At 31.0% G+C, this 72,089-nt stretch overlaps 2 pseudogenes; both read left to right on the forward strand.

Moving 5' to 3' along the window:
* The first annotated feature begins 8,061 nt into the window (after window positions 1-8,061).
* Window positions 8,062-31,194, forward strand: LOC119608809 (annotated as a pseudogene).
* Window positions 31,195-31,418: 224 nt separating this feature from the next.
* LOC119608810 lies at window positions 31,419-39,800 on the forward strand (annotated as a pseudogene).
* The last annotated feature ends 32,289 nt before the right edge of the window (window positions 39,801-72,089 follow it).

Below are 72,089 nucleotides of genomic sequence, written 5' to 3' on the forward strand. Positions count from 1 at the left end.
TACTGTAAAATGTTTTTCCGATCGGTCCATAATTGGTCATAGCTCCCATACAAGGTCCCCTTTAGAAAAAAACTTAAGCACACAACTCATTACCAAATAGTGATATCCATAAAAAATTTTGTCATAAATACTATTTTTGTACACAGAAATATTATTTCAAAATTTTTTCACTATCGGTCCATATTTGGTCATAGCTCCCATACAAAAAAATCACTTAATGCACAATATTCATTGCCAAATAAAGATATAGATACAGAATTTAGCTAATAATTTGTCTTCATATACATTAATGTTACACAATTGGTCATAGCTCCCATACGAAAACCTCTTAAACGCGCATTACTTATTACCAAATAAAGCTATTGATACAAAACTTTGCACAAATATTAGTTTTGTATACAAAAATTATATTTTAAGATTTTTTTCCCGGTCGGTTCATAATATGTGTGCGATCGGTCCCATACAAGGTTCCCTTCCGAAAATCACTTAACACACATTACTTATTACTAAATTACGATATAGATGCAAAATTTGACTGAAATATAGCTATTATATACAGAAATGTTACTTAGAGATTTTTTACGATCGGTCCATAATTGGTCATATCTCCCATACTAGGTCCTGCCCTAGGATCGCTAAAGCATATCTTAAGGCGCTTTAAAAATATAAAAGAAAATGGCGTTTGAAATGTTCAATAAATCTTGCAATTGTAACAGATTTAAGCTGTTTAAATCTTGGGGTTTTTCTATTTAAGTTATGAGAAAACTTATTTCTACAAATATTTAATCAATTAGGTAGGTAGGTAGGTTGATAGGAGGATGTATATTACATCAAATCAGAAGAAATACACCTAGGCCACTATCGGGCCTGTTCTGCGCTCCTTATCATGAGAAAAAAAGGAAGAATTAATTAGTTTTGCTGAACGTAATTCCTAAGAATCTTCCAATCAGTGTTAGTCAGGAATGTTATTTCAGGAATAACATCACTTCCAAGATACTTGGATCTAACTTCGACGAATGCCCGGCAGTGGCAAAGAAAGTGCTCCAGAGTTTCAATGTCCTCTCCACATGCTCTACGTTCGTCTGAATCCGCACGTCCAATTTTGCATAGAAGTGCTCGTAATCCTGTGTGGCCACTCAGAATACGTACCATCATACTAACTTCAGACTTGCTCATTTTGAGGAGATTTTTCGTCTTGCTCTCATCAGGGTCACCCCATAGGATCTTCGTGGTTCTACTCACTGTTTCATTATTCCAAGAGGCCTTATGGGATTCTCTCACCCATATTTTTAGTTCAGCTTTTGTTGCGTCAAATGGTTTCGCGTTTGTCAGGTTAACTGCCTCGAGCTCCCTACCTTTTAAAGCTATTACATTCGCCCTTTCGTTACCGACTACTCCCGAGTAGGTTGGTACCCATATGATGTGAACCTTACCTCTGGGAGAGTATTCAGTTAAAGCTTTCTTACAATCCAATACGGTCTTAGATTTAGTTCTATCGCCTGATAGCGCCCTAATTGGCTTCTGGCTATCGGTAAATATATTAAGTGCTGTGGGCATATAGTAGCATATAGGCGAAAGGTATTGTCAAAGACCTAAGTCCCCTGTCAAAAACCTAACTGGTGAGAATGTATTAGTAGAAGTACAAAAATAAACACAGTTGTTCAAAAGGTACTAAATAATAAATGTATTTTTGATACGTTATTTTTTTATGTTATTACTAGGATTTCATACACTAGTGAATGAAAATATTAGTTAATTAATTTTTTTCAGAAGATATTTCATCTTGAAACATATTATAAACCCGTCTTTTTGTTATTTTTTTCTGCACTAATGGAAAAAGAAAAAAGTATGTGAAATAAATTTTTATTTTTCAATACGAAAATTTACAACTTTTCTTTTTTCAGTTTTAATTAAAATGAAATGTCAAACAATAAAAAATATTTTTTTTTTCGTTTGTAAAATATAAATTATTTTCGGCGCACAGTGGTATAGGAAAAAAAGAGGGAAATAATTCGGTAACTTCTAAACGATTAATCCGATTTTAATGAAATTTGGTATGCACAAAGAGGAGGTGTTGTCGAGTTTAGGTTTTGAATTTGGACCTTATAGGCCAACCAGGGGCCCGGCGGGGGGTCCTCAAATTAGGACACCTCGGCTATGTTAAATTTTTAAAACGATCCTATTTCTTCATTTGAGTTCCGACTATAAAAATGTCGTCGTAGCAGTAAATTATCTCTTATAGTTTAGGAGATATTCGCATTTGAAAATTAAAATTTTAAAATTTTTACCGTCCTTACTTTAGTTTTTTGATAATAGCGGGTCCAAATATTCCCGATTTTCGCCATTTTTTGTATTCGCTTAACAACAAGTTTATATATCAAGCAGTGAAAGAATTATGTAAAAATCATGACTGAGTCCAAAGTTATAGGCATTTTAATTTAAAAAATTAAAAAAAGGCGATTTTTTGCCATTTTTTTGGGAAAAAAGTATCTTTTTCTTTTTAAGTTATCTAAAAAGTTTCTAAGAAGATATATATAGAATTTATACTTTCTGGAAAGCTGACTTTACATAAAATACGATAAATGAAACAAAACCTAAAAACTTTTGATACCGAGGGGACCAGGTCCATCCAAAAAAAACCCTATTTTTTATGGAAAATTAAATTTTGAGCAAAAATTCTCAAATCGCATAGTCGATATCAAATTATAGTGACCTGTTTTATATGACCCAATATGTTCTTAATAATTTTGTAACGGGTTTCGATAACCCCGCCCCTGGTATGGATATAATAGGCAAAAATCCAAAAAATCCCATTTTTGGGATTTTTTAAAACTTTTTTGGGAATTCCGGGATTTCTAATAAGAAAATTCGAAATTTTTATTTAATTTTGAATTTTGAGTAAAAAAATCTACCAACTGTAAAATTTCATCAAAAAATATTCATAAATAAAATATTTATTGCAATTTGAAAAATTTGTATCTTCGCAAAAACTGAATAAAAAACATTTTTTAATTTTTTTTAAAAAAAGTATTCCGCGAATTTTTTAATTTTCAAAAATTATATACAGTTTTGAAAAATAGACAAAATTACCTTTCCATTGATATATAACATGCCTACCTATTGTTTTTTAAGTGACAAATTAATTAGGGAAAACTCAACATCTTTTAGAGAATTTACCTAGTACTATTATTTTCATTTTTTAATATATGTAACAAATTTAAGAGTTAACCTTATGGATGAAAATAATAGTACTAGGTAAATTCTCTAAAAGATATTGAGTTTTCCCTAATTAATTTGTCACTTAAAAAACATTAGGTAGGCATGTTATATATCAATGGAATGGTAAATTTTCTATTTTTCAAAACTGTATATAATTTTTGAAAATTAAAAAATTCGCGGAATACTTTTTTTAAAAAAAATTAAAAAATGTTTTTTATTCAGTTTTTGCGAAGATACAAATTTTTCAAATTGCAATAAAAATTTTATTTATGAATATTTTTTGATGAAATTTTACAGTTAGGTAGATTTTCTTACTCAAAATCCAAAATTAAATAAAAATTTCGAATTTTCTTATTAGAAATCCCGGAATTCCCAAAAAAGTTTTAAAAAATCCCAAAAATGGGATTTTTTGGATTTTTGCCTATTATATCCATACCAGGGGCGGGGTTATCGAAACACGTTACAAAATGATTAAGAACATATTGGGTCATATAAAACAGGTCACTATAATTTGATATCGACTATGCGATTTGAGAATTTTTGCTCAAAATTGAATTTTCCATAAAAAATAGGGTTTTTTTGGATGGACCTGGTCCCCTCGGTATCAAAAATGTTTAGGTTTTGTTTCATTTATCGTATTTTATGTAAAATCAGCTTTCCAAAAAGTATAAATTCTATATACATCTTCTTAGAAACTTTTTAGATAACTTAAAAAGAAAAAGATACTTTTTTCCCAAAAAAATGGCAAAAAATCGCTTTTTTTTAAATTAAAATGGCTATAACTTTGGAGTCAGTCATGATTTTTACATAATTCTTTCACTGCTTGAAATATAAACTTGTTGTTAAGCGAATAAAAAAAAATGGCGAAAATCGGAAATATTTGGACCAGCTATTATCAAAAAACTAAAGTAAGGACGGATTTTAAAATTTTAATTTTCAAATGCGAATATCTCCTAAACTATAAGAGATAATTTACTGCTACGACGACATTTTTTATAGTGCTCGATGAGGAGATTCTATATACGAAATTTTTTTGAGGACCCCCCGCCGGGCCCCTGGTTGACCTATAAGGTCCAAATTCAAAACCTAAACTCGACAACACCTCCTCTTTGTGCATACCAAATTTCATTAAAATCGGATTAACCGTTTAGAAGTTACCGAATTATTTCCCTCTTTTTTTTTTCCTATACCACTGTGCGGCGTTTTAAATACAATAAAAGTGTGGCAAAAAATAATAAATATTAAGTTTAAGTGATAAGAAAAACTATTAAGTGCTAATATCCTCGCAATTTCCCGAAGAAAATTTGAAGTTTTGTGGATGCGTTTATTTCTCTCAAGTGTGTTTTATTCTCTTGGAACTCGTCTATGTGAAGAGAATAACAAATTTAGTTTGACAACCCCTTCAGTTTCGCCTATATCCCTACTATATGGCTGTAGGCGCCATATTTATTCTAATCCAATTTACGCATTCCGTTATTGCTCGTACTTCTGCCTGGAAGCCTGTGTTATGATTTGGTAAACGGTGGTATATTTCTGTTTCTGGGTCTTCAATATAAAACCCCAGCCCCACTTTGTCCACCAATTTAGAGCCATCCGTGTAACAACGGATTCCTACTGGTATTTGCTCTAATGTTCCGCTTGACCAAGACATTCTATCTGGGATCAGCGTTTCAAAGTTTCTGACATATTCTGTGTCTGGTACACGATCAGGCTCGTCCGATGATTGTGTATAACCTTCCAGTATACATTGATGACGTGTCCTATAACCGCTTTTCGCCAGTTCGCCTAAAGTAAAGAGCCGTTCGGCAGTAAGCGCCTCCTCATATCTTATATATGTTTCAATGGGTGGAATATCTAGCAACGTTTCCAGAGCCTTGGTTGAAGTAGTACACATGGCACCACTTATACCCAAGCAGCATGTACGCTGAACTCCCTGTAGTAGTTTGATATTGCACTTTTTGTCTAAAGCAGTCCACCAGATTATTGAAGCATAAGCTAGAATTGGTCTAGTTACACTTTTATAAAGCCAATTTGTCATAGTAGGACTAAGACCCCATTTCATGCCTATAGTTCTCCTACATATCGCCCAGCAACGATTGTTGATCCTATCCTCTATGTGGTGTCTCCATTTTAATTTCCGGTCGAGGATTACAAATAAGTACTTAACTTTGTCTGTTACTGGTATCTTCTTGCCCAGGAAGCAAGGTTCAGTATACGTAGAAATTTTTTTCTTTCTTGTGAAAAGACAGATTTCCGTTTTTGCCGGGTTAACATTGAGGCCGTATTCAGAGCTTCCTCAGCTCTTCTACACAAGTAATTTGGATCCTTTCTCTTTAAAATTATTACGACATCGTCTGCATAGCAGACAGGTCTAAGTCCTTTCTCGGTTAGGGTCCTTAGGGGGCTATTAATAGTGGTAACCCAGAGTAAAGGTGACAAAATGCCACCCTGTGGTATACCGCGAAATACCTTTTTCCTGATAGTTATATCGAACATCTCGCAGCTTATCCATCTGTTCCTTAGCATGTGGTTGATCCAGTTACGGAGCACCCGGTCAACATAAAACTGGAATAGGGATTGGATAAGAGTATCAGTGTGCATGTTATGGAAGGCGCCTTCGATGTCAATACATACCGCCAGTGTATATAGTTTGCTATCAAAGGATGCACCTATGAAGTGGTCAACTTCGTTTAAAGCGGTTTCCACCGATCGTCACTTTACATAAGCATGCTGCTTAAATTTTAGGTCTTTGTCGCGTATACTGCTTTTAATCATATTATCGACTATCAGTTCCAAGATTTTAAGTAGGAATGACGTAAGACTTATCGGTCGATAAGACTTAGGTATCAAATAGCTAGGTTTCCCTGGTTTAGGTATAAATATTACCCTTGCATCCTGCCATTTAATGGGGGTATATGTGAATTTCAAGCATGCAGTAAATATCTGAGAGAGATGTACGTAAACCAGTCCCGCCTCCATCTGTAAGAGTGCCGGGAAAATGCCATCCGGCCCTGCAGCTTTATAGGGAGCGAAGCTCTTGATTGCCCCTTTAACCATATCAGATGTAATTATAATTTCCGTGTTAGCTTCCACTTCCTCCAATATCGGTTCATCTATGTTATTCGATATACCGGGTGGGAAATGTGAGTCCATTAGGAGTTTCATTGTCTCCTCGATATCCTCCAGCCTCCTGCCCGTATCATCGACCATAGATTCCGGTTGGACATGAGTTTTGGATAGGAATTTTTTTTATCTTCGATACGTCATTTACGCTGTCTACCAGTTCACAGAAAAGTTTCCAGGAGTCTCGTTTGGCTTTACGAACAATTTTCTTCTTTCTTTCTTGATCAATTAAAAAAGTATTAATATAAAAGTAGCTGGTGGATGGTATTTAAGATTCTTTTCCCCCGAATATATCACTCTAACTTTTTATACCCTTCACCTTCTGAGAAGGGTATATATAAGTTTGTCATTCCGTTTGTAATTTCTATAATATAATTTTCCGACCCCATAAAGTATCCTTATAGATAGCGGAGTTGATTAAGTTATGTCCGTCTGTCTGTCTGTCTGTCCGTCCGTATGTGTGTTTGTTGAAATCAGTTTTTAGAGGACTCCAGATGTCGGCGAGAACCGAATCTTCAATAATTCTGTTAGACATGCTTTCGAGAAGATCGCTATTTAAAATCAGCAAAATCGGTCCATAAATACCGGAGATATGAGCAAAAATCCGAGACAACCTCTGAAAATTTCATAAAAAAGACAAATTTTTTATTGAGCCGACAATTTAGCCGCCGCCGTTATTTTCTGTAATAAGCCGCCGCCGCCGACCCAAAATAGTTGCGCCGCCGATCATTTCCCTTCGGCTTGTATCTCTGGTCTGTTGGTTTCATTGCGTTGTGTATTTTGTTTTTTTTGAGAATTTCGTTTCGTATGTTTGAATGGCTGTGTGTTTCATTGCCTTCTGTATATTGTTTTTTTTTTCTTGGTGCATTCAGTTTCGTATGTTTGGATGCCTGTTGGTTTCATTGCGTTGTGTATATTGTTTTTGTTTCTTGGTGTATTCAGTTTCGTATGTTTGGATGCTGTTGGTTTTACTGCAGGGTTTGTCAGTTCATAGCACAATTGTGCTGACTAACAACACACACATTCTTATTCTCTTTTGTTTAGTCGTCAGCGAGACAGCGGCGAATGCACATGTGTAGCGGGTGTACGACTTTTTTTCAAATGCTTTGTTTAAAGCACGGAAAAAAATTAATGATGACAATTGAAAAGTATTTTATGAAAAAAAATGCGTTTGGTAATTCTCAATGCCTTTTATGTTACAAAACATTTAAGGAAAGTAGGGAATACGTTTTAAAAAGGCATTATGATACATTTCATAGTTATTTGGACAAATTTAATGATAGAGAAAGAGAAGAATTATTTAGTAAAAAAAAAATTTTTTTTTTTTTGGTAAAAATAAAAGGGTGGTTATCCGAAATAGAAAATAATCAAGAACCATTAGATGAAAAAAAAATAAATATGGAATTGTCAAGCTTAATAAGTTTAGACATTGTTAGGCATGGTCGACCATTTTCTGATGGAGTATTCAAAAAATATATTTTAAATAAGAGTTTTCAAAAGCTGAATTTAAACTTTAGGGAATCTATTCCACTCTCACTGAATACCGTTATTCGTCGCACAGATCAACTTGGAATCTCCGTTGAATCCTTTATTTTAGAAATGTTACGAAACTGCGCATTTTTTTCGTTCTGCCTAGATGAAAGCACGGATATTAATGATATGTGCCAACTTATTGTTTGTATCAGATGCGTAAACAGGGATAATAGCGTTTTTGAAACAATGTTTTCCCTTGAAACTTTTCATGGGAATGTTACAGGAAAGTTATTATATGATATTGTCAATGAAAAGCTTTTATCTTTAGTTGACATAAATAAGTTAGCTGGTGTCTGTACGGATGGTGCTAATGTAATGACAGGTAAGCATGAAGGTTTCATAGGCCAATTAAAAAAACATGACATATCAGTCCACACCTTTCATTGCATTATCCACCAAGCTGCCCTTGCATCCAAATTTCTAACTGATCACCCATCCATGAAAGTTGCAGAAAAAATAGTAAACAAAATACGTGCGGGTCATCACTCACTTACCCACAGAAAATTTGTGAATTTTTTTTTTTCCAATTACAATTACAAACAATTTAGGTAGTGTCCTGAATTACAATTACTAATTACATGTAAATAGAAGGAAATTCTTCAATTGCAAATAATTGTAATTGCCAACATTTCAATTAGAATTACAAATAATTGTTATTGGTTATTGCTCAATTACACATTACAAATAATTGTAATTTGCAAAAAACTTTAATTAAAATAAAAAGATATTGTAATTAGAAAAGAAAATTGTAATCATTACCCCCAACTTGTTTTTTACATATCAAATGTTATGGCACTTAAACTGAAGTTCTTAATTACTTCCAAAAGCACATTTTCAAATCTTAAATGAAAAATTTAATTCTATCACCCTTCCTTTACGTTTACAAAATTTCGTCCAAGATGTAAGATTCTAAGTAAAAACTGTTTTTGTTATTATTACAACTTTTCTAAAAAAAGCTTATATTTTATTTTAGTTACAGATATAATTGTTAGATTTTTCTTCAGAATATCAAGAGGTAGATCCATCCCAATTTTTATTTCACTATCTACAAATTTTTCAAAAGACTATAAATTTTATCTTTAGGAAAATTTGCCCGTACATTTTACTTTAGTTTACACATTTCTTTCAGTGCAGTTCTCTCTCTCTCTCACCAATACACTAACAGTTTTAGCTTTGGCAATCCCTGCTATAAATCAAGTATCATAAAAAGTGGAACATGAGAGAGAGAATATCAATATGCAAACAGCAAAATCGAAACAATATCACTCTTCATTTATATTATGTTAATAACATACTGTTTTCTCACTGATAAATAAATGGAACAGCGAAAATGTGAAACATTAAAAATTAAGAGTATGTGATTATCATAATGTGATGATGTTAAATAGTGTTTATTGTTTTAGAAACTAATATTTATGTTCAAAATATTCTTTTGTTGTTGCTTCTTTTATGCAAATGCAAGAAATATATAAAAGAGTAAAAGGTTTGATCGAACTTACCGCATCATACGGCTCCGATGAAGGCCTCCACAGGAACTTGATGATGTGGTATTATTGCAGTTGTAGATGGAAATGAAATATTATTCTTGCATTTTAAGTTTTTGCCAGTATGTTAGTAAATAGGTTTAGAAATCAGATTTAGGTGTTAAATATCTATTTATACATAGGAAATTAATGTGATAATGTAGGTTTTATAAGGTTTTAAGTCTGTTTTAACATAATTTATATATTTAATTAGTTAATTTTATTAGAATAATTTAGGTTATGGTATAATATATGGACTATTTATTTATTTATAAATTTTAGAAAACATCTATAAAAATGCAAAAGCAATAAGAAATTCGGATTAACCTTATATTATACCATTTTAAAATGAATTAGATTTTAATATTCGGTTTTAATCATTAGGTTATGTTGTAGGTATTTTCTTGATGATATTACATATCACTCATTTTGGGAAATCTGGGGATTTGATTTGTTAGATTTTCAAGTAGTTAAATTAGGTAATTTACTTTTAGTTTCGATATTAATTGTTAGTGTGATAATTTTATAGATCACTGGTTTAGCTCATAATTTAAATAAAGTATTTTAAGATTCAATACTTATTTTGGTTATCGGATTAAATATTGTGTTGGCAAACACGTTTAAGATAAAGATTTCATTTCAATTTATAGTAATTTGGTAGATTTGGATGATGATAATGCAGATTTGGGTAAAAAAAATCACATTTTAGCGATGGTGGAAAGCTTGAGAGTTGGAAATGGTGTTGATTCCAATCTATGGAAGTTGAAGTTTGGTGAAAGATTTACAGTTGTCTTCTATATATTTTCTTAGGTTAAATTTGTCTAGTGTCTGCTACTTATTGTAGTTATACGGCCCACGTGAGTTTCGGACCATATAATGGATGTTGTCCGAGAATGAGGTTATGCTATTACTAAAAAAAATTTTTGATAAATGCATGAATGATAAACACTATACACTCTAAATCTCATTATTACCTTGATTTTGTATCAATTTAGCTAAATTTTCAAAATAATCCACGTTGTTGCCACTTTATTACTGGATTTTACACTTTCTATTGAATGAACTTTGCAAATACTTTGAACTTTTTATCAGAATTATATGTTATGCCGAGTTCTGATGTATATGGTTGAATTTCAAAATTAAAAGAAATTTTGCTCTAAATTATGTTACAATTATACCTCGTGACGCGTAAGAATGTAGAAGAGTAAGTGGAAAATAGATAAAAAAGTAAATTGTTGTAATAAAAAGTAGTAGAAACTTTCGTAGCCTAGTGTTGGTAAACTTGTTCTAGATATGATCAATTGGGTTACCATTGAATCATATTATATTTAATTAAAGTTTAGGTTATTCGAACTCCATTCTCTTCACCATAAATGTTATTGTCCTTTTCTATTTTCTAATTATGTAAATTTAATAAAAAAATATATATTTAAATATTTTTAATAAATATATAAATATAAATATATAATAAAGTTTATTTTGTGGGCATTAGTTATCCCAACAGTCAATGTTGTGACTTTTCGTTCAGACAACAACCATATACTACGTTCTTATATTATCATTTGCAACTATGTGATCCTCTCAGTAAATGAGATGTAAATAGAATGTAAGCACAAACAAAATAAAAACCAGCTGTTAAAAATATCGTGAAATAATAAATTCTAGTCAAAATTTATATAAAACCAAAAACTTTTATTAATAAAAAAACTATCTAGAGAGTTAATCGATCTCTGGTATACGAGTTTTATTAAAAGTTTACAGAGCGTAAAACGCCAAGTACACTGTTGACATGTACAATAAATTAGTAAGAAGTTTGTTTTAGGTTGATGACTTTAAATGTGTAAACAAACTGTTTTAAACTGTGAAATATGCAATTTTTAATTATTAGGAATTTTGGTTTATTTTAATAGGTGAACAAACTGTTAAACTGTGCAATATGCAATTTTTAGTTATTAGGAATTTTGGTTTATTTTAATAGGTGAACAAACTGTTTTAAACTGTGTAATATGCAAAATGTAATCATAATAGAAACAATATGTTATAGTATTGGTTAATATTATGATTTTATTGGGTCGTATTATAACTCCCCCATCGTTAGATTGAGGCTCCGACGAAATATTATAAATATGAATTTTTCTTTTATATATTAATAATGTTAGTATAATAATAATGATGAATATAATTACATTTATCCCATTACTTGTCATATTGAATATTTTATAATTTTTATGTTTAAAGTTGTTCTCATAACTTAATTGTTTTATATAAAGATCTTCCAATTTTAAATCTATAAATGTTTTATTTTCTTTAATATCAGTGATTAGGTGAGATAAAATTACATCTTCTTTGATATTTAATTTGTCATTATAATATGTTCTATTTCTTATTGTTATATTACAATTTTAAAATTTTAAAATAAATGTGCCGAAAAATTTTCCATAGTTTTCATGAAGGCAATTTTCAGTTAGGTTTTCGTAAAAGTTCTTAAGTAAAAGAAAACCTTGTTTTATTTCTTTAATTTCCAAGAAATCGAATTTACTTAATGTACATTTAGCTTCATTATTATGGATAATATTTTCAATCCAAGGGTCTTCAAATGGTTTAAGGTTCTTAGCTAAATTGTCAGTTATGTTGATATGGAAAATGTTTGGTTTCTCATCAAGTAATATTTGATTTTCTTTTAAATATAGTGATTTATTTTCTTTGTTAGGAATTGGTTCAGAAGTAATTTAAGAAAAAGAGTTGGAGGAATATTTTGGTATAGAAAGGATGATTAGAATAGTGTCTTCAAGATATGTTACATCAATTTTGATATTAGTGTAAGTCTTAAAGTCATCAATGAGTTGGTCTAATATGTCCGTCGGAATGATACTTAATTTGCTCGTGAATATCACTTGACCGATATCGTTTACGTGGTTCCTCAAAAGGGTTATATCGTTATCGATTTGGTATATGTGTTTTAGAAAGGTTACTTCATCTTCCAGTGTTGATATTTTATTCTGGATTTCGTTTCGAAATTTATGTATATACCTTGTGACAATGGCTTGTTGCCGGTTAATATGCATTGTAACGTTTTTTATTTGGGAAGAGAGTATTTCGCTTATTTGGATAAATGAGTTTATTTCCATTGAGTTATTTCGCATGCTTTTCGTTAGAATATCAAGAGTATTCTTGATTTAGAGTGGTTTTTACCTCCTCTCTCATCTTTTAAGTATACAGGTCCTGTTTGAATATCCACATTTTCTCGCGTTTTATTAAGTTTATTAATAGTATTCTCTTTGGCTTTCATAATAGATTCCCTGATTGATTGGTAGTCATCCTGACTGATAATTCCGTTCTTGAAATCAATTGGTTTTCTTTTGGTTGTGGAATGAATAGTATTATTATAATACATAATGATTTTATATATTTTTTCTTCAACTAATTCTACTCCTCTGTTAGGGTCATGCTTTAGGATTCTTATATGTTCGTTGATGGTATTATGTAAACGTTCTACATCTGAATTCGAGGTATGGTTATTGTTTGAAGTGTAGTGAATTTCGATATTTTGTTCTCTAAGGAATTCTAAAAGGGGAAGTGCTTTGAAACCTAGTTCGTTATCAATAATTATTTTTTTATGTTTCCAACTGATGATAAATATTGTATTAAAGCTATTTTAAATTCGATCCAGGATCTATTTTTTATTTTTATCGCTTGGGCATATTTGGAGAATTTGTCAATAAATGTCAGGAAAAGCGTTTTTTCTAGACTATAAAATATGTCTGCATGAATTACTTCTCCTGGTTTCTCCGGTGTTTCAGTAATTTTGAATTTTTGTTTAATAGGATTTCTATCATATTTATCCTTATTACAGATTTCACAATTATTTATAAATTGAGTTATTCGCAACTTTAAGATTTCTGTTTTTAATTCTGAATAATTTTCGTTAATTCCTCTATGGTTATTTTTTTATGTTCCTTTTCTATTCTTTCGGTAAGTATATTTTCGTCCAAAATATCTTCTAATACTTTCTTACACATTAAGACCTTGAAAACGTTGTTGGTTTCAAAGTATTTGTTTATTACTTCTTTAAATTTTTCGGAAGTAGTTTTATCATGAATTAAGACTGCGTTAGTTTTATTTGGATTAAAGTGATTTTTTAAAATTGTTATAAGGGTTGGTTCGTCAAAAACTTTAGCTGATATTGTTTTCCTCTCGTTTTTAAAGATTTTCTCATTCTTTATTTTCAGTGAACCAGAGGTTGTTTTAACGATAATAATTTGTTGTCTATAGAAATTCAAAGGGTTGGTAGTTTCTATAATTAAACTATTATTTTCCGGTGTTGGAGGGTTATTTTCTTCGTTTAAATTTACTTCGATTCTAGATAATGCATCGGCGTTTCCGTTTAGAATTCCCTTTTTATACCCTCCACCACCATCAATGGTGATAGAGGGTATATATAACTTTGTCATTCCGAGTGTAACACCAAGAAATATTCATCTGAGATCCAACAAAGTATATATATTCTGGGTCCTTATGAAATTCTGAGTCGATTTAGCTATGTCCGTCTGTCCGTCCGTCCGTCCGTCTGACTGTCTGTCTGTGTAAAACACGCTCACGATAAAACGAAGCAATATAATTTAACCAAATTCACCCAAAATATTCACTATTATCCGGTACAGTTTGGTATTGAAAATGAGCAAAATCGGTTCACATCGGGAAAAGTTATGAATCAAAATTTAAAACAACTCCGAATAAAATAAGCATTTTTTACACATTCTGATGCAATTTTCTTGAAAACTATGCAAGATAATTTCATGAAAGTCATCATACGTTCGTTTCTACACAAGATATTGATTCCTGCTGAAAATTGCCAGAATCGGTCCATAATTTCATATACCTCCCATGCAAAAGTACATATTCCCGGAAAATGAGTTTTTTGTTAATAACATCCGTTAGAATGTTGATATCTTCACAAAATTTTACAAATTAAAATCTTATGTCAATAGAATTCATTGGGAGAAAACATTTTTTGGATCGGTCCATAATTGGTCATAGCTCCCATACAGGGTCCCCTCCCGAAAATCACTTAAAAGCACATAACTCATTACTAAATTAAGATATCCATATAAAATTTGGTACAAGTATTGCTCTCATATACAGAAATATTTCTATTGCGATCGGTCCATAATTGGTCATAGCTCCCATACAAGGACCCTTAACGAAAATCACTTAAACGCGCATAACTCATTACTAAATTAAGATATCCATATAAAATATGGAATAGGTATTGTTAATATGCACAGAAATATTACTATGAAATATATTTCCGATCGGTCCATAATTGGTCATAGCTCCCATACAAGGACCCTTGCCGAAAATCACTTAAACGCACAATATTCATTGCCAAATAATGATATAGATACAGAATTTTGAAAGTTTGTCTTTATATACATAATTGGTCCTAGGTCCTTTTACGAAAATCTCTTAAACGCACATTACTCATTACCAAATAAAGCTAATGATACAAAATTTGGCACAAATATTAGTTTGGTATACAAAAATTCTATTTCAAGATTTTTTCATGATCGGTCTATAACATGGGTGCGGTCGGTCCCATGCCAGTGTCCCTTCAGAAAATCACTTGAACACACATTACTTATTACTAAATTACGATATAGATACAAAATTTGACTGAAATATAGTTTTTATGTGCAGAAATTTTGCTTAAAGAATATTTTACGATCGGTCTATAATTGGTCATATCTCCCATACTAGGTTCTGCCCCTAAAAACAATTTGTGTAGAACAAAATTATATATATGTATTTTGAAAATCCTTAAATCTTTCACACACATGCATACATGCACATTATTAAATATCGTTAACGCATATCTAAGGGCGCTATACAAATATAAAAGAAAATGGGGTTTGTAATGTTCAACAAATCTTGGAATTGTAACAGATTTAAGCTGTTTAAATCTTGGTGTTTTTCTATTTAAGACATGAAAAACTTATTTCTAAAAATATTTGATCAATTAAAAAACTATTAATATAAAAGTAGCTGGTGGAGGGTATTTAAGATTTGGCTCAGCCGAATATAGCACTCTAACTTGTTATACCCTCCATCACCATCAGTGGTGATAGAGGGTATATATAACTTTGTCATTCCGTGTGTAACACCAAGAAATATTCATCTGAGACCCAACAAAGTATATATATTCTGGCTCCTTATGAAATTCTGAGTCGATTTAGCTATGTCCGTTTGTCCGTCCGTCCGTCTGTCTGTGTAAAACACGCTCACGTTAAAACGAAGCAATATAATTTAACCAAATTCACCCAAAATATTCCCTATTATCTGGTACAATTTGGTATTGAAAATGAGCCAAATCGGTTCACATCGGGAAAAGTTATGAATCAAAATTTAAAACAACTCCGAATAAAATAAGCATTTTTTACACATTCTGATGCAATTTTCTTGAAAACTATGCAAGATAATTTCATGAAAGTCATCATACGTTCGTTTCTACACAAGATATTGATTCCTGCTGAAAATTGCCAGAATCGGTCCATAATTTCATATACCTCCCATACAAAAGTACATATTCCCGGAAAATTAGTTTTTTGTTAATAACTTCCGTTAGAATGTTGATATCTTCACAAAATTTTACAAATTAAAATCTTATGTCAATAGAATTCATTGGGAGAAAACATTTTTTGGATCGGTCCATAATTGGTCATAGCTCCCATACAGGGTCCCCTCCCGAAAATCACTTAAAAGCACATAACTCATTACTAAATTAAGAGATCCATATAAAATTTGGTACAAGTATTGCTCTCATATACAGAAATATTTTTATGCAATTTTTTTGCGATCGGTCCATAATTGGTCATAGCTCCCATACAAGGACCCTTGCCGAAAATCACTTAAACGCACAGAACTCATTACTAAATCAAGATATCCATATAAAATTTGGTACAAGTATTGCTCATATGCACAAAAATATTACTATGAAATTTTTTTCCGATCGGTCCATAATTGGTCATAGCTCCCATACAAGGTCCCCTCCCGAAAATCACTTAAACACACATAACTTATTACTAAATCAAGATATCCATATAAAATTTGGTATAATTATTGCTTACATATACAGAAATATTACTATGAAATTTTTTTCCGATCGGTTCATAATTGGTCATAGCTCCCATACAAGGTCCCCTCCCGAAAATCACTTAAACACACATAACTCATTACTAAATTAAAATATCCATATAAAGTTTGGTACAAGTATAGCTCTCACATATAGAAATATTACTATGAATTTTTTTTCCGATCGGTCCATAATTGGTCACAGCTCCCATACAAGGTCACCTCCCGAAAATGACTTAAATGCACAATATTCATTGCCAAATAATGATATAGATACAGAATTTTTAAATTTTGTCTTTATATACATAATTGCTCCTAGGTCCTTTTACGAAAATCTCTTAAACGCACATTACTCATTACCAAATAAAGCTATTGATACAAAATTTGGCACAAATATTAGTTTGGTATACAAAAATTCTATTTCAAGATTTTTTCAAGATCGGTCTATAACATGGGTGCGGTCGGTCCCATGCAAGTGTCCCTTCAGAAAATCACTTGAACACACATTACTTATTACTAAATTACGATATAGATACAAAATTTGACTGAAATTTAGTTTTTATGTGCAGAAATTTTGCTTAAAGAATATTTTACGATCGGTCTATAATTGGTCATATCTCCCATACTAGGTCCTGCCCCTAAAAACAATTTGTGTAGAACAAAATTATATATATGTATTTTGAAAATCCTTAAATCTTTCACACACATGCACATTATTAAATATCGTTAAAGCATATCTAAGGGCGCTATACAAATATAAAAGAAAATGGGGTTTGTAATGTTCAACAAATCTTGGAATTGTAACAGATTTAAGCTGTTTAAATCTTGGTGTTTTTCTATTTAAGACATGAGAAAACTTATTTCTAAAAATATTTGATCAATTAAAAAACTATTAATATAAAAGTAGCTGGTGGAGGGTATTTAAGATTTGGCTCAGCCGAATATAGCACTCTAACTTGTTATATTTAATTTCATAATCGTATTCTTGTAATCGTAGTCTCCATCTTATCAGTTTTGAATTTGGTTCCTTTATGGAAAATAAACATTTTAAGGGTCTGTGGTCAGTTTCAATTAAGAATCGTCTGCCAAACAGATATGGTCTTAATTGTTGAGTCGCCCATACTATCGCTAATAGTTCCTTTTCGATAGTACTATAGTTTTGTTCGTGGTCGTTTAATGTACGACTTGCATAGCAAACTGGATGTCCGTCTTGGGATAGCACTGCTCCTATTGCAAAATTACTTGCGTCTGTTTGTAGAGTGAATTTTGTATTAAAATCGGGATATATTAGTACAGGAGAATTAACTAATAATATTTTCAATGTTTCGAAACTTTCTTTGTATTCCGGGTCGTTTATATCCATACTAGCATCTTTCTTCAAGTATTTTGTTATTGGTCTAGCAATTTTCGAATAATCCTTTATAAATTTCCTATAGTACCCAGCTAAACCGAGAAACTGTTTGATTTCTTTTGGTGTAGTCGGTAATGGAAGTTTTTGAACGCATGTTATTTTATCTGGATTCGGCTTGATGCCCTCTTCGGTTACAATATGTCCAAGAAAATTCGTTTCTCTTTTCAAAAATTCGCTTTTATCGAGTTGTATTTTTAGATTTACATCTTTCAATCTTTGAAATACTTTAGTTAAGGACTCTAAATGTTCTTGGAGTGAGGTTGAAAATATAATTATATCATCTAAGTATACCAAGCAAATCTTATTAATTAGGTCTCCTAGAACATTGTTCATTAACCGTTGAAAGGTTGCCGGGGCTGTCTTAAGCCCAAAGGGCATACGAAGGAACTCGTAATGACCACCTTCAACACTGAAACCCGTCTTATGGAATCCTTTGGCAAGGTCCAATGTCGTAAAGTATTGACATCTTCCTAGTTTTTCTAGGATTTCGGCAATGTTGGGGATTTGATATTTGTTGTCAATCGTTACCTCATTTAATTTACGGTAATCGATTACCAATCTCCATTTCTTCTTACCACTAGCATCCATTTTCTTTGGTACGATCCAAACAGGTGAGTGAGTAAGGTGAGTGACTATGTCGTAAAGTATTGACATCTTCCTAGTTTTTCTAGGATTTCGGCAATGTTGGGGATTTGATATTTGTTGTCAATCGTTACCTCATTTAATTTACGGTAATCGATTACCAATCTCCATTTCTTCTTACCACTAGCATCCATTTTCTTTGGTACGATCCAAACAGGTGAGTGAGTAAGGTGAGTGACTATGTCTGATTATTTTTTTCTCTAGCATTTCTTGAATTTGCCTTTTCACTTCGTCTTTATGAACGTAGGAATAGCGATATGTTTTCGTAGCAATTGGAATATTGTTGACTGTCCTTATTTCGTGTTTAATTGCGTTGGTAAATGTTAAGTCACTTTCTTCTGTGTAAAATATTTTCTTAAAATTTTTTATAATCTGTAGTAATTTTCCTTTTTCTTCAGAGTTTAAGTGAGAGGTTCGAATCTGTTCCAATAAAGGAATTTTTGAATTTTCATTATTAGAAGGATGAATATGAAAATTTTCCTCTGTTATTTTATCTGTTTCTTGGGTATGAAATACAACTCTTTTTGGTATATTCCCACAGACATTGATGAGAGCATTTATTTTGAAATTTTCTGCTTCATATATTCCTTCCATGATTTCAATAATATTGTTGTTTGTTAGTATTGTTTTGGATTTATATATTAAACCGTCTCTCTGTTCTATAGGTAATTCTACTTCATATATGCCGTCCTTTTCAAAATAATATTCCACGCCACTTGTGTTATATTTTATTGGGATTCGTTTTTCCCCAATTTCAATTATATTATCTCTAAGATTTATTATAGCCTTTAGTTGTATCAGAATATTGTTTCCAATTAACCCATCATAATAAGTGTGAAAGTTACATACCAAAAATTCTATTGTATTGTTGGTGTCACCAAGTTCTACGAAAAGTGGAATAGATACTTTTTCACTGATTTGGATAGTATGTTGAAGTGTTTTGAGGTTCATAACATCAGTATTTTTCCTCCATATAGGATGGCAAATACCTGGGTTAATTATGGAGTGCGTTGCTCCTATGTCTACAATAAATTTTAAAGTTCCCAATTTTGTTTTTACTGTTATATATGGTAATTTTCCGTAGAGGCTGTCTGCTGAAAATTTTCCACATTATTGACGTCCATTGGTTCCACGTCAGATGGTTGTGGTTGACCCATTTGATTGTTGTTGTTATAATTCTGACTATTCTGCCATCTTTGGTCTTGTACATTATTTTTGTAAGTATGTCTAGAATTTTCTCGACTATTATCGTTCTGTCGATAATTACCATGTCCTTTATCTGCTTAATATTTCTTTTTGTAATTATCTTTACCTGAATTTGATTGTGAAGAATTTGCATCATTTTGATTTCCCTTGATTTGTTTAGTCTTTCCCGAATATATGTTGCCATCTTTGCCCATCCGGTCGTACCCATTTTCGTACAAGATGTCCATAGCAGCTTCCAACGATGTTGGATTTTTGCATGCTAATATTGTTTTCATAGGCTCTGGGATTTTATTTTTGAAGATATGTAGAGCTGATCTTTGATTGTTCATTGAAACCTGGTTTGCGGCTTCACCTTCGCCTAGTACCATCACGCTTTTATTGTTTAAACGCCTTAATCTATATTTAATATCATTATAGAATTCGATTGTATTGGTCCGAAAAGTTACAGCTCTTAAGTCGTCATACAATTCATCGCAATTTTTTCTTTTTCCAAAGTTGTTCTGAAGGGTTCTCTTAATATCTTCCCAAGATCGAGCTTGGGTATTTATCTCGATTACTTCCTTCGCCCTCCCAACGAGTCTACTCTTAATTATGTCAGAGAACAATAGTTGCGATAACTCGTCGTACGTGGCAAGTATTGGGTATATTCTGTCTATCAATCTCGTAAAAGTCATTATGTCATTTCTACTCCCGTTGAATTGGGGTAAGCTGTTAAGGTATTTAATAGGGTCAAGGGTGATCTGTTGAGGGTTTGCCATTTTGGAGTGATAGAAAAGGAATTAAAGGAGTATGTGAAAAAATTTTTAGAAGAAGATCAAATTTAGTTCACAACAAGAATTTTCAGTTGTGATCACGCGAGATATAAAACCGAATTGCCAATAAAAAAAAAATCCGATGGAAAATTTTTCGAAGAAAGCAAATTGATTTTCTTAAAATTATCCGTACAAGAAAAATATAAATATAGTAATAAAGATGATAATAACAGTTACAATTGTAAATGTAAATTAATATAATGTAATACTAAACTTACGATGATAGATGGTTTTTTTTCTGCTTTGATGTTGTCGTTCTTTAAATACTGTTGATGGTGTTGTTCCTTCGGTTAAAGTTCCTTTATTATTGGCTGAATTGTTTCCTCTGGATTTCCACTCAGTTTACTCGTACTGTTTTGTAAAATAGATCACTTTTGATTCATGTTGAAGCCACTTTATTATTATTTTAAATAGGTATAGCTTTTTGTTTTATATATGTAGGGCAGAGTTATTTTATTGTTCTATAATTCACATAATTCAAAACAAAGTTAATTTATTGTTTTGATTTTATATTTTTTTCTTTCTTAATCCTTTTTTTTTTCTTCCTTTATAAAACAAATTTTTTTTATTGCCTTATATTTTCACGGTCAAAACAAAATTAATTTATTGTTTTGATGAGTCCTAATCAAGTCTAATAATTTATTTCCACTTAGTTAAATGATTTGACTACCTTTTTTATTTTCACTTAGTCAAAGGATATGACTATTTTTATTATTTTAAGGAATTGATATTAACATACCAATCCCATCCTCGTCGCTAGAAATGAATAGGGTTCGTTGAGAATACAAAAAAAACACAAGTTTATTTTTGTTTTCTTTAATTAATGTTTATTAGGTTTTTGATACTCGATTAAGACTAACTCAATGATACAAAATTAGTTTATTTATAACTTATGGTTTTCTAAAAATAAATGCTTAATTGCAAAAGATATAAAAATAAAGAATTACATTGATATTTCGCTAGTCATCGAAAACAAAATTAGTAAGAAGTTTGTTTTAGGTTGATGACTTTAAATGTGTAAACAAACTGTTTTAAACTGTGAAATATGCAATTTTTAATTATTAGGAATTTTGGTTTATTTTAATAGGTGAACAAACTGTTTTAAACTGTGTAATATGCAAAATATCAATATAAAAGAAAAAGTAATCATAATAGAAACAATATGTTATGGTATTGGTTTATATTATGATTTTATTGGGTCGTATTATAACTATTAACCCTTTGTTTGTTTTTCAGTTGTTGGAATTTAATCAACTGGACACAAATATTTTGACACAAAACTAATGTTTTTGTGCTGCCGGAAAACTTATAACACCTTATAGGGATTATTTAAGCCAAGTTAACGTGTCTATGTGTTTTTTTTTTATATCAAAGCAGCATACATTTATGAAAATTTAATCCAGAGGAAATTACTTTTTGTCATATCATTTCTGAAGTATGTAATTTTCACCACCAAATCTACAAAATTTTATTTTACTGTTTACTTATTTATGAATAAGAATATTGCTTTAGTTTGTAGTAAAATATACATTTCAAAACTAGAAAACAAGTACTTGTTTGCTAAAATTGATTTAATATTAATAAATCTAAAATCAAAACCAGATCTTGTTCCTATGGATTTGTTCATTGTTTGTTAATAGGATTTAATTTATAACAAGTAAGAGTGTTATATTCGGCTATGCCGAATCTTATATACCCACCATCAAACCTCGTTTGACTCGAATGAAACTTACTTATGTCGAATTTCATCTATATACTCGTATATTTAGGCCAGTTATAAGCGTTAAAGTAATTTTCTGAATGGGACCATATATAGGGTGGTAGGGTCAATTATGGGTCGATCCTCATAAAATTTGGTAGATAGAATTTGGTTTGTATTAAATTTATTTGTGTCGAATTTCATCGCTACACTCGTATTTTTAAACCATTAATAAGCGTTGCAGTCATTTTCTGAAGGGGACCTTATATGGGGGGTAGGGTCAATCATGGACCGATCCTCATAAAATTTTTTAGATAGATTTTGACTCGAATGAAACTTACTTATGTCGAATTTCATCTATATACTAGTATTTTTAAGCCAGTAATGAGCGTTAAAGTCATTTTCTGAAGGGGACCTTATATGGGGGGTAGGGTCAATTATGAACCGATCCTCATAAAATTTCGCATATTGATTTTGGATCATAAGAAACTTACTTATGTCGAATTTCATCGCTATATTCGTATTTTTAAACAAGTTATGGCTGTTAAAGCTGCTTTTCGAGGGGCCACTTGTATGGGGGCTATCCGAAAACGTGGACCGATATTGCCCATTTTCAATACCAAACAAACCTTACCTAATAGAAATATTTATGTGAAATGTGAAATTTATGTGAAATTTCAACCCTCTAGCTCTTTCCACTCGGACTCTATCGTGCTTTCAACAGACAGACGGACGGACAGACGGACAGACATAGCTAGATCGTCTTAGAATTTAATGAGGACCCAGAATATATATACTTTTGTGGGTCTATGACCAATATTTCTATGTGTTACAAACGGAATGACAAAATCAATATACCCCCCATCTTTTTTGATGGTGGGTATAAAAACACAAAAATAAGAATTGTGAGACAATAACAAAAAAACGACCATTACAGTCTAAAACGATTAAAATCGGATAAATAGTTGAAATATAAAAAATATATGATGTCAAATTTAATACTTGTTGAATAAAATCTTCAAAAATGTGAACTTTGAACCTCAATAAAATGTAAATCGTAATGAATTTGAAATTTTGGAGAACTTTAAACTTTTTTATAACAATGATTATCTGTACCAAGTTTCATCAAAATCGGAAAGCGTAGGGTACAAAATCCGTTCGAAAATTTTTGAAATGGCCCAATATATAATAACGTCATTAATTTTTCATAATTCATCATGATCATCAAAGAGTTCAAAATTGTTAAATTTTTATGGAAATTAAGTAGTTTATTTTACTAAAAGTTCATTTACATGAGGACCCCTTATTTTCCCAATCTATTTTTTTTATATTTTGTTGAGTACTCCACAAACTGTTTTTGGTAAAGAAATAAAGAAAATGGAAGATACAGCTTTTACGATATAATTGGCTCAAGGAAAATTGTTAATATCATTATACTTATTTTAAAACTGCATTATTTTAACAAAGTTTTTTTAACTACAAGACATAGGAATTATTTAGAAAATATACCATGTCAAAATTAATGATTGTTGAAAAAAAATCTTAAAAAATATGAACTTTTAATATCGATAAAATCTAACATCTATTAAATCTTGCTGCACCACCATCAGTGATGATAGAGGGTATATATAAGTTTGTCATTCCGTGTGTAACACCGAGAAATATTCATCTGAGACCCAGCAAAGTATATATATTCTTGGTCTATAACTATTGTCATACATTTTTCTCACAAATAGAAATTATTTTAAATCCAGAAGGTTAAATTTAGTACTCTCTGTAACAGTTTGTTAAGTGGTAGTTTTGTTTTTAATAGCATATTGTAAGGCGTAATGAAAGTAAGTCTAACATATTAAGGTAAATCTGAATCAATCCATAAAATTTGATAATTTATGAAACCAGTTTAAGGTGGAGGGTATTTAAGATTCGACAAAGCCGAATATATAACCTGTCTTTTATTTTTTTAAAGCGGCCTGAAATATGTTTTAGCGATATTTAATAATTTGTGTGAAAGATTTAAGGAAATTCAAATTTTCGGGCAGGACCTAGTACGGGAGATATGACCAATTATGGACCGATGGTAAAAAATCTTTAAGTAACATTTCTGTATATAATGTAATATTTCAATAAAATTTTGTATCTATTTCGTAATTTAATATTAAGTAATATGTGTTTAAGTGATTTTCGAAAGGGAACCTTGTATAGGACCGATCGCACCCATTTTGTTAACCAATAGTGAAAAAATCTTGAAATAAAATTTTTGTATACAAAAGCTTTATCTGGTAATGAGTAATGTGCGTTTAAGAGATTTCCGTAAGAGGACCTTGTATGGGAGCTATGACTAATTATGGTCCGATCGTAAAATTTCCACAGTAACATTAATGTATATAAAGACAAAATTTTGGCTAAATTCTGTATCTATATCATTATTTGGTAATGAATACACAATATTCAATTGATTTTCTGGAGGTGACCTTGTATGGGAGCTATGACCAAATATGGACCGATCGTGAAAAAAATTTATATTGTACTTTATGTATATAAGAACAATATTTGTGCTAAATGTATCGATATCAATATTTAGTAATGAGTTATGTGCGTTTAAGTGATTTTCGGAAGGGAACCTTTTATGGGAACTATGACCAAATATGAACCGACCGTGAAAAAATTTTGAAATAACTTTTCTGTGTACAAAAATAGTATTTATGACAAAATTTTTTATGGATATCACTATTTGGTAATGAGTTGTGTGCTTTTAAGTGTTTTTCTGAAGGGGACCTTGTATGGGAGCTATGACCAATTATGGACCGATCGGAAAAAATTTCACAGTAACATTTTTGTATATAAGAGCAATACTTGTAACATATTTTATATGGATATCTTAATTAAGTAATGAGTTATGTTTAGTAATTAAGTAATGAGTTATGCGCGTTTATGTGATATTCGGGAGGGGACCTTGTATGGGAGCTATGATCAAGTAAGGACCGATCGGAAAAAAATTTCACAGTAACATTTCTGTACATAAGAGCAATACTTGTACCAAATTTTATATGGATATCTGAATCAAGTAATGAGTTATGTGCGTTTAAGTGATTTTCGGGAGGGGACCTTGTATGGAAGCTATGACCAATTATGGACTGATCCAGAAATTTTTTTCTGCAGATGAATTCTATTGACATTGGAATTTTAATTTGTAAAATTTTGTTAAGATATCAACATTCTGACGGAGGTTATTAACAATAAACTCATTTTCCGGGAATATGTACTTTTGTATGGGAGGTATAAGAAATTGTGGACCGCTTCCGGCAATTTTCAACATAAATAAATTTCTCGTGTAAAAACAAATGTGTGATGATTTGCATGGAATTATATTGCATAGTTTTCGTGAAAATTACATCAAAATGTGTAAAAAATGCTTATTTTTTCGGATTTGTTTTAAATTTTGATTCCGTCCGTAAAACAACTCCGAAAAAAATAAGCATTTTTTACACATTCTGATGTAATTTTCACGAAAACTATGCAATATAATTCCATGAAAATCATCATACATTGTTTTTACACGCTCACGTTAAAACTAAGTAAAGGAAATCAACCAAATTCACCCAAAATATTTATTATTATCCTAAGCAGTTTGGTATTGAAAATCAGCGGTTCACAACGTAAAAAGTTATGAGTAAAAATTTCAGACTACCTCGAAAAAAATTACGTTTTTTTCCTAATTCTTTTGAAGTTTTCTCAGAAACTACCAAAGATATTGCAATAAATTTTGTCACACTTTACTTTTTTAGGGCAGTGATCAATTATGTTCAAAATCTTTACAATCGATCCAACATTTCTCATAGCCCCCATACAAAGGTATATATTCCCGGAAATTAGTTTATCGTTAATAATAATAAAAACAGAAATCATACTACCAACGTAGATCTCAATCGGTCCACAATTGGTCATAGCTCCCATATAAGGTCCACTTCCGAAAATCACCTAAACGCACATATTACATTGATGAATAAAGCTATTGTGATAAAATTCGACCTGGATATGTTCCGTGTACATACAAATCATTCTACCAAACTTTTTACGGATCGGTCCATTATTGGTCATAGCTCCCATATAAGGCCCACTTCCGAAAGTCATTTAAAAGCTCATATTTCATTGTCAAATAAAGCTATTTTGATAAAATTCGACACAAATATGTTCAGTCTAAATATAAATCACTGTACGAAATTTTTTCCGGATAGGCCCATAATTGGTCACAGCTCGCATATAAGGTCGACTTCCGAAAATCACTTAAACGCATATATTTCATTGAATTGTAAAGCTATCGGGATAAAATTCGACACAAATTTATTTTGTACACATACAAATCTTTCTACAAAATTTTTTTTACGGATCGGTCCATTATTGGTCATAGATCCCATATAAGGCCCACTTCCGAAAATCACTTAAAAGCACATATTTCAATGTCAAGTAAAGCTATCTTGATAAAATTCGTCACAAATATGTTTTGCCTAAACATAAATCACTTTACGAAATTTTTTCTGGATAGGCCCATAATTGGTCATAGCTCCCATATAAGGTCCACTTCCGAAAATCACTTAAACGCATATATTTCATTGAATTCTAAAGCTATCGGGATAAAATTCGACGTGAATATGTTTTGTGTACGTACAAATCATTTTACCACTTTTTTCTCGGATCGGTCCATTATTGGTCATAGCTCTCATATAAGGTCCAATTCTGAGAATCACTTAAACGCACATATTTCATTGTCAAATAAAGTTATCTTGAGAAAATTCGACAATTATATGTTTTGTCATTACATAAATCACTCTACGAAATTTTTTTCCGGATAGGCCCTTAATTGCTCATAGCTCCTATATAAAGTCCACTTCCTAAAATCACCTAAACGCACATATTTAATTGATTAATAAAGCTATTGGAGTAAAATTAGACTTGATCTTTTTATGCTTATAAATCGTTATACGAAATTGTTTCCTGATCGGTGCATAATTGGTCACAACTCCCATATAAGGACCATTTCTGAAAATTAATTAACGCACATTTTATACATAGGTATACAATTTTTTCTGGATCGGTCCATATTTGGTCACAACTCCCATATAAGGACCATTTCTCAAAATTACTTAAACGCACATTTTATACATATGTAGGTATAAAATTTGACATACGGAAATTTTCCGGACAGGTCCATAAGTTGCCTTAGCTCCCACATAAGGTTAACTTTTGAAAATCACTTAATACCACTTAATTCGTTATTAAATTATTAATCCGGATAAAATTCGACATAAGTATGTTCTGTGTATAGATAAATCATTCTAATTTTTTCTGTACGTAATCAAAATTAGTTCGACAAAAATTTTAGCGAGTTATCTAAAAATTAGATAGTTAGATGGGTTTCAATAAAAAGTAGTAGTAGGTATTTAAGATTCGGAATAGCCGAATATAGCACTCTAACTTGTTTGAGTATTTCGTTTCGTATGTTTCATTGCCTTGTGTATATTGTTTTTGTTTTTTGGTGTAAAACCAATTGGTTGATGCTGGTGGAGGGTATTTAAGATTCGGAATAGCCGAATATAGCACTCTAACTTGTTTGAGTATTTCGTTTCGTATGTTTCATTGCCTTGTGTATATTGTTTTTGTTTTTTGGTGTAAAACCAATTGGTTTTACTGCCATGTGTATTTGTTTTTTTTTGTGTGTTTATTTCGTTTAGCGTTGTTGTTCGTTTTGCTATTGCTATAATAATGATATATGTAAACGGGAAAATGAAATAAATTAAAATTTTATAGAATTAATATTTTTTAAATACACTGTGGTGAAGGGTATATAAGATTCGGCACAGCCGAATATAGCACTCTTACTTGTTTGGTGTTTCTTTGTTTTTTCTATTCTTTCAAAGTAAAATTTCATATTGTAAAGTGTTTTTGAAAGTACAAGTGGTTTAACCGTGATTGTGGCATTAAAAATAAATAATTAATTAAATTAAATAAATAAGTATAAATTGAAAATAGTAAGTGTTGTTGTGTGTTTTTTATATTAAAAGAAATATTCGGCTTCAGTAAAAGAAATTTAAGACGATTAAAAAAAGTGGAAGCTAAAAATTTAAAAAGATATGTAGGTGTTACAACGGACTGCTTAGAAAGCAATATTGTAATAAATGATCAGATTGTACAAAATGATCAGGACGAATTTCATCAACTAGTGCGACCATTACTGAAGAAAATACAGGAGGATTAAATTACAAATTATCGTCTTGGTATAGGAAACACCTGCCAGGTAAAACATGCTGCAATGAGCTATTAGAAATTCTTCGGTCAGAAGGCCTGGACGTTCCAGCTTCAGTCAATAACTTTACGAAAGCAAATAATATGATTACAAGAACGGTTACCCCTGGAACGTATTTGCACATTGGCATTTAAAGTCGTGTACTGGCACTAAAAGAAGAAATTATATCTGGAAAAATACAGGAATTATTTGTGGATATTGGCATAGATGGTTTGCCCGTTTTTAAAAGTTCGAGTTAGACCTTGTGGCCAATTATGGGATATATTTCTAATTTTCCCAACTCAGAAGTTTTTTTAATCGGGACATATATGGGAAAAAAAAGCCCGCAAATGTGGATACATACTTACACGACCTTATGTACGAAGTGAAAATTATAGTAAGAGCATTCATTTGTGATAGTCCGGCCCGTGCATTTTTATGAGGAATAGTTGGCCACAATGCATTTCATGGATGTTCCAAATGTAATCAATTGCGTACCACTCTCCAAAGGACTATAGTTTTTTCGTCTCAGTCTGGTCCTTTACGCTCGGATGAAGACTTTTCAAATAGAAGGGACCCATACCACCATTTACCACAGTACAGGACTTCCAAAAACATATTAGGGAGTATTTAATGGATTTGGGAGTATGTAAAAAAATTGTAAATTTCTGGGTTAATAGGAAAAATTTACATTTCAAATTTTCAAATGAAAATTTGGAATCTATCTTCGAATAGCTGAAATCGTTAGCCAAGTATGTGCCTTGTGAGTTTGGAAGAAAACCTAGAAGTTTAGCAGAATTTCCAAGGTGGAAAGCAATCGAATTCCGCCAATTTGTTTTATATACGCCGATAATAGTACTTCGAGGAATTTTAAATGAGGATTACTATTATCATTTTCTTTTATTTCATTGCTCTTACCGAGTATTGCTTTCAAGAAATGCTATTGATTACTTGACAATTGTGAGTAACATGCTAGAAGATTTTGTAAAAAATTTCGAACTGCTATATCCTAAACAATATTTATCGTACAATGTACATAATATGTTACATATTACACAATATACTAAGGAATTTGGAAATCTTCAATCAATTACTGCCTACAAATTTGAAAATTTTTTGCAATCTATTAAAAAAAGATCAAAAGTCCAACAAATATTTTGCCGCAAGTAGACAATAATTTCAATGAATATTGCCCCTTCAAAAAGCAAAAATATTTGGGATTCCAAATATCAGGGAGCAATATAATAAGAAAATATATTACAAAAGAATTTACTTTGACAAAAAATAAACCAGACAATATGTGCTGTTTAAAGACCAATTTTCCTTTTCAAATTTCAAACTTCGAATCACGCGATGGAAAGTTATTTGCTGTAGGTAGATGATATATGAAGAAAACGCCTTTTTATGAAACTCCTGTTACCTCTGCTGATTTTGGAATTTACGTAGTATCAAATAACTTTCTATCACATGATGAAAAAATTCTTACAGATAATATTGCTTATAAATATGTTTCATTTCCGATCGATGATGATTTCCTCCTTATACCTGTTATTCACACAGCAGATATATTATTATTAAAAAATTTAATTATTGTGTTTTTTATTATTTCAGACAAAGCAAATGAAATAACTCATAAATTGAACCAAATTTTAAATAACCAATCTGACTTGATAATGGCAGCTAATCTTAATAATCGTTTGGATGATGTAGAAAAGAAAATTGGAATTAATACGGGAGCTCATTCCGAAGAATTAGCAATTTTAAAAGAAATGGTGAAGACAAACATATCGATTCCCCCAACGCAAAACTTCCCAATTAAATCTGAGGAGGAAATAAAAATTGTAGAGAAAAAAATTCAAGAAGATTTCGAAAAATATGTAAGATTATTTAAAAAATATGATATTTAGTCCACTATATCTGATAATTTGATTTTTTTTCAGGTTAGCATTATTAAAATTATAATTTCACCAGAAGGTCTTACAGAAAACTTTTGTAAAATCATTGATATTTCCATTATATTATCACACAATTATTACGGTACCCAAAATAAGAAGGCGTTTAAAGAATTTAAACTTTTAATATGGCCATTTTCGGTAAATTACTTTTTTTAACTTATAAACTTTTTGCTAAATATTAACTAATTAGTCTAAAGTGTAGTTCACTATATAGTCAAGTCTATAGTCTAATCTATAATCTAGTCTATATTCTAGTCTATAGTCTAGTCTATAGTAGATTTTATAGTGTAGTCTAGTCTATAAGTTAGTCTATAGCTTAGTATATAGTATTGTCTAGTCTATACATTAGTCATTAGTATAGTATAGTCTGTAAGTTAGTCCACAGTTGAGTTTATATTACAGTTTATATGTTAGTCTATAATATAGTCTCTAGTAGTCCACAGTCAAGTCTATAGATAGTATATATGTACATATGTGTTTTAGTTTAGATTTTTCATGTTACAAAATTTGTATTTTTTATTCTCTATTCTTATTTCAGAAGCTGCCCGATGCGAGGGATCAAATGGAAAGGATTACGCCAAAAACATTACAAATTGCTTCAAAGTTCAAAAGGCCAGACACTTTCAAGAAATCTGTTACAATAAAAAAACCGGCAAAATTTAATTTATTTATTTAATTCACCAAATAGTTTTCTTCTTTTCATCTATATTTATGAATTCTGTTTTTTTTTTGTTTTGTTTTTTACTAAATAAGCCTTTATTTATGAATTATTTTTATTAATAAAAATATTTTAACAAAAACTCTTGAAATTTTAGTTAATGTAATTATTTAATAGTTCAAATTCATCCCATTATCGATCCTAATCGGACTCATCTAATATTAATACAATGTTAACCGATAGTGAAAAAATCTTGAAATAAAATTTTTGTATACAAAAGCTTTATCTGGTAATGAGTAATGTGCGTTTAAGAAATTTCCGTAAGAGGACCTTGTATGGGAGCTATGACTAATTATGGTCCGATCGTAAAATTTCCACAGTAACATTAATGTATATAAAGACAAAATTTTGGCTAAATTCTGTATCTGTATCATTATTTGGTAATGAATACACAATATTCAAGTGATTTTCTGGAGGTGACCTTGTATGGGAGCAATGACCAAATATGGACCGATCGAGAAAAAATTTTATAGTGTACTTTACGTATATAAGAACAATATTTGTGCTAAATGTATCGATATCAATATTTAGTAATGAGTTATGTGCGTTTAAGTGATTTTCGGAAGGGAACCTTTTATGGGAACTATGACCAAATATGAACCGACCGTGAAAAAATTTTGAAATAACTTTTCTGTGTACAAAAATAGTATTTATGACAAAATTTTTTATGGATATCACTATTTGGTAATGAGTTGTGTGCTTTTAAGTGTTTTTCTGAAGGGGACCTTGTATGGGAGCTATGACCAATTATGGACCGATCGGAAAAAATTTCACAGTAACATTTTTGTATATAAGAGCAATACTTGTAACATATTTTATATGGATATCTTAATTAAGTAATGAGTTATGTTTAGTAATTAAGTAATGAGTTATGCGCGTTCATGTGATATTCGGGAGGGGACCTTGTATGGGAGCTATGATCAAGTAAGGACCGATCGGAAAAAAATTTCACAGTAACATTTCTGTATATAAGAGCAATACTTGTATCAAATTTTATATGGATATCTGAATTAAGTAATGAGTTATGTGCGTTTAAGTGATTTTCGGGAGGGGACCTTGTATGGAAGCTATGACCAATTATGGACTGATCCAGAAATTTTTTTCTGTAGATGAATTCTATTGACATTGGAATTTTAATTTGTAAAATTTTGTGAAGATATCAACATTCTGACGGTGGTTATTAACAATAAACTCATTTTCCGGCAATATGTACTTTTGTATGGGAGGTATAACAAATTGTGGACCGCTTCCGTCAATTTTCAACATGAATAAATTTCTCGTGTAAAAACAAATGTGTGATGATTTGCATGGAATTATATTGCATAGTTTTTGTGAAAATTACATCAGAATGTGTAAAAAATGCTTATTTTTTCGGATTTGTTTTAAATTTTGATTCATAACTTTTCCCGATGTGAACCGATGTTGCTCATTTTCAATGCCAAACTGCCCATTACAATAGGGAACATTCTGGCCAAATTTCAATAATTTATTTGACTTCGCTTTTACGTGAGCGTGTTTTACACAGACAGACGGACGGACAAACAGTTATATATACCCTCTATCATGGTGGAGGGTATAAAAAGTAAACTTTTCAATATTTTCTTTCCCTTTTGATACCCTCCACCACCATCAGTGGTGATAGAGGGTATATATAACTTTGTCATTCCGTGTGTAACACCAAGAAATATTCATCTGAGACCCAACAAATTATATATATTCTTTGTCCTTATGAAATTCTGAGTAGATTTATCTATGTCCGTCCGTCTGTCTGTGTAAAACACGCTCAAGTAAAAACGAAGTGATATAAATTATTGAAATTTGGCCAGAATATTCCCTATTGTCCTAGGCAGTTTGGTATTGAAAATAAGCAAAATCAGTTTACATCGGGAAAAGTTATGAGTATTTAAAACAACTCCGAAAAAAATAAGCATTTTTTACACATTCTGATGTAATTTTCACTAAAAGTATGCCATATAATTCCATGAAAATCATCATACATTTGTTTTTACATGATAACTTTATTCCTGTTGAAAATTGCCAGTATCGGTCCACAATTTCTTACAGAGTACGAAAACAAACGAAACATACGTTTCCATAATGTACAAAACTTTTCAAAATTTTTAAATCGTTTTGTACATGAGCAAAACTAAAACAAATAGTTTTTAAGTGAGAAAGAGCGAAAACAAAACAATTGGCTTTTCGCACATCTACTTCCCAGCAGTCCACAGGTTATTACAATTTAAAACACATCCAAATGTATACTATTATGTCAATAGGAAAATAAAATTGGTTAAGAGCATACAACTAGCATCTGATTCAGATGAGTCCTATTGCTATTCCATTGTAAAATGAAATACATATTAGAATTAAAGAACAAGACAAAAACGAATAAAATGTCATCGTACTTGCATCTGAATTGGATGGCTAAGTAATGTAGTAGGGTACAAGGGGGACCATACGCCACTTTTTTTTTTGAGGCGGCCTCAAATTAAAACCACAATACATATTCTTAATTTTTTTCTTAGTTCGGATTCCTTTCAATCTTTCCTAAGTCATCCTCATGTACATATTTTTTAACTTTTCCGCACTGACCAAAAACAGCATTACATATATTTGGCGCATGTTCCCCACGGACAGTTCTGGGGTTTAGTTTCAAATTTTTTCTGGCTTCAAATTATATTATCGAAAATATTATTATGTCTTTTTGGTCACTATTACTGACGTTCTAATACTGACCAATATATTTTTTCTATCACAAAAACTAAAAAAGTTACCACAAAAAGTTCACACAGTGAAATATTCTCACAGCCCTTTGAAAAACAATTAATCATGTCTGCCTCCCATCATATGTAAAGTTAATGTTTCAATGCGATAAAATCGATTACTCAGTTTTCAAGTTATTCGCTATTGGCAGATGTGCCCCTATGGCGCATGATCCCCCTTCTACCCTATCATATTGTTAATATAGTTTTGTTGTTTGTTTTGGTACAGCCGCTGTCCCGTTATTTATTTTTATACCCTTCACCTTCGTGAGAAGGGTATATATAAGTTTGTCATTCCGTTTGTAATTTCTATAATATAATTTTCCGACCCTATAAAGTATATATATTATGGATCCTTATAGATAGCGGAGTCGATTAAGCCATGTCCGTCTGTCTGCAAAATCGGTCCATAAATACCGGAGATATGAGCAAAAATCCTAGACAACCTCTGAAAATTTCATAAAAAAGACAATTTTTTTCACGCTTTGATATAAGCAACAACAACAGCACTGCTTATTCATTGAGTATTTCGTTTCATATGTTTGGATGGCTGTGTGTTTCATTGCCTTGTGTACATTGTTTTTGTTTCTTGGTGCATTCAGTTTCGTATGTTTGGATGTCGGTTGGTTTCATGTATTTTTTTTTGCTTTTTTTTATACCCTCCACCACCATCAGTGGTGATAGAGGGTATATATAAGTTTGTCGTTCCGTGTGTAACACCAAGAAATATTCATCTAAGACCCAACAAAGTATATATATTCTGGGTCCTTATGAAAGCCTAAGTCGATTTAGCTATGTCCGTCTGTCCGTCTGTCCGTCTGTCTGTGTAAAACACGCTCACGTTAAAACTAAGTAAAGGAAATCAACCAAATTCACCCAAAATATTTATTATTATCCTAAGCAGTTTGGTATTGAAAATCAGCGGTTCACAACGTAAAAAGTTATGAGTAAAAATTTTAGACTACCTCGAAAAAAATTACGTTTTTTTCCTAATTCTTTTGAAGTTTTCTCAGAAACTACCAAAGATATTGCAATAAAATTTGTCACACTTTATTTTTTTAGGGCAGTGATCAATTATGTTCAAAATCTTTACAATCGATCCAACATTTCTCATAGCCCCCATACAAAGGTATATATTCCCGGAAATTAGTTTATCGTTAATAACTCAATCAAATATATCGGTATCAACACCAAATTTTGCACATACAAATATAATAAAAACAGAAATCATACTACCAACGTAGATCTCAGTCGGTCCACAATTGGTCATAGCTCCCATATAAGGTCCACCTCCGAAAATCACCTAAAGGCACATATTACATTGATGAATAAAGCTATTGTGATAAAATTCGACCTGGATATGTTCCGTGTACGTACAAATCATTTTACCAAACTTTTTACGGATCGGTCCATTATTGGTCATAGCTCCCATATAAGGCCCACTTCCGAAAGTCATTTAAAAGCTCATATTTCATTGTCAAATAAAGCTATTTTGATAAAATTCGACACAAATATGTTCAGTCTAAATATAAATCACTCTACGAAATTTTTTCCGGATAGGCCCATAATTGGTCATAGCTCCCATATAAGGTCCACTTCCGAAAATCACTTAAACGCATATATTTCATTGAATTCTAAAGCTATCGGGATAAAATTCGACGTGAATATGTTTTGTGTACGTACAAATCATTTTACCACTTTTTTCTCGGATCGGTCCATTATTGGTCATAGCTCTCATATAAGGTCCAATTCTGAGAATCACTTAAACGCACATATTTCATTGTCAAATAAAGTTATCTTGAGAAAATTCGACAATTATATGTTTTGTCATTACATAAATCACTCTACGAAATTTTTTCCGGATAGGCCCTTAATTGCTCATAGCTCTTATATAAAGTCCACTTCCTAAAATCACCTAAACGCACATATTTAATTGATTAATAAAGCTATTGGAGTAAAATTAGACTTGATCTTCTATGCTTATAAATCGTTATACGAAATTGTTTCCTGATCGGTGCATAATTGGTCACAACTCCCATATAAGGACCATTTCTGAAAATTAATTAACGCACATTTTATACATAGGTATACAATTTTTTCTGGATCGGTCCATATTTGGTCACAACTCCCATATAAGGACCATTTCTGAAAATTACTTAAACGCACATTTTATACATATGTAGGTATAAAATTTGACATACGGAAATTTTCCGGACAGGTCCATAAGTTGCCTTAGCTCCCACATAAGGTTAACTTTTGAAAATCACTTAATATCACTTAATTCGTTATTAAATTATTAATCCGGATAAAATTCGACATAAGTATGTTCTGTGTATAGATAAATCATTCTAATTTTTTCTGTACGTAATCAAAATTAGTTCGACAAAAATTTTAGCGAGTTATCTAAAAATTAGATAGTTAGATGGGTTTCAATAAAAAGTAGCTTGCTGGTGGAGGGTATTTAAGATTCGGAATAGCCGAATATAGCACTCTAACTTGTTTGAGTATTTCGTTTCGTATGTTTCATTGCCTTGTGTATTTTGTTTTTGTTTTTTGGTGTAAAACCAATTGGTTTTACTGCCATGTGTATTTGTTTTTTTTGTGTGTTTATTTCGTTTAGCGTTGTTGTTCGTTTTGCTATTGCTATAATAATGATATATGTAAACGGGAAAATGAAATAAATTAAAATTTTATAGAATTAATATTTTTTAAATACACTGTGGTGAAGGGTATATAAGATTCGGCACAGCCGAATATAGCACTCTTACTTGTTTGGTGTTTCTTTGTTTTTTCTATTCTTTCAAAGTAAAATTTCATATTGTAAAGTGTTTTTGAAAGTACAAGTGGTTTAACCGTGATTGTGGCATTAAAAATAAATAATTAATTAAATTAAATAAATAAGTATAAATTGAAAATAGTAAGTGTTGTTGTGTGTTTTTTATATTAAAAGAAATATTCGGCTTCAGTAAAAGAAATTTAAGACGATTAAAAAAAGTGGAAGCTAAAAATTTAAAAAGATATGTAGGTGTTACAACGGACTGCTTAGAAAGCAATATTGTAATAAATGATCAGATTGTACAAAATGATCAGGACGAATTTCATCAACTAGTGCGACCATTACTGAAGAAAATACAGGAGGATTAAATTACAAATTATCGTCTTGGTATAGGAAACACCTGCCAGGTAAAACATGCTGCAATGAGCTATTAGAAATTCTTCGGTCAGAAGGCCTGGACGTTCCAGCTTCAGTCAATAACTTTACGAAAGCAAATAATATGATTACAAGAACGGTTACCCCTGGAACGTATTTGCACATTGGCATTTAAAGTCGTGTACTGGCACTAAAAGAAGAAATTATATCTGGAAAAATACAGGAATTATTTGTGGATATTGGCATAGATGGTTTGCCCGTTTTTAAAAGTTCGAGTTAGACCTTGTGGCCAATTATGGGATATATTTCTAATTTTCCCAACTCAGAAGTTTTTTTAATCGGGACATATATGGGAAAAAAAGCCCGCAAATGTGGATACATACTTACACGACCTTATGTACGAAGTGAAAATTATAGTAAGAGCATTCATTTGTGATAGTCCGGCCCGTGCATTTTTATGAGGAATAGTTGGCCACAATGCATTTCATGGATGTTCCAAATGTAATCAATTGCGTACCACTCTCCAAAGGACTATAGTTTTTTCGTCTCAGTCTGGTCCTTTACGCTCGGATGAAGACTTTTCAAATAGAAGGGACCCATACCACCATTTACCACAGTACAGGACTTCCAAAAACATATTAGGGAGTATTTAATGGATTTGGGAGTATGTAAAAAAATTGTAAATTTCTGGGTTAATAGGAAAAATTTACATTTCAAATTTTCAAATGAAAATTTGGAATCTATCTTCGAATAGCTGAAATCGTTAGCCAAGTATGTGCCTTGTGAGTTTGGAAGAAAACCTAGAAGTTTAGCAGAATTTCCAAGGTGGAAAGCAATCGAATTCCGCCAATTTGTTTTATATACGCCGATAATAGTACTTCGAGGAATTTTAAATGAGGATTACTATTATCATTTTCTTTTATTTCATTGCTCTTACCGAGTATTGCTTTCAAGAAATGCTATTGATTACTTGACCATTGTGAGTAACATGCTAGAAGATTTTGTAAAAAATTTCGAACTGCTATATCCTAAACAATATTTATCGTACAATGTACATAATATATTACATATTACACAATATACTAAGGAATTTGGAAATCTTCAATCAATTACTGCCTACAAATTTGAAAATTTTTTGCAATCTATTAAAAAAAAGATCAAAAGTCCAACAAATATTTTGCCGCAAGTAGACAATAATTTCAATGAATATTGCCCCTTCAAAAAGCAAAAATATTTGGGATTCCAAATATCAGGGAGCAATATAATAAGAAAATATATTACAAAAGAATTTACTTTGACAAAAAATAAACCAGACAATATGTGCTGTTTAAAGACCAATTTTCCTTTTCAAATTTCAAACTTCGAATCACGCGATGGAAAGTTATTTGCTGTAGGTAGATGATATATGAAGAAAACGCCTTTTTATGAAACTCCTGTTACCTCTGCTGATTTTGGAATTTACGTAGTATCAAATAACTTTCTATCACATGATGAAAAAATTCTTACAGATAATATTGCTTATAAATATGTTTCATTTCCGATCGATGATGATTTCCTCCTTATACCTGTTATTCACACAGCAGATATATTATTATTAAAAAATTTAATTATTGTGTTTTTTATTATTTCAGACAAAGCAAATGAAATAACTCATAAATTGAACCAAATTTTAAATAACCAATCTGACTTGATAATGGCAGCTAATCTTAATAATCGTTTGGATGATGTAGAAAAGAAAATTGGAATTAATACGGGAGCTCATTCCGAAGAATTAGCAATTTTAAAAGAAATGGTGAAGACAAACATATCGATTCCCCCAACGCAAAACTTCCCAATTAAATCTGAGGAGGAAATAAAAATTGTAGAGAAAAAAATTCAAGAAGATTTCGAAAAATATGTAAGATTATTTAAAAAATATGATATTTAGTCCACTATATCTGATAATTTGATTTTTTTTCAGGTTAGCATTATTAAAATTATAATTTCACCAGAAGGTCTTACAGAAAACTTTTGTAAAATCATTGATATTTCCATTATATTATCACACAATTATTACGGTACCCAAAATAAGAAGGCGTTTAAAGAATTTAAACTTTTAATATGGCCATTTTCGGTAAATTACTTTTTTTAACTTATAAACTTTTTGCTAAATATTAACTAATTAGTCTAAAGTGTAGTTCACTATATAGTCAAGTCTATAGTCTAATCTATAATCTAGTCTATATTCTAGTCTATAGTCTAGTCTATAGTAGATTTTATAGTGTAGTCTAGTCTATAAGTTAGTCTATAGCTTAGTATATAGTATTGTCTAGTCTATACATTAGTCATTAGTATAGTATAGTCTGTAAGTTAGTCCACAGTTGAGTTTATATTACAGTTTATATGTTAGTCTATAATATAGTCTCTAGTAGTCCACAGTCAAGTCTATAGATAGTATATATGTACATATGTGTTTTAGTTTAGATTTTTCATGTTACAAAATTTGTATTTTTTATTCTCTATTCTTATTTCAGAAGCTGCCCGATGCGAGGGATCAAATGGAAAGGATTACGCCAAAAACATTACAAATTGCTTCAAAGTTCAAAAGGCCAGACACTTTCAAGAAATCTGTTACAATAAAAAAACCGGCAAAATTTAATTTATTTATTTAATTCACCAAATAGTTTTCTTCTTTTCACCTATATTTATGAATTCTGTTTTTTTTTTGTTTTGTTTTTTACTAAATAAGCCTTTATTTATGAATTATTTTTATTAATAAAAATATTTTAACAAAAACTCTTGAAATTTTAGTTAATGTAATTATTTAATAGTTCAAATTCATCCCATTATCGATCCTAATCGGACTCATCTAATATTAATACAATGTTAACCGATAGTGAAAAAATCTTGAAATAAAATTTTTGTATACAAAAGCTTTATCTGGTAATGAGTAATGTGCGTTTAAGAAATTTCCGTAAGAGGACCTTGTATGGGAGCTATGACTAATTATGGTCCGATCGTAAAATTTCCACAGTAACATTAATGTATATAAAGACAAAATTTTGGCTAAATTCTGTATCTGTATCATTATTTGGTAATGAATACACAATATTCAAGTGATTTTCTGGAGGTGACCTTGTATGGGAGCAATGACCAAATATGGACCGATCGAGAAAAAATTTTATAGTGTACTTTACGTATATAAGAACAATATTTGTGCTAAATGTATCGATATCAATATTTAGTAATGAGTTATGTGCGTTTAAGTGATTTTCGGAAGGGAACCTTTTATGGGAACTATGACCAAATATGAACCGACCGTGAAAAAATTTTGAAATAACTTTTCTGTGTACAAAAATAGTATTTATGACAAAATTTTTTATGGATATCACTATTTGGTAATGAGTTGTGTGCTTTTAAGTGTTTTTCTGAAGGGGACCTTGTATGGGAGCTATGACCAATTATGGACCGATCGGAAAAAATTTCACAGTAACATTTTTGTATATAAGAGCAATACTTGTAACATATTTTATATGGATATCTTAATTAAGTAATGAGTTATGTTTAGTAATTAAGTAATGAGTTATGCGCGTTCATGTGATATTCGGGAGGGGACCTTGTATGGGAGCTATGATCAAGTAAGGACCGATCGGAAAAAAATTTCACAGTAACATTTCTGTATATAAGAGCAATACTTGTATCAAATTTTATATGGATATCTGAATTAAGTAATGAGTTATGTGCGTTTAAGTGATTTTCGGGAGGGGACCTTGTATGGAAGCTATGACCAATTATGGACTGATCCAGAAATTTTTTTCTGTACATGAATTCTATTGACATTGGAATTTTAATTTGTAAAATTTTGTGAGGATATCAACATTCGGACGGTGGTTATTAACAATAAACTCATATTCCGGCAATATGTACTTTTGTATGGGAGGTATAACAAATTGTGGACCGCTTCCGTCAATTTTCAACATGAATAAATTTCTCGTGTAAAAACAAATGTGTGATGATTTGCATGGAATTATATTGCATAGTTTTTGTGAAAATTACATCAGAATGTGTAAAAAATGCTTATTTTTTCGGATTTGTTTTAAATTTTGATTCATAACTTTTCCCGATGTGAACCAATGTTGCTCATTTTCAATGCCAAACTGCCCATTACAATAGGGAACATTCTGGCCAAATTTCAATAATTTATTTGACTTCGCTTTCACGTGAGCGTGTTTTACACAGACAGACGGACGGACAAACAGTTATATATACCCTCTATCATGGTGGAGGGTATAAAAAGTAAACTTTTCAATATTTTCTTTCCCTTTTGATACCCTCCACCACCATCAGTGGTGATAGAGGGTATATATAACTTTGTCATTCCGTGTGTAACACCAAGAAATATTCATCTGAGACCCAACAAATTATATATATTCTTTGTCCTTATGAAATTCTGAGTAGATTTATCTATGTCCGTCCGTCTGTCTGTGTAAAACACGCTCAAGTAAAAACAAAGTGAAATAAATTATTGAAATTTGGCCAGAATATTCCCTATTGTCCTAGGCAGTTTGGTATTGAAAATAAGCAAAATCAGTTTACATCGGGAAAAGTTATGAGTATTTAAAATAACTCCGAAAAAAATAAGCATATTTTACACATTCTGATGTAATTTTCACTAAAACTATGCAATATAATTCCATGAAAATCATCATACATTTGTTTTTACATGATAACTTTATTCCTGTTGAAAATTGCCAGTATCGGTCCACAATTTCTTTAAATCGTTTTGTACATGAGCAAAACTAAAACAAATAGTTTTTAAGTGAGAAAGAGCGAAAACAAAACAATTGGCTTTTCGCACATCTACTTCCCAGCAGTCCGCAGGTTATTACAATTTAAAACACATCCAAATGTATACTATTATGTCAATAGGAAAATAAAATTGGTTAAGAGCATACAACTAGCATCTGATTCAGATGAGTCCTATTGCTATTCCATTGTAAAATGAAATACATATTAGAATTAAAGAACAAGACAAAAACGAATAAAATGTCATCGTACTTGCATCTGAATTGGATGGCTAAGTAATGTAGTAGGGTACAAGGGGGACCATACGCCACTTTTTTTTTGAGGCGGCCTCAAATTAAAACCACAATACATATTCTTAATTTTTTTCTTAGTTCGGATTCCTTTCAATCTTTCCTAAGTCATCCTCATGTACATATTTTTTTTAACTTTTCCGCACTGACCAAAAACAGCATTACATATATTTGGCGCATGTTCCCCACGGACAGTTCTGGGGTTTAGTTTCAATTTTTTTCTGGCTTCAAATTATATTATCGAAAATATTACTATGTCTTTTTGGTCACTATTACTGACCAATATATTTTTTCTATCACAAAAACTAAAAAAGTTACCACAAAAAGTTCACACAGTGAAATATTTTCACAGCCCTTTGAAAAACAATTAATCATGTCTGCCTCCCATCATATGTAAAGTTAATGTTTCAAATTTTCAGGGATGATAGATAATCGATATACGAAAACAAAATTTGATAATGCGATAAAATCGATTACTCAGTTTTCAAGTTATTCGCTATTGGCAGATGTGCCCCTATGGCGCATGATCCCCCTTCTACCCTATCATATTGTTAATATAGTTTTGTTGTTTGTTTTGGTTCAGCCGCTGTCCCGTTATTTATTTTTATACCCTTCACCTTCGTGAGAAGGGTATATATAAGTTTGTCATTCCGTTTGTAATTTCTATAATATAATTTTCCGACCCTATAAAGTATATATATTATGGATCCTTATAGATAGCGGAGTCGATTAAGCCATGTCCGTCTGTCTGCAAAATCGGTCCATAAATACCGGAGATATGAGCAAAAATCCTAGACAACCTCTGAAAATTTCATAAAAAAGACAATTTTTTTCACGCTTTGATATAAGCAACAACAACAGCACTGCTTATTCATTGAGTATTTCGTTTCATATGTTTGGATGGCTGTGTGTTTCATTGCCTTGTGTACATTGTTTTTGTTTCTTGGTGCATTCAGTTTCGTATGTTTGGATGTCGGTTGGTTTCATGTATTTTTTTTTTGCTTTTTTTTATACCCTCCACCACCATCAGTGGTGATAGAGGGTATATATAAGTTTGTCGTTCCGTGTGTAACACCAAGAAATATTCATCTAAGACCCAACAAAGTATATATATTCTGGGTCCTTATGAAAGCCTAAGTCGATTTAGCTATGTCCGTCTGTCCGTCTGTCTGTGTAAAACACGCTCACGTTAAAACTAAGTAAAGGAAATCAACCAAATTCACCCAAAATATTTATTATTATCCTAAGCAGTTTGGTATTGAAAATCAGCGGTTCACAACGTAAAAAGTTATGAGTAAAAATTTTAGACTACCTCGAAAAAAATTACGTTTTTTTCCTAATTCTTTTGAAGTTTTCTCAGAAACTACCAAAGATATTTTAGGGCAGTGATCAATTATGTTCAAAATCTTTACAATCGATCCAACATTTCTCATAGCCCCCATACAAAGGTATATATTCCCGGAAATTAGTTTATCGTTAATAACTCAATCAAATATATCGGTATCAACACCAAATTTTGCACATACAAATATAATAAAAACAGAAATCATACTACCAACGTAGATCTCAGTCGGTCCACAATTGGTCATAGCTCCCATATAAGGTCCACCTCCGAAAATCACCTAAACGCACATATTACATTGATGAATAAAGCTATTGTGATAAAATTCGACCTGGATATGTTCCGTGTACGTACAAATCATTTTACCAAACTTTTTACGGATCGGTCCATTATTGGTCATAGCTCCCATATAAGGCCCACTTCCGAAAGTCATTTAAAAGCTCATATTTCATTGTCAAATAAAGCTATTTTGATAAAATTCGACACAAATATGTTCAGTCTAAATATAAATCACTCTACGAAATTTTTTCCGGATAGGCCCATAATTGGTCATAGCTCGCATATAAGGTCGACTTCCGAAAATCACTTAAACGCATATATTTCATTGAATTGTAAAGCTATCGGGATAAAATTCGACACAAATTTATTTTGTACACATACAAATCTTTCTATAAAATTTTTTACGGATCGGTCCATTATTGGTCATAGATCCCATATAAGGCCCACTTCCGAAAATCACTTAAAAGCACATATTTCAATGTCAAGTAAAGCTATCTTGATAAAATTCGTCACAAATATGTTTTGCCTAAACATAAATCACTTTACGAAATTTTTTCTGGATAGGCCCATAATTGGTCATAGCTCCCATATAAGGTCCACTTCCGAAAATCACTTAAACGCATATATTTCATTGAATTCTAAAGCTATCGGGATAAAATTCGACGTGAATATGTTTTGTGTACGTACAAATCATTTTACCACTTTTTTCTCGGATCGGTCCATTATTGGTCATAGCTCTCATATAAGGTCCAATTCTGAGAATCACTTAAACGCACATATTTCATTGTCAAATAAAGTTATCTTGAGAAAATTCGACAATTATATGTTTTGTCATTACATAAATCACTCTACGAAATTTTTTCCGGATAGGCCCTTAATTGCTCATAGCTCCTATATAAAGTCCACTTCCTAAAATCACCTAAACGCACATATTTAATTGATTAATAAAGCTATTGGAGTAAAATTAGACTTGATCTTCTATGCTTATAAATCGTTATACGAAATTGTTTCCTGATCGGTGCATAATTGGTCACAACTCCCATATAAGGACCATTTCTGAAAATTAATTAACGCACATTTTATACATAGGTATACAATTTTTTCTGGATCGGTCCATATTTGGTCACAACTCCCATATAAGGACCATTTCTGAAAATTACTTAAACGCACATTTTATACATATGTAGGTATAAAATTTGACATACGGAAATTTTCCGGACAGGTCCATAAGTTGCCTTAGCTCCCACATAAGGTTAACTTTTGAAAATCACTTAATATCACTTAATTCGTTATTAAATTATTAATCCGGATAAAATTCGACATAAGTATGTTCTGTGTATAGATAAATCATTCTAATTTTTTCTGTACGTAATCAAAATTAGTTCGACAAAAATTTTAGCGAGTTATCTAAAAATTAGATAGTTAGATGGGTTTCAATAAAAAGTAGCTTGCTGGTGGAGGGTATTTAAGATTCGGAATAGCCGAATATAGCACTCTAACTTGTTTGAGTATTTCGTTTCGTATGTTTCATTGCCTTGTGTATATTGTTTTTTGGTGTAAAACCAATTGGTTTTACTGCCATGTGTATTTGTTTTTTTTGTGTGTTTATTTCGTTTAGCGTTGTTGTTCGTTTTGCTATTGCTATAATAATGATATATGTAAACGGGAAAATGAAATAAATTAAAATTTTATAGAATTAATATTTTTTAAATACACTGTGGTGAAGGGTATATAAGATTCGGCACAGCCGAATATAGCACTCTTACTTGTTTGGTGTTTCTTTGTTTTTTCTATTCTTTCAAAGTAAAATTTCATATTGTAAAGTGTTTTTGAAAGTACAAGTGGTTTAACCGTGATTGTGGCATTAAAAATAAATAATTAATTAAATTAAATAAATAAGTATAAATTGAAAATAGTAAGTGTTGTTGTGTGTTTTTTATATTAAAAGAAATATTCGGCTTCAGTAAAAGAAATTTAAGACGATTAAAAAAAGTGGAAGCTAAAAATTTAAAAAGATATGTAGGTGTTACAACGGACTGCTTAGAAAACAATATTGTAATAAATGATCAGATTGTACAAAATGATCAGGACGAATTTCATCAACTAGTGCGACCATTACTGAAGAAAATACAGGAGGATTAAATTACAAATTATCGTCTTGGTATAGGAAACACCTGCCAGGTAAAACATGCTGCAATGAGCTATTAGAAATTCTTCGGTCAGAAGGCCTGGACGTTCCAGCTTCAGTCAATAACTTTACGAAAGCAAATAATATGATTACAAGAACGGTTACCCCTGGAACGTATTTGCACATTGGCATTAAAAGTCGTGTACTGGCACTAAAAGAAGAAATTATATCTGGAAAAATACAGGAATTATTTGTGGATATTGGCATAGATGGTTTGCCCGTTTTTAAAAGTTCGAGTTAGACCTTGTGGCCAATTATGGGATATTTTTCTAATTTTCCCGACTCAGAAGTTTTTTTAATCGGGACATATATGGGAAAAAAAAGCCCGCAAATGTGGATACATACTTATACGACCTTATGTACGAAGTGAAAATTATAGTAAGAGCATTCATTTGTGATAGTCCGGCCCGTGCATTTTTATGAGGAATAGTTGGCCACAATGCATTTCATGGATGTTCCAAATGTAATCAATTGCGTACCACTCTCCAAAGGACTATAGTTTTTTCGTCTCAGTCTGGTCCTTTACGCTCGGATGAAGACTTTTCAAATAGAAAGGACCCATACCACCATTTACCACAGTACAGGACTTCCAAAAACATATTAGGGAGTATTTAATGGATTTGGGAGTATGTAAAAAAATTTTAAATTTCTGGGTTAATAGGAAAAATTTACATTTCAAATTTTCAAATGAAAATTTGGAATCTATCTTCGAATAGCTGAAATCGTTAGCCAAGTATGTGCCTTGTGAGTTTGGAAGAAAACCTAGAAGTTTAGCAGAATTTCCAAGGTGGAAAGCAATCGAATTCCGCCAATTTGTTTTATATACGCCGATAATAGTACTTCGAGGAATTTTAAATGAGGATTACTATTATCATTTTCTTTTATTTCATTGCTCTTACCGAGTATTGCTTTCAAGAAATGCTATTGATTACTTGACAATTGTGAGTAACATGCTAGAAGATTTTGTAAAAAAATTCGAACTGCTATATCCTAAACAATATTTATCGTATAATATACATAATATGTTACATATTACACAATATACAAAGGAATTTGGAAATCTTCAATCAATTACTGCCTACAAATTTGAAAACTTTTTGCAATCTATTAAAAAAAAAGATCAAAAGTCCAACAAATATTTTGCCGCAAGTAGACAATAATTTCAATGAATATTGCCCCTTCAAAAAGCAAAAATATTTGGGATTCCAAATATCAGGGAGCAATATAATAAGAAAATATATTACAAAAGAATTTACTTTGACAAAAAATAAACCAGACAATATGTGCTGTTTAAAGACCAATTTTCCTTTTCAAATTTCAAACTTCGAATCACGCGATGGAAAGTTATTTGCTGTAGGTAGATGATATATGAAGAAAACGCCTTTTTATGAAACTCCTGTTACCTCTGCTGATTTTGGAATTTACGTAGTATCAACTTTCTATCACATGAAGAAAAAATTCTTACAGATAATATTGCTTATAAATATGTTTCATTTCCGATCGATGATGATTTCCTCCTTATACCTGTTATTCACACAGCAGATACTTTTTTGTTTGGAAATGGCGCTTTTTAACATAATACAATATGAAATTTAAGCAAACTGTAATTCGAAAAACTGGTTATATTATTATTAAAAAATTTAATTATTGTGTTTTTTATTATTTCAGACAAAGCAAATGAAATAACTCATAAATTGAACCAAATTTTAAATAACCAATCTCGATATCAAATTATAGTGACCTCTTTTATATGACCCAATATGTTCTTAATCATTTTGTAACGGATTTCGATAACCCCGCCCCTGGTATGGATATAATAGGCAAAAAACCAAAAAATCCCATTTTTGGGATTTTTTAAAACTTTTTTGGGAATTCCGGGATTTCTAATAAGAAAATTTTTATTTAATTTTGGATTTTGAGTAAAAAAAATCTACCTAACTGTAAAATTTCATCAAAAATATTTATAAATAAAATTTTTATTGCAATTTGAAAAATTTGTATCTTCGCAAAAACTGAATAAAAAACATTTTTTAATTTTTTTAAAAAAAAAGTATTCCGCGAATTTTTTAATTTTCAAAAATTATATACAGTTTTGAAAAATAGACAAAATTACCTTTCCATTGATATATAACAGCCTACCTAATGTTTTTTAAGTGACAAATTAATTAGGGAAAACTCAACATCTTTTAGAAAATTTACCTAGCACTATTATTTTCATCCATAAGGTTAACTCTTAAATTTGTTACATATATTAAAAAAAATGTTCAGGTATTATTTTTTAAACTGTAATGATTTTTACCCCTATAGGTCACTTTAATAGGTAGCTTATTAAAGTGACCTATTGAGGAAAAATTCATTACATAAGGAAACGTTAGACATATTATGTAGAATATCATAACCCATTAAAAAATAATTTAATTTAAGTACCTGTAATTAATATATAAGACAGGTTTATATCTGTTTGTAATTTTCTAACCATGGCGATCGTACTAAAAGAATGATTTGTGCTCCATTTTATTTGAACACTCTTCAGCTCCTTTTCAAGATAAAGTCAACTTCTTATTGAAATATATTGAAACTGCACATAAAAATAAAGTGGATAAAACTGATATATGTAAAATTGAAAATTTTATAAAATCAGTTGATATAAAACTGAAGAGTGTTCGGTATTCCATTGCTAAATTTCGATCGAAATTTTCTGATTGGCTGGATGAATGTGTAGAAGTTGCTATTTGCGTATCAACTGTTGGTGCTCCCTGTAAGCAGTATGAGGATTTGAGCTCAAAATCAAAGAGGAAAAGGTTATCAACTTCACTAGAAACCTTATCTAACGAAGAAGTTTCGGACACTTTTAAAGCAATGTTAAGAAAAGAAAAACAGCCTTTGGATGCCATAAAAATTGCAAATATTCTTCCAACCGCATCACCAAGACGACTGAAAAGAATTGTAAAGAGTATACCCACACCATCATCTGATACAACGTTCACTGAGGAAGAAGCTATTGCGCTTATGTTGCAGCTGGGATTAAGTCGTGATAACTACATAACGTTAAGAAAGGCGCTATCTGAAAAAGGAGTGGATGTTTTACCATCATATGACAATATAAATGAAAAGAAGAAAAGCATTATACCATCTCCTATTGAAATAACTGATCGGAAGGCTGTTATTGGACTCGGCGCTCTACTCGAAAATACTGCTTTAAGGATTGCTTCTGACTTTTCTTCAGACCAACTAAAAAAATAAATTCTTGTGATCTTCAACTCATTTGTAAGTGGGGATGTGATGGACTATCAGCACTCTCGGAATATAAACAAATCAACACGAGGAATAGATACTTTAAGCATATTCATCAGTTTAGCTCAAGGAAGTGTTCTAGGCAGTATCAAAATGAAGATATTTTTAATAATCTGATTCTATCTTCTGATCCTGTTTTATCTACTATAAGGAAACGTTGGATTTGCTACAAAACGTTAGCATTTGAAAATATTGATGAATTTAAAGATTTATGGTATACGCACACAAATGGGACGAACGACGAATTTCGAATATTCGTTCCGAAAAATTCGTCGTTCGTCCCAATTGTGCATATACTATTACTTTATCTTTTAGATATGGACTACTGTGATACCGATTATTTTACAAAATTATATTAATTTAAAAAAAAAAATAAATAAAGACTATTTTTATATAAAATAAATACTTGTTAATTTTTTTTTAGGGATAAATAATAACAGTTGTATTCATAAAAAATGCTTATTTTAGATTTAAATCACACAATAGATAATGTACACTCTAGACTTAAAAACCATTAATAAAATTGTGGTATTCATAAACAAATAATAAACCTACATTAACTATTGTGCTGTTTATGGATTAGCTTGGCAGCACTGTACAATTTAGCTGTCATTTTCTGTGTTAGTGTTGCGTACAATTAGGGTAAAATATTCGTTGATTCGGTTTTCTTAATTTTATATTTTTGTTTATAACAAATTTTTGAAAATAAAAACGAATTTTTGTTTATAACAAATTTTTGAAAATAAAAACGAACTTTTAAGAAAAATAAATGTATACATGGCTACAATAAATATATATATAGTTCAGATGTATAAATATAACATATATTTTTTAATTATAATTAAAAGTATTCGAATAACGAATATTTTGTGACAAAATAAACATCACAATGCACATCTTTACTTATTTTTATAGCAATTTTTGCAAATAGTGATAAATTTCTTTGATAAAAGACTACATTTTATTGCCGGAGAAGATATTTTGCATTGATAGAACACTAATCAATATAATTTACACTCTTAATTACTTCATGGCATTATATTTAATGAATAAACTATGAAAAAGACAAATAAAATGATTGTGGCCATTATTTGATTGTCAGGCGGGCATTTCCCAATTGCCCAAAAACAATATTGACCAACTGGAATGTTGTCAAATATTCATATATTAATCCAATAATGCCTAGATTTTAGTTTCTTCACCAAAATAGAAACTTTTACGCTTGTATTTATAAAAAAATCTTATTTTGCTTTTAATGCACTCAATAGTTAAAGAACACTTTAGCCTTAAAAACCATTAATAAAATTGTGATATTCATAAACAAATAATAAACGTATATTAACTATTGTGCTGATTTATGTTTAAGTTGGCAGCACTGTACAATATGGCTGTCATTTTATGTGTTAGTGTTGCGTACAATTAGGATAAAATATTCGTTGATTCGGTTTTCTTAATTTCATATTTTTGTTTATAATAGATTTTTGACAATAAAAACAAACTTTTAAGAAAAATAAATATATATATATGGCTTTAATAAATGTCTATTTAGTTCAGATGTATAAATATAACATATAATTTCTAATTATTATTAAAAGTATCCGAATAACGGATATTTTGCGACAAAATATACATCACTATGACACATTTTCTTATTTTTACTTATTTTCCTTGTAATTTTTGATAAATTTTTGCAAATATTGATAAATTTCTTTGATATTTGACTAATTTTAATGCCGGCGAATATATTTTGCATTAGTATAACACTAATCAATATAATTTATATGGTTAATTACTTTATGGCATTATATTTAACTAGCAAACTTTGAAAAAGCCAAATCAAATGATTTTGTCCATCATTTGGTTGACAGACGGGCACTTCCAAATTGCCTAAAAATAGTGCTGGACAATTGAAATATTGTCAAATATTCATGCATTAATCCAATAATGCCTAGATTTGAGTTTTTTCCTCAAAATATAATCGTTTAAAAATTTTCTGGGATTTTATTTACAAATTTGTAAACGTTAAAATTAGAATTTTTAGATTTTATTTTAAAAGAAACCATAATTAGTTTTCGCAATCAACCTAAAATTACCGGAAATATCTTTACTGAGAAAAAAATTGTTAAAAATCAACTTATTGTTGGCTTAAAGAAGGGTCGAGCCTACAATAAAATTCTTCTAATTGTCAATGGTTTATTGAAGGTGTTTTAAGCAATTTCACGTTTATAAATACGATTTTCCTGAATTTTGCCTAAAATTGTTTAATAAACTTAAAATAAGTTTTTATAAATACAGCCCTTAAATTTTATCTGGAATTTTATTTACAAATTTGTAAACGTTAAAATTACAATTTTTAGATTTCATTTCAGAATAAAACATGATTAGTTTTCGTCTTCAACCTAAAATTAATGGAAAAAGCTTAATCAGAGACAAAATTTGTAAGAAATCAACTTATTGTTGGCTTAAAGTAGGGTCGAGCGTACAATAAATTTTTTCTATTTGTCATTGGTTTATCGAAGGTGTTTTATGCTATTTGATGTTTATGAATACCATTTTCGTGGATTTTGCTTAATAATGTTTAATAAACCTAAAATAACTTTTTATGAATACAACCGTAAAAGATTAATCGTAAAAAGTGGCTGTAAAAATTCATAAAAATTTAGGTAGTAAAACATGCCTAACAAATGTATGGATGAAAATAATAGTACTAGGTAAATTCTCTAAAAGATGTTGAGTTTTCCCTAATTAATTTGTCACTTAAAAAACAATATGTAGGCATGTTATATATCAATGGAAAGGTAATTTTGTCTATTTTTCAAAACTGTATATAATTTTTGAAAATTAAAAAATTCGCGGAATACTTTAAAAAAAAAAATTAAAAAATGTTTTTTATTCAGTTTTTGCGAAGATACAAATTTTTCAAATTGCAATAAAATTTTATTTATGAATATTTTTTGATGAAATTTTACAGTTAGGTAGACTTTTTTACTCAAAAAAATTTCGAATTTTCTTATTAGAAATCCCGGAATTCCCAAAAAAGTTTTAAAAAATCCCAAAAATGGGATTTTTTGGATTTTTGCCTATTATATCCATACCAGGGGCGGGGTTATCGAAACACGTTACAAAATGATTAAGAACATATTGGGTCATATAAAACAGGTCACTATAATTTGATATCGACTATGCGATTTGAGAATTTTTGCTCAAAATTTAATTTTCCATAAAAAATAGGGTTTTTTTGGATGGACCTGGTCCCCTCGGTATCAAAAATTTTTAGGTTTTGTTTCATTTATCGTATTTTATGTAAAGTCAGCTTTCCAAAAAGTAAAAATTCTATATACATCTTCTTAGAAACTTTTTAGATAACTTAAAAAGAAAAAGATACTTTTTTCCCAAAAAAAATGGCAAAAAATCGCCTTTTTTAATTTTTTAAATTAAAATGCCTATAACTTTGGACTCAGTCATGATTTTTACATAATTCTTTCACTGCTTGATATATAAACTTGTTGTTAAGCGAATTTACCTAGTACTATTATTTTCATCCATACATTTGTTAGGCATGTTTTACTACCTAAATTTTTATGAATTTTTACAGCCACTTTTTACGATTAATCTTTTATTCTTTATCCCTAAAAAAATTAACAAGTATTTATCTATATATATAAAATTCTAACGTTACTGACTGACTGATTCATCATCGCACAGCCTAAACGGTTAAAAAATCCAAAATTAAATAAAAATTTCGAATTTTCTTATTAGAAATCCCGGAATTCCCAAAAAAGTTTTAAAAAATCCCAAAAATGGGATTTTTTGGTTTTTTGCCTATTATATCCATACCAGGCGCGGGGTTATCGAAACCCGTTACAAAATGATTAAGAACATATTGGGTCATATAAAACAGGTCACTATAATTTGATATCGACTATGCGATTTGAGAATTTTTGCTCAAAATTTAATTTTCCATAAAAAATAGGGTTTTTTTGGATGGACCTGGTCCCCTCGGTATCAAAAATTTTTAGGTTTTGTTTCATTTATCGTATTTTATGTAAAGTCAGCTTTCCAAAAAGTAAAAATTCTATATACATCTTCTTAGAAACTTTTTAGATAACTTAAAAAGAAAAAGATACTTTTTTCCCAAAAAAAATGGCAAAAAATCGCCTTTTTTAATTTTTTAAATTAAAATGCCTATAACTTTGGACTCAGTCATGATTTTTACATAATTCTTTCACTGCTTGATATATAAACTTGTTGTTAAGCGAATTTACCTAGTACTATTATTTTCATCCATACATTTGTTAGGCATGTTTTACTACCTAAATTTTTATGAATTTTTACAGCCACTTTTTACGATTAATCTTTTATTCTTTATCCCTAAAAAATTAACAAGTATTTATCTATATATATAAAATTCTAACGTTACTGACTGACTGATTCATCATCGCACAGCCTAAACGGTTAAAAAATCCAAAATTAAATAAAAATTTCGAATTTTCTTATTAGAAATCCCGGAATTCCCAAAAAAGTTTTAAAAAATCCCAAAAATGGGATTTTTTGGTTTTTTGCCTATTATATCCATACCAGGCGCGGGGTTATCGAAACCCGTTACAAAATGATTAAGAACATATTGGGTCATATAAAACAGGTCACTATAATTTGATATCGACTATGCGATTTGAGAATTTTTGCTCAAAATTTAATTTTCCATAAAAAATAGGGTTTTTTTTGGATGGACCTGGTCCCCTCGGTATCAAAAATTTTTAGGTTTTGTTTCATTTATCGTCTTAGAAACTTTTTAGATAACTTAAAAAGAAAAAGATACTTTTTTCCCAAAAAAAATGGCAAAAAATCGCCTTTTTTAATTTTTTAAATTAAAATGCCTATAACTTTGGACTCAGTCATGATTTTTACATAATTCTTTCACTGCTTGATAATATAAACTTGTTGTTAAGCGAATAAAAAATGGCGAAAATTGGGTATATTTGGACCCGCTATTATCAAAAAACTAAAGTAAGGACGGTAAAAATTTTAATTTTCAAATGCGATTATCTCCTAAACTATAAGAGATAATTTACTGCTCAAACGAAGAAATAGGATCGTTTTAAAAATTTAATATAGCCGAGGTGTCCTAATTTGAGGACCCCCCGCCGGGCCCCTGGTTGGCCTATAAGGTCCAAATTCAAAACCTAAACTCGGATTAACCGTTTAGAAGTTACCGAATTATTTCCCTCTTTTTTTTCCTATACCACTGTGCAACGCAAAACTTCCCAATTAAATCTGAGGAGGAAATAAAAATTGTAGAGAAAAAAATTCAAGAAGATTTCGAAAAATATGTAAGATTATTTAAAAAATATGATATTTAGTCCACTATATCTGAATATATCTATATCTTACAGAAAACTTTTGTAAAATCATTGATATTTCCATTATATTATCATACAATTATGACGGCACCCAAAATAAGAAGGCGTTTAAAGAATTTAAACTTTTAAATATGGCCATTTTCGGTAAATTACTTTTTTTAACTTATAAACTTTTTGCTAAATATTAACTATGTTTATGCCAAACAACAATTGTCCATTTATTCATAATTTCCCCGCAAATTCCTATTTCTTATGACATATATCGATTCTGAATGCTATGAATTGCAGCATATGTAAAGTTGTCATAAAGTTCTAAATAAAACGTCAATTATTTCAAATATGTCGTAAAATCTTATTTCCGCCAGAAAGAAACTTTCTTTTGTGCAAATTGGTCCACTTTCCTATCCTTGGTAAGAATTCCTTATTCCTTAAATAATTTAATAAATATCCAAAGAATATTTCCTAATTGCTTTGTTTTATTTTCCATTTCTTTGCATATCCAAATTAAATTATTCTCAGTTACAAAATATATCCATATATTTTGTTTTGGCTCAGAGAGACTAATAATTTTCCAATAATCCAGCCTTTCATCCCCGGCCAAAGCTTTGAGCGAAACATTTTGGTCCTTCGAACCGGATAAATTGGAATATATAATTCTCTCGGAGATTTCAACTCGTTGTGCCTACATAATTCTACCAACAAAGGATTACATACTTCCAGCATCAATAATTAAACAGGTTCGTTTGTTTTATTTATTTTTGCTTTATTTAGTTTAATAATATACAAAGTGCATGTTTGTGTCGAGCGCATTTATAACAAGTTAGAGTGTTATATTCGGCTATGCCGAATCTTATATACCCACTATCAAACCTCGTTTGACTCGAATGAAACTTACTTATGTCGAATTTCATCTATATACTCGTATATTTAGGCCAGTTATAAGCGTTAAAGTAATTTTCTGAAGGGGATCTTATATAGGGGGGTAGACAGAATTTGGTTCGTATTAAATTTATTTGTGTCGAATTTCATCGCTACACTCGTATTTTTAAACCATTAATGAGCGTTGCAGTCATTTTCTGAAGGGGACCTTATATGGGGGGTAGGGTCAATCATGGACCGATCCTCATAAAATTTTTTAGATAGATTTTGACTCGTATGAAAGTTCATCTATATACTAGTATTTTTAAGCCAGTAATGAGCGATAAAGTCATTTTCTGAATGAGTAGGGGGGTAGGGTCAATTATGGACCGATCCTCATAAAATTTTGCATAGTGATTTTGGATCATAAGAAACTTACTTATGTCGAATTTCATCGCTATATTCGTATTTTTAAACAAGTAATGGCTGTTAAAGCTGCATTTCGAGGGGCCACTTGTATGGAGGCTATCCGAAAACGTGGACCGATATTGCCCATTTTCAATACCAAACAAACCTTACCTATAAGAAATATTTACGTGAAATTTCAACCCTCTAGCTCTTTCCATTCGGACTCTATCGTGCTTTCAACAGACAGACAGACATGGCTAGATCGTCTTAGAATATAATGAGGACCAAGAATATATACACTTTTGTGGGTCTATGACCAATATTTCGATGTGTTACAAACGGAATGACAAAATCAATATACCCCCCATCTTTTTTGATGGTGGGTATAAAAAGAAAAAAGCTACATTGTTAGCCACATATGTAGCCACATATACATTTACAAAAATACGTATAAATATAAAAACTAATATTTGAAAAACACCGACGGCAATTTACAAAAGAGAAAAAAAAAAATAAGAAATCCGTCGGCAACTTAATAATAAAGAAAGAAAAGGAAAAGATAGAGAGAGAGAGTGGAGTTTAAAATCTTTCCAAAATTAAAATTAGAAAAAGCCGTCGGCAAATTAAAATTTCAATAGTGGAAAATTAAAGCGATCGTGTGCACCGAATAAAATATCCCCTACTTCTATTGGTCGTCCAAGAGTTGGAGTTATAAGCGTGAGTTCATCATATTATCATTAAAAATAGTTTTTGCCCTTTGTATTTTGTTCTTTTGCTGTGAATATTTTCTCAATTCCATAATAATTCCAAACAAATTCTCTTTACATTATTATACCCTCCACCACCATCAGTGGTGATAGTTTGCCATTCCGTGTGTAACACCAAGAAATATTCATCTGAGACCCAATAAAGTATATATATTCTGGGTCCTTATGAAATTCTGAGTCGATTTAGCTATGTCCGTCTGTCCGTCCGTCCGTCTGTCTGTCTGTGTAAAACACGCTCACGTTAAAACGAAGCAATGTAATTTAACCGAATTCACCCAAAATAATCATTATTATCCGGTACAGTTTGGTATTGAAAATAAGCAAAATCGGTTCACATCGGGAAAAGTTATAAATCAAAATTTAAAACAACTCCGAAAAAAATAAGCATTTTTTACACATTCTGATGTAATTTTCTCGAAAACTATGCAAGATAATTTCATGAAAGTCATCATACATTCGTTTTTACACAAGGTCTTGATTCTTGCTGAAAACTGTCAGAATCGAGCCATAATTTCATATACCTCCCATACAAAAGTACATATTCCCGTAAAATGAGTTTTTTGTTAATAACTTCTGTCAGAATATTGATATCTTCACAAAATTTTACAAATTATCTTATGTCAATGGAATTCATTGAGAGAAAAAATTTTCTGGATCGGTCCATAATTGGACATAGCTCCTATACAAGGTCCCCTTCCGAAAATCACTTAAACGCACATAACTCACTACTAAATTAAGATATCCATATAAAATTTGGTACAAGTATTGCTCTCAAATACAGAAATATTACTATGAAAGTTTTTTCCGATCGGTCCATAATTGGTCATAGCTCCCATACAAGGTCCCCTCCCGAAAATCACTTAAACGCACATAACTGATTACTAAATTAAGATATGTATATAAAGTTTGGTAAAAGTATTGCTCACATACACAGAAATATTACTATGAAAGTTTTTTTCCGATCGGTCCATAATTGGTCATAGCTCCCATACAAGGTCCCCTTACGAAAATCACCTAAACGCACATAACTCATTACTAAATTAAGATATCCATATAAAATTTGGTACAAGTATTGCTTATGTGCACAGAAATATTACTGTGAAATTTTTTTCCGATCGGTCCATAATTGGTCATAGCTTCTATACAAAGTTCCCTTCCGAAAATCACTTAAACGCACATAACTCATTACTAAATTAAGATATCCATATAAAATTTGGTACAAGTATTGCTCACATATACATATATCATAGCTCCCATACAAGGTTTCCTCCCGAAAATCACTTAAACGCACATAACTCATTACAAAATATTGATATCCATACATTTAGCACAAATATTGATCTTATATACTTAAATTACACTATAAAATTTTTTTACGATCGGTCCATATTTGGTCATAGCACTCATACTAGGTCCCCTCCAGAAAATTACTTAAATGCACAATATTCATTGTCAAATAATGATATAGATACAGAATTTTGAAATTTTCTCTTTATATACATAATTGGTCATACAAGGTCCTTTTACGAAAATCTCTTAAACGCACGTTACTCATTACCAAATAAAGATATTGATACAAAATTTGGCACAAATATTAGTTTGGTATACAAAAATTCTATTTCAAAATTTTTTCACGATCGGTCCATAACATGGGTGCGGTCGGTTCCATGCAAGTGTCCCTTCAGAAAATTACTTATTACAAAATTACGATATAGATACAAAATTTGACTGAAATATAGCTTTTATGTACAGAAATTTTGCTTAAAGAATTTTTTACGATCGGTCTATAATTGGTCATATCTCCCATACTAGGTCCTGTCCCTAAAACCAATTTAACCGTATTTAACTAGTTGCATTATCAATTTGTGTAGAACAAAATTATATATATATATATATATATATATATATATATATATATATATATATATATATATATATATATATATATATATATATATATATATATATATATATATATATACATATATATATATGTATTTTTTTTTTAAATCTTACACACACATGCATATATGCATATTATTAAATATTGCAAAAGCATATCTATGTTCGATAAATCTGGGAATTGTAACAGATTTAAGCTGTTTATATCTTGGGGTTTTTCTATTTAAGACACGAGAAAACTTATTTCTACAAATATTTGATCAATTAAAAAAGTATTAATATAAAAGTATCTGGTGGAGGGTATTTAAGATTCGGCTCAGCCGAATATAGTACCCTAACTTGTTCCCTATTAATTTTTTTTTTCGTAGCTCTTTCCTTTTTTCCGGTCATATATTAGTAAACTTAAATAATAATTGTTCCCTTCAATTTGCTCTTTACTTTGTTTTGCTTATTTCCAAACAATATTACTTATTTCCAAATAATATTAATAGCGAGCCCTTTAATTTACATACGTTTGTACGTTTGTCTATTTAATCAACGAGCAGTACATTAGTTCATGCGTGTGTATATCCATTTACAAGTATTAGCATAAACATACGTGTTTGTGCGTGTGTACATCTACTTGCTTGTTTTCCTTTCTGCTTTATTCGTCATACGTTGACTGATCATAATTAACCCTTGTGTGGTCAGTGGGGGCATACATTTTTATATTATTTTTTTCCAAATATTTTAATGCATTTTGATCTAACCATTTATGATTGGCAATTAATAATACAATTAGTAAATATATTTCTTTTTTTTGTGTTGGTAATAAATAATATTGAAGTAAATTGCGATAAACTTTGTCCATATTTCTGAAGATTAGTAAAATAATTAAACACGCTAAATAAATCCATTAGCAAAATAATTATATACGCTAAATAAATCCAGTTTACTAAATACACATTTTATTGCACGTTTTGTGCAATAGAATACTTTTAATTACGAATATTCTAATTCTAAAAAGGAAAAATTTACTAATTGTCTTTTTGTTCGTGCGACCGAGGGTTAATTTACATATTGGTAAACAACTTTATGGAATAAATTGTTGCTATTTTTTCTACAAGGATTGTAAATAAATAAAATAAAAGAATTTCTCCAAAAACAAATATCGTTGAATAGGTTGACGAACTTTCTTATTTACTTATTTTACTTATTTTTTGAAGCAGCTGATCCTATAGTCCAGTAACGTAAAGGTATCAATTCTTCGAAAAATTTATTTTATCCAAATTACTGGTTTTCTTTCTGGTTTTGGTTTATTTACAATTTTTTGTGGTTTTAGTCTCGATTTGATTTTAATTCCGACTGTTTAGTTAATTTTCATTCCGAATATCGATTTCAATTCTTGCTGGTGCGTTTCCTTTTGTCCTTCTAGTATATCAGACATGTCTCTTGATCACTTTATTCGCTTGGACGATAGTATAGTCGAATTTGAGTCCGATTACAACGAGAATCGTTATCCAATCAACTATCTTCATGTGTTAGAAATCCACAGGCAGGAAATAAAGTCCACATGGGTTCGTCTTAAGGCGGCTAATGAAAAATTTTTGTTCGATAAGGACAACGAATCAGGATCCGTATCATATCCTGGGGAATCGGACGATATAGAAGCATTTAAAGACAAATACAAAAGTACTTATGTTACTTATTGTAATATATTGATAAAACTATCCGAGCTGATCGATGCCCTTGGGGATCAGTCGCGTGAGAAATCTGACACAAGTCCGATCAATTCCCAGTTTTTCCCAGTCCAGCCTGTATCTTCCCAGCCTTCGCATAGCTTTCACCTTCCTCCGTGTGAGATAGAGACCTTCCATGGTAATTATGAATCATGGCCGACTTTCCGTGATCTATTCACAGCCATGTTCATACAGAATTCCACATTAAGCCCTGTTGAGAAGCTTTTCCATTTGACTCAGAAGACTAAAGGAGAAGCAAGGGAGATTGTTAAGAAGAGTCCTTTAACAAATCAGGGTTTTGATTTAACCTGGGCAAATCTGACAGAACGATTTGAGAATCGTCGGGTCCAAGTTAACGGACAACTTCGAATCCTATTTAATCTCCCTAGCATAACTTCCGAATCGGCAAAAGCTATTCAACATTTGCAAAGTGACATAAACTCTTGTATTTCCATATTACGACTCCATCGCATAGACGTTGACAGCTGGGACCCTATTTTTGTTTTCTTGTGTTCCAATAAGCTTCCTGATTCAACTTTGACTCTATGGGAACAAGGCTTAAAGCATAAAACGTCGATTCGAAAATGGTCCGATTTAGATTTATTCCTGACCATTCGATACAGGACTTTGGAATCCGTTTCCGAAATACGTTCTGCTACATCCAAGCCTACCGAGTCCAAACCTAAAAAGGTGAATCGTCCATCCAAAGTTGTTAATGCTTTTCAAAATAACGTGTCCCAGCCTAAATGTCAACTATGTACCAATGACTTTCATCCAATACGAAAATGTCCGAAGTTTTTGCAAATGGGCCTTTCTCAGCGCCTCAGTGAGATTAAAAAACTTAGCTTATGTCTCAATTGCTTTTCCAAAACGCATTCCGTTAAAAACTGCAACAGCAAAATCAATTGCTTCCGTTTCCATAAAAGGCACAATACCATACAAAGAAACCAAAGTTTCCACTTCATTACCGGGCCCTAGTACAAGCGCCAATTCCAACCTTAATCCAAATTCAGCACCATTTGTAACTAGTTCGAATTCAATTACTAGTTCGCTCCTACTTCGGATGCTGAAGTTGTTACATCTTGTTTTACAGTAAATTCCACTGGGGTTTTACTAGGCACTGCAATGATTGAAATTTGTTACTTGGATAATAGATACCATGCTCGAGCGTTAATAGACTCAGGTTCCGAAGGTTCTTTTATTTCGGAAAGGTTATTTAATCTACTGAAAATTCCTTCAACTCGCACTAATGCTCAAGTTTCTGGACTAAATAACACAATATCCGCTAGTGTTGATAAACAATGTTCATTCGTGATTAGTTCCATTCTCAATCCAGATATAAAGCTGCTCGTTACAGCTTTAGTAGTTCCACAACTTTCTGGTAGTCTTCCTTCCAAGACTTTTGATCGCTCACTCTTTTCCAAACTTTCTCCAATCCAAAATAACGCAAATTTCTGATCCAAAACTGTGGAATCATGTCAACTCTGAGTCAAATCCTGCAGATTTAGCTAGTCGTGGGGTTTATCCAAAAGAGCTCGTCAATAACCATCTTTGGTGGTTTGGTCGTGATTGGTTAAAAGAATCAAGAGCAAATTGGCCTATGTCTGATAAGGCAAATATTCCTGATACAGAATTCGAAAAAAAGGATGTAAAAGTGCATTTTTCATATTTCCAACATTATGAGGATATTTTGGAAGGATTTTCCTCGTTTCCTAGGGCACTTCGTGTTGTATCTTACATTTTCCGATTTCTTTTCCGCACTCACCCAAGATTGCTTTCTAATTTTCATAAAAGTTCAGAGATCATTTTTGCTCGCGATCGACTTATAACCAATTGCCAGAATGTTGGCTATCCTGCCGAATATCGAGCTTTATCTTCCAGACAAGTTATATCCTCGTCCAGTTCCATTTTGAATCTTAATCCATTCCTAGATTCCGAAGGACTTATCCGATCGTGCGGAAGACTCGAGAATTCTCCGGGTCTATCGTACAATGAGAAACATCCTGTTATTATTCCTTATAATTGCCAATATTCACGGCTTTTAGTCAAATTTGTCCACGATATTAGTCTTCATGGTGGTAATCAGCTTGTCCTATGCTTGATAAGAACTCATTACTGGATTTCAAAAGTAAAAAATCTTATCAAAACCACCATTCGAAAATGCAAACCATGTATTATCTACCGGAAAAGATGTCAGCAACAGATGATGGCTGCCTTGCCATCTGAGCGATCTAAAATTTCGCGTCCATTTACTCATACGGGACTAGAATTTGCAGGTCCATTTGATATCAAATCTTATTCTGGTAGAGGTTGCCGTATGACTAAAGGCTATGTATGTGTGTTTGTATGTTTTTCGACGAAGGCTATTCACTTGGAAGCTACAACAGATTTGTCCACATCTGCATTCCTTGCCGCTTTTCACAGGTTTGTTTCTCGTCGTGGTTGTCCACTCCATCTACATTCCGATAATGGAGCTACATTCGTAGGAGCGTCAAAGATTATCCAAAGAGAATTCATGCTATCGTCTCGCGAATTGCTCACTTCTAGCTACGCTCACCAGAACCTGACCTGGCATTTTATTCCGCCGAGTGCTCCGCATATGGGTGGCCTTTGGGAGGCAGGAGTCAAGAGCTTCAAATCACATTTCCGTAAAACCGTAGGTTGTTTTAAATACACGTTTGAAGAATTTTCCACTCTTCTCGCTCGAATTGAAGCCTGTCTCAACTCTCGGCCTATTTCCCCACAATCGCAAGATTCGTCAGATCTTTCCGCCTTAACTCCAGGCCATTTCCTCATAGGTTCTCCTATCCTTTGTCCTATTGATCCTAAGATTAACGAAAGTCAGATATCCATTGTTAATCGTTGGCAACGTCTGAAATTAGTTCATCAAAATTTCAGCTTTCGTTGGAAAAACGAATATTTGAAGGAGATACAGAAACGAACTAAATGGAAGTCTTCCGAAGATAATGTCAAACCCGGGACATTAGTTGTCATAAAGGATGAAAGTCTCCCTTCAAACTCTTGGCGACTAGGTAGAATTGAAAAAGTGCATACCGGATCCGATAAGAAAGTTCGAGTAGCCGACATATATACACAACGTGGTCTAATAACAAGGCCAATCCATAAATTAGTTTTCTTATTCGAATCCTAGTCATCCACTTCCTCTTTACATTCTCTAAGATCTTCCAACCAACTTTATTCCTTTCAGAGCATCATGCCTAAACGCCAACCCAAAAACTCCAAAAGCTCCAATAATCGTGGCCAACAGCACATCAAGCTGCCTAGAAATTACAACCGGTTCCTATGCCGTTTATGTGCACGTCCGCATCCGTTACGCGTCTGTCGCACGTTCCTCGCGATGAACATGAAAGAACGTTTGGACGCCGTAAAAACGCTTAAATATTGTCAAAATTGCTTAGCTCACTCATTGTAACAAGTTTCATCACTCCCTTCTCCATATTAATCCTAGGCTTTTAAAATATTCCGGGATAAGCCCAACACGCTCGAACTCTCGATCGCGATCACCGTCTCCTCAACCCTCGACGTCACACTCTGCGCGTAGAAAAGCAGACCTTCCAACACCCTCCACTACTACATTATCGTCGTTGTTACGTCAGAACAGCACAATTCTTTTGCCAACGGTGTTAGTGAAGATTGGCTCCACAGCTAACCATGCCCGTTGCCTCCTGGATTCTGGTTCTGCCTTCAGTAGGATATCGAAAAGGATGGTGGATAAGCTTAATCTTACAACTTTGACCATGGAAGCTGAAACTATGTGTCCTATAGTGCTGAAATCTCGTTTTGATTCAAAATCCAAGATTGAGGGAATATTACGTGTTGATAACCGAATCACGTGTAAGACTCCTGCCAATTCGTTACCGGCGAGTTTTAAGCAGCATTTCCGGGATTTGTTTCTAGCGGATCCGATATTTTTCGAATCCGCCGGAATTGACGTCATCATAGGCGTCGATTTGTATCCGAAGGTGATGAGAGAGGTCGTTTTCACAAAACCTGGGTTGTCAACAGCGCAAAGTACAATCTTTGGATGGACTATTTATGGTTCTTGTCTCACATAAACAGTATTCAAAATGCACTTGTATATAAAGTAAAGCAAATGTATGAAAACAAACGAACATGAATTTTGAACACTGAATTTCCTAATAAAATATATTCATTGAATTCCTAATATCCATTTCCTTTTATTTCATTATGCAACAAATATTGTTATTTATTCTTTTCCTTTCTATAGCACAGATGTCCAAAGGAATCAATTTACTAATATTAACATTAAGTTTTCCTAACCTCACAGTTATATTTTGTAATTCCTTCTAGCAGAAATAAGTATTTTACGACAATCCTTATTCCTTTTTTTTTTCATAGTTTGTATACTGCAAGGCGGGCGGTAATGTTTATGCCAAACAACAATTGTCCATTTATTCATAATTTCCCCGCAAATTCCTATTTCTTATGACATATATCGATACTAGGGTGATCGACTCGATTTTTCAACCGGTTTTAAAACCGGTTTTTTCTGCTTTACCAGTGTCGGTTTTTTCTTAATGTTGATTTTTCGAATATCGAATAACCCGGTTTTTTCACTTTTTAAAAACCGGTTTCGAATACTTTTATTTGCTTTGTATTCAAAGATTATTTAAATGAAATTTTTAAGTAAATAATAATACAGCCCGTCTAAATTTTAAAAATATTCGAGTCGAGGAACTAGCGTATATTTTTCTACAGTTCCTTTGGTTAAACTTCTTTGATTTTCCTAATTAATTAAAAAAATTTATTTGTAAAATTGATAACTGTTTGATAAAATTTTATCAATCTTAAGATTATATTCCAATTACAATAATTAATTTAAGGCTGAAATTTTATGGAAGTGTTGGAATGCCTATGCAAATTTCCTAAACAGGGCTTTTAAAATAAGCTAAGATTACAGAAGTGTCCCACTTTTTTCCTAATTTTTTTTATATTAAAGAAATAATGTAAATCAGACAACTAGATCTAAAGTTATAATCTTTTAAACTGTTAAAAATCATTTCGGGCCATGTTTTATTAATCAAATTTAAACATAAACATTAAGTTTTTTAAATTAAAATATATTTTTTTTATTTATAATGAAAAACCGGTTAAACGGTTTTTTCTGTATTTGAAAAATATCAACCGGTTTTTTTTAAATGTCAACTATTCGAACTATTCGAAAACCGGTTTTTGGAAAATGTCGAATAATCGATCACCCTAGTGGGTACACATATTGTAGAAATTACAAGCGGAATTTTTATTAACGATACACTTAAAATTGATTTTATTTTTAATTTTAAAGTTTAATACATGAAAGAGTATATTTTTAGCTGATAAAAACTATGAAAGGGAAAAATCCCTACACTTGGCATCACTGTCTACAGGTCACAATTTTTCACATAATTCAATGAGCCTATTTAAAATTGGTCAAGATTTTACCCTACGTTATTTTGTTTAAAATTTGGTGTCACTACATGCTAAAAAGGTTAATATTTTACAAAAACATTTTTTTCAAAAATAAATTATTAAAAATTAAAATATAATGTATGTACTAGAGCCGTGCATGAGTGACTTAAATAATAAATTAAAACATTTGATATTTTTCAAACAATGTGTTTGACTCACTCATTGTTTTATGAATGAAATGAATAGTATATTTGAAAATAAGGAGTGTTAGACAGTACTCAGTTCAAACGGAACATGTAATGAGAGTGTTTGTGTGATTCAAGTCAAGTACTATACAGTGAGTGAATCGAGTGAAAGCAAAAAAATTAAGTTCGACAAATTAGCAGATTTTTCAAATATTACTTATTACATAATATTATATTGTCATCAATTGTACTCAAGACTACCAAATTTCAGTGAATTCGATCCACGGGAACTAGTTTTAACAGCATTCAAAATGTTCACCATTTATTCAAGAAAAAATTTTATTCGATTTATTCGATTCAAACAATCTATTTTGTATTGTTTTAACATTAATAAATTGTGTACTCACCCGATTTGAATGTAGTTGCACATATACTATCAAGTACTCACAACGTTTGAGTATAACAAATCTTTCTAAACAAACAATATGTGTAGCAAATAGAGTTACTCATGCAGGGCTCTAGTACACTGAAAATAATCTATGCTTAACTTTACGAAAAAAAATTTCGTAACTACTTTTTTCGTAATATTTACAAAAATTTCGTGTATAATACGAAATATTATTTAATAAGACCCTTTTCTATTTTTACGAAAGTACGAAAACCTTTCGTAATATTTTTTCTTAAATTTTAGCGAAATTAAACATAATGATATTAATTATATTATCGTTAAATAAAACTACAACATTTTTATACAAATTAAGAAAAAGTATCATATAATTCACGAACTATTTTCATAAAAAAATTAAAAATTCGTGTGGAGAATAATTTTTAACTAAAATTAGAAAAATTATTTTAAAATGAACAAAAATGTTTGCATAAATTAATATTTCGTAAATTTTACCATATTTATTCAAAATTCACTTTTTTAAATTTATTTAAATTAATTTTTCCAAGATTATTTTGCATTATACTAAAATATTTCGTACAATTTCATATATATTACGAAAGAATTTCGTGGTGCGAAACAACGAACGATTCGTACAATGTACGACATTTTTCGTATATATTAGGCATGGATTTTTTTCAGTGTATGAACGAACCTCATAAAATTCTGAAAGGGTTTTTGATTCTATGAAACTTGAATATGAAGAATTTCATCGCTGTACATGATTTTTAAACAAGTTATTTATGGACGCTTAGATATAATATAGACAGATTCTTATGAAATTTGATAGAGACATGTAAAATGCTATAAAACTTATTAAGGTTGAATTTTATTGCTATACTGGTATATCTAGTTATGAGTGTTAAAGTCAAATATGATTCGATCCTCTCAAAATTATGTAGGGAAATTATTGTTACTATTAAACTTGCTTTTGTCGATTTGCATTACAATACTAATATTTTTGAGCTTTTCATGATCGTTACCGTTTTTTTGTTGAAGAGAACCTTTTATGTCGGTAGGATCAAAGTCCAGGTACAAAAAACTAACTTACTAACTTACTGCCTTAAAAATTCGAGTACATAGATGAAATTCTATACAGACATGTTTACACGAATCGAAATCTCGTAACCAAATTTTGTGAGGATCAGTCCGTAATTGCCCCTGCCTTCCATATATGGTCCCTTTCAGAAAAAGATTTTAACGCTTATTACTGGCTTAAAAATATGACTGCAGCAATGAAATTCAACATAAACAAGTTTAATGCGAACGAAAAACCACTAAGGAAGCTTTTAACCCATTAATGCCCACAGTTACATATACGTAACGCAAATTAATTCGAATTTGGACTCGAAATGCACAGAAGTGGAAAATGCAAAGATACTTTTTTCTGATGGATAAGTTGACTTAACATGTTCTTAACGATTAGAAATCGAATTTGAGTAATTTTTGCCTATAGGATTGTAATTTTTGGTTATTTTGTAAAGTGCCTATTTCGTAAACCTGCAAAAACTCATATTTTTTGAGGAATGATTTCTTAGGATGTTAATAACTTCTATGGATTTAGTTTTTAAAAAAGTTTCTTGCGTAAACTTATAAAGAAGTAACCAAAGTTTATTACATAATTGTTTATAAACATAAAACATGTCCTTGCGGAGACTTATAAAGAAGACAATTAAGGTGTATATATGTAACAGTGGACAGTTCTCAGTACTTTTTGTCCCACTCTACTTATGATATAAATAATGAAGAACTTGCTTACTTTTTTACGAAATCTGCTCAAAAAACAGTTTTTATCAAAGAAATGGGTTTTTAACGTAAGAAAAAACAATATATTTTCTTGAAATATTGATATTTGATGACAAGCAATATATTTTTAATGTAAATGTTTCTACTAAATCGTCCTCTGGTGGATATTTTAAATGTTTTAAGGATTTCGGTGAAGGATATGTCATTTGACCGGATTAAAACTTGCTCTAGTCACAGTTGGTGAATATTAAATACATATTTTTACGAGAAAATCGGAATATAATTGCGATTATCATGCAAAAATGAAGCATGTGTTAAAAATTTTGACCATTTTCATGGTTTATTAAGGGAATTGCAAGGATTCTAGAGCCAAGTACTTTCAGAAAAAGTATGAAAAATGTGTAATGTTAGTCAATATATCTGTTGCTGCTAGAAATTGTACAAATTTCCTTAAATTCATGAATTGAAATTACAAAAATTACACAAATTTCGAAATTCCACGAATTAAAATCTTACATTTTTAAATTATTTCTTAATTTATATGAAAAACTTTTGTATGATATACCATATAAGTTAGTTTATGCATAAAACATAATAATTAACTAATTTTTTAAGATTTTTTTTATAAAAAAATATAACTTATACTTAAAATACTTAAGGGAGAAAAATTCGTGGGTAATGCCCACTGTTACGTATATGTAACGTCTTCTAAAATCCAAACCAGGCAAGATAGATAAACATTTTTAACTTAAATCGGTTTATATACACAAATTTCACATTTCTAAATTACGTAGATTGCCGTGGGCATTAATGGGTTAATTTACTGAATACGGTTTGATGGTCGGCATAGCCGAATATAACACTCTAGCTTGTTATGGTTTAAAATGTATTGCATGGGTTCACTTGTTTGGAGGCTATATGTAAACTTGATCCGATATTGGCCATTCTCATTACCAAAGAAACCTTATCTGTTGGAAATATTTGTGAAAAGTTTTAGCCTTCAGGCTCTTTCCGTTCGGAGCTTATCATGCATTCAAGGCAAATGGACGGACATTGCAAGATCGTCTTAGAATTTAATAAGGATAAAGTTTATATACTTAATAAGTAAATTTTCTATTTTTAAAACTGCTCCGTATTTCGTCCCACTATAAAGACCAATTAAAAATGTAAAGTAGTTTAAAAACAGTTTCAAAATTTCGTAAAAATTTACCAAATGTGTAAAAAACTGAAAAGTTGCGAATTTAAAACAAAATAATTTCGAAAATATTATTGACAATTTATTCCAGAATTACAAACTCAGGTATTTGAATATATCCTTCATTAACATTTATATTTTTTCTGAAAAACCGAGATTTAAGATAATTTCAACTACCCATAAAATTGTTTATATAAAAATTAACTAAAACTATAAATATTATATATTTTCTTCTGAATTTAACCATTTCTTAACATTTTCTTTCTTAATGAATAATTAAAAGATTTGACGTCCTAGATTTTTATACACTCCACCACCATCAGTGGTGATAGAGGGTATATATAACTTTGTCATTCCGTATGTAACACCAAGAAATATTCATCTGAGACACAACAAAGTATATATATTATTGGTCCTTATGAAATTCTGAGTCGATTTATCTATGTCCGTCTGTCAGTCCGTCCGTCTGTGTAAAACACGCTCACGTAAAAACGAAGTGAAATAAATTGTTGAAATTTGGCCAAAATATTCCCTATTGTCTTAGGCAGTTTGGTATTGAAAATGAACCAAATCGGTTTACATTGGGAAAAGTTATGAATCAAAATTTAAAACAACTCCGAAAATTTTTTACACATTCTGATGTAATTGTCACTAAAACTATGCAATATAATTCCCTGAAAATCATCATACTTTTGTTTTTACACGAGAGCTTCATTCCTGTTGAAAATTGCCGGAATCGGTCCACAATTTCTTATACCTCCCATACGAAAGTGCATATTCCCGGAAAATGAGATTATTGTTAGTAACTTCCCTCAGAATATTGATATCTTAACAAAATTTTCAAATTAAAATTCTATGTCAATAGAATTCATATAGAGAAAAAATTTTCTAGATCGGTCCATAATTGAACATACAACGTCCTCTCCCGAAAATCACTTAAAAGCGCATAACTCATTACTAAATTAAGATATCGAAATAGAATTTGGTACAAGTAATTATATACAGAAATATTACTGTGAAATTTTCTTCCGATCGGTCCATAATTGGTCATAGCTCCCATACAAGCTATGGCCAATTATTATTACTTAATTAAGATATCCATATAAAATTTGGTACAAGTATTGCTTATATGCACAGAAATATTATTGTGAAGTTTTTTTCCGATCTGTCCATAATTGGTCATAGCTTCTATACAAAGTTCCCTTCCGAAAATCACTTAAACGCACATAACTGATTACTAAATTAAGATATATAAAGTTTGGTACAAGTATTGCTCACATACACAGAAATATTACTATGAAAGTTTTTTTCCGATCGGTCCATAATTGGTCATAGCTCCCCTCCCGAAAATCACTTAAACGCACATAACTCATTACTAAATTAAGATATCCATATAAAGTTTGGTACAAGTATTGCTCACATACACAGAAATATTACTATGAAAGTTTTTTTCCGATCGGTCCATAATTGGTCATAGCTCCCATACAAGGTCCCCTTCCGAAAATCACTTAAACGCACATAACTCATTACTAAATTAAGATATCCATATAAAGTTTGGTACACGTATTGCTCACATACACAGAAATATTACTATGAAAGTTTTTTTCCGATCGGTCCATAATTGGTCATAGCTCCCATACATGATCCCCTCCCGAAAATCACTTAAACGCACATAACTTATTACTTAATTAGGATATGCATATATGGTCATAGCTCCCATACAAGGTCCCCTTCATAAAAAATTTTATCATAAATACTATTTTTGTACACAGAAATATTATTTAAAAATTTTTTCACGATCGGTGCATACTTGGTCGTACCTGCCATACAAGGTTCCCTCCCGAAAATCAGTTAAACGCACATAACTCATTACCAAATATTGATATACATACATTTAGCACAAATATTGCTCACACTATAAAATTTTTTCACGATCGGTCCATATTTGGTCAAAGCTCCCATACAAGAAAATCACCTAATGCACAATATTTATTACCAAATAATGATATAGATACAGAATTTAGCCAAAATTTTGTCTTTATATACATCAATGTTACATAATTGGTTATAGCTCCCATACAAGGTCCTCTTACGAAAATCTCATAAACGAACGTTACTCATTACCAAATAAATCTATTGATACAAAATTTTGCACAAATACTATTTTTGTATACAAAAATTATATTTTAAGATTTTTTTCACGATCGGTTCATAATATGTGTGCGATCGGTCACATACACGGTTCCCTTCGAAAATCACTTAAACTACACCAGTTATGAATATTAAATGTGATTTATTTTTCATAATAAGGCATTTATCTTCAATATTCCCTTGTTCCGATACATTTAAGCAATTTATGGATGAAAAACTAAAAAAGGCAAATATGGACCAAGCCCGATAAAATTTTGTGAATATATTTATATTTACATAATATTTTATTGTGCTGAATTTCATCGCGATATTTGTGTTTATAAGTTAATTTGGGACATTCAAGTAATTTTCTGAAGGGGACTTTGTATGGGAGCTAGGGTCAAAAGAGGCCCGATCTCTATGAAATTTGGCAAAGTCATCAAGGCTTGTATAAAACTTAGTTGTGCGGCTTTTTATCAATATACAGGTATATTTAACATAATTATGAGTTCAGTAGCCCTTTTCGGGGGGATCTGTTGTATGGGGGCTAGGTAGGGTTGCCAGATTCCGATTCGCAAAAAGCTGGACATAAAAAATACTGAGAA

This window comes from Lucilia sericata, unplaced genomic scaffold, assembly GCF_015586225.1.
Source record: "Lucilia sericata isolate MDLA Ls3-8-SP2 unplaced genomic scaffold, ASM1558622v1 Contig000882F_arrow, whole genome shotgun sequence".
In the NCBI taxonomy this organism is placed as follows: domain Eukaryota; kingdom Metazoa; phylum Arthropoda; class Insecta; order Diptera; family Calliphoridae; genus Lucilia; species Lucilia sericata.